The following is a 54,086-nucleotide window of genomic DNA, read 5'->3' as shown; positions in this document are numbered from 1 at the left end:
CAACATCATCATCAGAAAATAAAATTATGTTATCTATATGCTACCACTTTAGAAGGCTTTCAGTTACCTCAGCTACCTCCTCAATGGTAGGCTTGTTGAGATCATTTTCATTGTTGAGCTTCTATCGTTAGACAGTAGCTTGACTTGCTCGATCTCGAATATACTTACTGATAGACCTCGATGGATCAGTATCTCAATTTCATCTTTTAGTTATCGACACTTCTCAGTATTATGATCATGGTTTCGATGGAAACGACAGTATTTTCTCTTATCTTTTTTCACTGGTGGGGCCTTCATAGGGTTAGGTTGGTGGAGATATCAACAAATCATCGAGGTAGACTTCTAGACCTCGAATTCTTCCAAGGTCATTTAGAATTATCCTATTGATTTCTATGGTCTTCTTCTCGAGGCCATTTTTTTCATCTTTTTCTTTCTTTGCCTAATGGAGTATGCTCTTCTTCTGTTCAGCTTGAGCATACTTTCAAACCTAGATCGATGTTTGTTTAAAATTATTTGAATAGTTCTTGTTAAGAGAAAAGATCGAACGATTGCTCCTGAGTCCTTGTTTTAAAGCTACCATTACAATGGACTCGTTAAAGTTCTTCACTTCTAGTGTGGCAGTATTAAAGCATACCATATTCTTGAAGAGATTCATCTTCCTACTATTTAACAGTAAAAAGACTATTAGTATTCTTCAGATGAACTCAATTAATTACCGAAATATGTAACGAACAAGTTTGCCAACTGCTGGAAAGATGAAATAGATCCTGATTGGAGGTCGGAGAACCAGATTCATATAGATTTCTTGAGAGTGATTGGGAAGGTGATGTAGAGTAGGACATCAGACGATCTTTGTAATCTTATAATGGCTCTGAAACTTTCGAGATCATCTAGAGGATCAATGGAGCCATCAAATGATTCCACTATAGGCATCTTGAATCGAGAAAGAACCAATTCATCAAGAATTTCTTTAGAAAAGGAGGACCGTAAGTTGAAATCTCTTCCGCCCTGAGAGTGGCTTCCAATCTGTATCTCCATCAATTTTTTCTCAAGATCTTAGATTTTTTATCCAAGACCTTCTTCCATACATGGCTTCTTATGTGGAGCAGAGTCTGCTCCCTAGGATTGATCAGTATGGTCAAGAAGATGATCATCGTGAAGATCTTGAGGAATTGGTTGCTGAGTATGATATAATTGAACTTCTTGAGGGACTGCTTTTCACTGTCATTCTATCATATGCTAAAGTTGCTATGCTACAGCAGTAAGGGCTTGGACCTACTGAATTAAGAGATTAAATTATTGTGAATCAACAGAAATTGAAAGTTGGATATTTTTTTGAATATCTCTAGGAGAAGATGGAGTAGATAAAGGATGATTTGGTGCCTTCTTGTTCATCATTTACATCAAAATTTTTTGAATCCCTCCCTCTAGTGCCAATCTGTTACTGCAAGAATTTGAAAGATAGATAACGAGATCGATCTTGGACCAAACTGGACTGCTCCTTGGTCGAATTTAATGAAGTCTGCAATGAATTCTGCAAAGAAAATCCCAAAACTGATGGGGTACTCTTCGGTTTAAGATCCTTCGATAATTAAGTCAGATAGAGCCTTGAGAATAGGTTGTGGAAATGGGAGAATAGAAGAATGAGAGAGAAAATTATGAAGAAGAGAAGAGAGGACTCTTGTTCCCTTCAGTGGGAGAGCTAAAAATGATTCAGCAGAGTCTTAGCTCTATCAGTGCTGACTTATCTTATGGAGGATACCCTGCTTCTCTTTATATAGAGGGGGTGAGGAGGTCTGCTCAGGTTGTTAGGCTATTAGGAGAGTTCGTTAGGTCGTTAGTCTGTTATAACCAAATGACCAGCTATATAAACATCATGGGGCATTTGTCCATGTGGTAATTTGCTGCAGTATAACTGAAAGATAGCTGATGTTGAGCTAGATGACAGCTGCAAGATAACCATCTTTATTTTAGAAGTACATCGGCATCTTATCGATGTGAGATAGATTAGATCGGCAACTGACTAAACTAAATACCACGTATCCCTTTAGCATCTTATAATCATATCAGCCAAAGACCAATGTAATTTACCATTGATCGACAAAAGGCTAAGATGGGTATTATACTTTAAAAACATATCAGCTCTGATCGAGTTAAGTCGAGCAAACATCAAACTAAAGAAGCAGATCGATAAACAACCGATGTGACCTAAAAAGATATTTATGATTCAGATAATAATCTGTTACCACATGTCCAGATGATGAGATTGAATTATATGTACCAACAACATTAATCTCTCTATATACAATGCGAAAACCCTATAGTCCAACTCACGCACTTGACTCCATCTTTATTTATGTTTTGTTTTTTTAAAACTAAAAATGGTAGTTAAGACCATCATAGGAACATCAATCCCACTTATTTTCTTTTTGTTCCAATTTTGTGCTAGTCCATGGCACTCAATGCAAGAAGGATTAATTGGGGAACTCTTTGCCAATAGTATATATACATGGTTAGATGACGCACACTATTGTAATGCTTCTCTTTTGAATAGCACCACAAGAAATTCATATATTAATGATGGTAGAAAAGTCATCGCTAATAGTCCTATTCACCAACAGAATATTACAACCAAAAATCTTTTCGTTCACTAAAAGTCGATAAATTATTAATGATGGCTTAATTGGTTATTAGCGATGGAAAAGTCATCGCTAATAATCTATTAGCGATGGCGTTAATGATGGAGTGCATGTCATCGCTAATAACTAGTATTTTTTTTTAATTTGACTGTAATCTTAGTAGCGATAAAAAATTTTATTAGAGACAATATTTTGTTGTCGCTAATAACATTAGCAACGACTATAGCGACGGTAATTTTGCCATCGCTAATACTACCTCTATTTCACCATCCGTCTAATTTTTGACTTTTGACTTTTCCTTTTCTCCTCCTCTTTTCCCTGTCTTCGGTCTCCCTGCCGCCCCTCTCTTCACCCCATCTCCAATCCCCTTCTTTCTCTCACTATCGGATCCCACCTCTCCAAGCCCCTGACCGTCGGATCCTGCTTTTCTGAGCCTCCAACCATCGGATTCTGCTTCTTCGAACCCTCAACTGCCTCCCCGAGCCTCCAACCGTGAGCCCTCGGCCACCTCCTGCCTTCCCGAGCCTCCGATCGTGAGCCTCCAGCCTTTTTCTGCCTCTCCGAGTCCTCAACCTGCCTCCCCCCACTACCTCTGATCCTCCTCTTTCTTCTGCCGTTGGATCCAACTTTCTTGAGCCACCGACTGCCTCTCTGAGCCCAGAGCCCCCAACCCGCCTCCCCAAGCCCCAACCTGCCTCCCCTTTCTTCCCCCCACCTACCTCTTTCCTCCCTCGTTCCCCTTCTTCTTTTGCTGTGCAGCGTCGTCTCCTGTTGTGCAGCGTCGCCTTCGTGCCGTAGTGCCATCTTCTTGGCTTTGATGAGTATTAATGACAGTGGTAGTGATGGCTACATTAATATTTTTAAATTAATATTTATAAGATTTAGTTCAATTAGATTTAATATTTAAGTTAAATTAATAATATTTAATTAAATTTAGTTAAATTAGTTTTAAATTAATAATATTTAATTAATTTAAATTAATAATATTATTAATAATATTATTAATTTTAATAATAATAATATTATTATTATTAAATTAATAATATTATTAATAATATTATTAATTTTAATAATATTATTAATAATATTATTAATTTTAATAATATTATTATTAATATTATTAAAATTAATATTATTCTCGAAAGATGTGTCATCCAGCTACATAACCCAAGAGAGGGGGGTGAATTGGGTTATTAAATTTTTTTCAATATTAACTAAATATGTGCAGAATTAAATTTAAGTTGTAAGTGTAATGGATTAATAAGTAGAAAATAAATGCAATGGAAGAAGAAAATTACACACATACAAGCATAGCAAATTTATAGTGATTCAATATATCTCAAGCACCTATATCCACTCCCCAAGTGATCTCTTAAAAATTTTTACTATAATCGACTAGATTACAATGAGTTTATTTTCATCAGACTCACAAACTAATTCAATTAATTTTAACACAGATCAACTAATCAAAATCTTTACAAATCTTGTCCCAAGGCTCTCCCAAATTAATGCAAATTTGGTACAGATCAGCACTTCAAATTTTAGCCCTGACTGAAATTTTTATAGCAAATATAAAGAGAAGAAATTCAGTACAACAATAAAAATCCGGTATCAATTGATTTGTTATTGTTGAAGCTCTCTTTTGAGAATGCTTTGAATGTCAGTAATGAGTACTCTTGCTTCTCCTTGAATGCACTCAGAAAAATTAAAAGAAAATTGGTTAGAAGTAGGTGGACTCTCTTGAAAACTATTGAATGCTCTTTTTCTCATGACTAGTGCTCTTTTTTTATTTTCTTACTTTTTCTTTTATCTCTTAATCCTTTCCTCCAAGCTCTGATTGATTTGAACTCAATTCTAGCCGTTTTTGACTATTGGAGGTAGAAAATAGCTGTTAAAATTTTTTTTGGATGAAAATAGATTTTTGCAGAACTAGCTGTTACGTCTGTCAGAAAGCGTTGAGTCGGCTCGAATTGATCTCAAGTCAGCTCAAACTACAATCCTCAAAAATTAACATTCTATCCCACTAAGAGAGCCAGCTCGGGTCTTGCTTCGAGCTGGCTCGAGCTGTAGAATTCGAATTTTAACTTTCTGTCCACTGAGAGAGTCGACTCGAATTTGTCTTGAGCTAGCTCAAACAGCAGGCTTGAAAATACTTCTTTCTATCGATCTGAAAGAGCCGGTTTAGATCTTATTTGAGTTGGCTCGAACTGCAGAACTCAAAAAATCACTTCTCTATCACCTTAAGAGAGCCAACTCGGATCCATTTTGAGCCGACTTGGCTGCATGCCAAACTGAGGTAGCAGGGGCTTTCCATGCCAGAGCTGGCTCGATTCTTGAGTAGGTCGGCTCTAAATCTTTGAGAAGATTTTTTTTGCACCAATTGTCTTCAAAATCGATTTCACTTGACTCAATTAATCTTCAATGGCACTTGAAGTCTTTCAACAATATTTTTTCTCTACAAAAATATTCTTTGATATACTTGAAAAATATTAGTATCACATTATGCTCTAATATTTTATAATCATCAAAATCGTTTCTGGAGATAACAATCTTTTCTTTTTTGATGATGACAAAATATTGAGCATATAGCAGTATATATTATGTATAAAAGGAATTGCTCAATGTGAAGAGATATACAATATAAATGTAATAAAGTTTTACATTTTAATATACACTATATGTACAAATAATTTTTGATTTGATAAGCTATATGGAAGAGTTAAATTTTCATAAAATCTAGATGTATAAACTTCTCAAAAGATATTTAGCTATTAAAGTTTAAACTTTCCCTTAATAAGTGCATTTTATGAAATTTATGTAGGCAAAAAATTTTGATAATTCATAACTCTCATTAGCATCTCAATTCAATTAATATTTCAGTTAATATCTTAATCAATTATGCTTATAATATACTCAATTACTTTTTTTTCCCCTTTTTGTCAACATCAAAAGGAACAATCAAAAGTACAAACAGTATAAACATTGGAGATTAGCTGAAAAAAATATTCATTGATAGATAATGATCATTATATATTTGTATTATTTACAAAAAGTTACCAACTAAATAATATAACACTTGATTACATTGCAAAGCATAAAAGATAGACTAAAGCAGGATAAGATAAGGACTAAATCTAAGGATAACTATTCCTCATCGGATAAAAATTCTATGATGGATTCAACTGGACCAGAGGATGAGGAGGAAGGTGCTGATTTTTCGCTCCAGATTTTTGCAAAGGACCTGGAGCGAATAGGAGGAAAATCAGTGCCAGGTCTAACAGTGGCATTGAAGGGGGGTCTAACAATGGATGAGTGAGGTTGGCTAGAGAAGGATCCAGGCTGTGTAGATGGTGGGGATATTCGAGCCCAGAGCTGACCAATTTGCACCTCAACTCTTCGAACAGTAGTGATGATAATTTTCGCACTGCCGTGCTAAGAAATGACAATTTTCTCAACTCTTCTAATAATTTTGACGGCCTCCATAGTCAAACACTCAACCTTTATAGATGTCCTACTCTGTTCGTTTTTTAAATTTTCAACCTCTGAGATAAGCTATTGATCTGCTGACTGAGCATCTCAAGCTTTCCCTTAGATGATACTCTTTTCTCCTCAAGACTTTGAGAAATCTACTATCTGATGTGTGAAAACATGGCTCCAACTTTCTTAGAGATCTGTTCCACTATGTGCTCCACAATCTTGTCAGTAGATAAACTGTGAGTGATAGCAGGTGTGCGAGAAAAAACAGAGGATCTAGGGTGATGCTCTCCAGCCACTGAAGTAGGGGTCAGTGTCGGTGCCGGTGATGAAGGTGCAGCAGTAGGTGTAGGTGAAGATGGCTCATCAAAATCTGAAGGAGAGGATGAGGAAGATCTAGAAGCAGGAGCAGGAGCAAGAGCAGGTTCCCCTTCAACCTCCCTAGCTCACTCATCACCCACCTTTTGACGTAGAGTGTGAATGGTGTAGTAATTATTATGGGTGAGAGATTTGAAATCCTCACCATATAAGTCAATCGCAGCATCAACAAATATCAAGATGAAAATCATACCATAGGGCAAACAGGCTTCGGTCGCTTAGGTCTTCAATTTTCCAGCAGCACTCTTAATCTGCTCAATCATCATGAATGGCAGGTTCATTAAAGTTTCTTCAACCATATGTACCATAACAGCTAAGTCTCTCCTGAAAATTCAATCAAACTGGCCAGTCTTGGGGAAGAATATCCGATATATCATATTGTGTAGAAGCTCCAACTCAGCAAGCAGAAGATTGGCATTATGAAACTCAAAGTTCTCCACATCATTTCTACCTAGAATCTTTCCATCAAAATCATTCTCCAGCTCGTAACACAGATTCCAGAGGATGGCATTTCCAAAAGGTATCCTAGTTTTCTCTGATCTAGCACAATCTCAACCCCTTTTACCACAGACCAGATGAAGTCCGAATCTATTTTCAAATTTTTAAAAAATCCCTAACCAGATTGGGATATGTAGGTACCTCGAGAGAGCATATATTTTCCCATCCTTGTTGTCGTATCTAAGACCTAATCCAAAAATTTTTTTGATCTAAAAACTAAAAACTGACCTTTTTTCCTATGACAATTGCTCGTGAAGTGATTGAAACTCGATTCGGTGGAGAAATCAAAGCAGAAGGTGCGGGGTGGAGATCCTTGAGCTGTCACTTCCTCTTTGAGCGGGCTTCGCGCTGTTCCTTGATGCCACATTTCTTTGCGACTGCAGCATGGGTTTTGGGCACCATTGCTTGAAATCCCATGGATTAGGAGGGTAGAAGGAGGAGCGATGTGACTTTGGAGGGTTTAAGAATGGAGCCGAGAGAGGGTTGAAGTGGGGTAAGCTCGAAAGTGAGTGAGTAGAATTTTGGAAAAGTTGGGCAATTTAACTAAAAAATTGAGCCCTCGACCATCGAAATGGCCCAAAACCCTATTCAGGTTGGCTCAACAATCGAGTCAACTCGATGGCATAATCAAGCTGGCTCGAGCCATAATTTTAGAAATTCAAAAAAAATTCAAAATTAATTCCAAAATTTTTTGAAAAACTTGGATCAAGCCAACAGATACATGAGCAAAAAGATATTGAAGTTAATTTTCATTAGAAGGGATCACAAATTCCTAATTCTCCTCTAATCATATTAAATCTGTCTTCATTCAAAAAATTTGTAAAAATATCAGCTAATTGATTATCAATTGAAATAAATTCAAGTATAATGTTATAATTTGGAACATGATCTCTAATAAAGTGATGCCTAATTTCAATATATTTTGTTCTTAAGTATTGAATAAGATTTTTTGTTAAATTAATAATATTTATGTTATCATATTTTAAAAAAAAATTATTTTGATCAATACCATAATCTTTAAGTTATTGCTTAATCCAACGAAATTAAGCACAGCAACTTCTGACTGCAATGTACTCGATCTCGACTATAGATAATGCTACCAAATTTTATTTTTTGCTAAACCAAGAGATTATGTTCAACCTAAGAAATTAACATATGCCACTTCTACTTTTTCTATCAATTCTATATCTCCTATAATCAGTATCAGAATATCCAATTAAATCAATTAAGATTTGCTTAGAACATCATAATCCTAAATTTTATATTTTCATCAAATATTTTAACATTCTTTTAACAGCAAGCATATGAAATTTTTTAAGATTAGATTGAAGTCTAGCATATATGCAAATACTAAAGAGTATGTCAGGTCTACTAGCAGTTAAATATAGTAGAGAGTCAATCATACCTCTATAAAATTTTTGATCTATACTTTTACTATTTTTATCTTTATCCAATCTGCATGATGGATTTATGGGCATACCAATTTTCTTTGCATTCTCCATCTCAAACTTCTTTAGTATTTCCAGAATGTATTTGGTTTGGGATATGAAATTTTTTTTCTTTGTTTGTTTGATTTGAAGCCCAGGAAAGAATATTAGCTCCCCATCATGCTCATTTCAAATTCATCCCGCATCAATTTAGCAAATTTTTGGTAAAGATTTTTATTAGTAAAATCAAAAATAATATCATCCATATATATCTAAACAACTAGCATATCTGATTTTTTTCTTTTCAAAAATAATGTAGTATCTATACTGTCTCTAGAAAAGTCATTGTTGAGCAAACTTTTACTTAATCTTTCATACCATACTCTTGGTGCTTGCTTTAAACTATACAATACTTTGTTAAGTTTAAAAACATGATTTGAATAAGCATGATTTTCAAAATCTCACGGTTGTTCCACAAAAACTTCTTCAATAATAAAATCATTTGGAAATATACTTTTTACATCCATTTGATACAATTTGAAATCCATATAATAAGCAAAAGTAAGTAGCAATCTAATGACTTCTAGTTTTGCTACTGGTGCATATATTTCATCAAAATCTATTCTTTCTTTTTGATTATGTCCTTTGGCAACTAATCTTGCTATTTCTTACTACATTATCATTTTCATCTAATTTATTTCTGAAAACCCATTTAGTGCCAATAATTTGATGGTCAATTGGTTCTACTTACTAATGTCTAAATATTATTTCTTTTAAATTGATTTAATTTTTCTTACATAGTAATCAACCAATTAAGATGACTTTTAGCTTCTTCAATAGTTTTAGGTTCTATTTGAGAAACAAAGGCTAAATAATCATGATTTTTTCTAAAAGTAGATCTAGTTCTAATACCTTGAGAGGGATCACCAATGATAAGATTTTTAAGATAATTATGGGCATACCTCCATTCTTTGAATAGATCATGATACTTTTAGTTCATACCTTCTTCTTGGATTTCTTCATGGTCATTACTATTTGAGTCTCTCTCTTCATTAAGATCAGATTTGTCCTTTAAGTTGAACTCTTTTACTCTCTTTTCTAAGCTTCCTGCATTATCATCAAAAGCATCTTTCTTTCTCAAAGATAGGTTGTTAGTTTCATCAAAGATAACATGAATAGACTCTTCAACAACATCTTTAACAATTAAGGTGCGTTTGTTGAAGACTCTATATACTTTGCTTGATGTAGAGTATTAAAGAAAGATATTCTCATCAGATTTAGCATCAATTTTTTTAAGATTATATTTTTTATTATTTAAAATAAAATATTTATATCTAAAGATATAAAAATAATTAATATTAAATTTTTTTTTCTTTTAAAAGTTCATAAATTTTTTTTTTGAAAATTGGACGAATCAAAACATGATTTAAAATGTAGCAAGCTGTATTTATAGCTTCAGTCCAGAAATATTTTGAAAATTTTCCTTCACATCACATAATTCCAATCATTTTTTTCAAAGTTCTATTCTTTTTCTCCACAACACTATTTTGTTGGGATATTCTTGGAGTTAAAAAATTATGTTCTATACTATTTTCATTATAAAATATTTTAAAATTTTAATTTTCAAATTCTGTACTATGATCACTCCAAATTTTAACAATTGTAGTATTTTTTTATTTAAAATTTTTTTAAAATTTTTTGAAAATATAAAAAATATTTCATCTTTATGTGCTAGAAACAAAACCCAAGTAAAATGAAAAAAAATCATCTATGATCATAAGTCTATACTTCTTTCCTTCTAGGCTTGTAGTCCTAGTAGGTCCAAATAAGTCCATGTTAATCAATTCAAGTGGTCTAGTAATTGAAATTATACTTTTGGATTTAAAATTTTTTCTAATTTGTTTACCAAATTGACATGCATCACAAACATGATCATTTTCAAAATTTAATTTAAGTAAGCCTTTAACTAGATCTTTTGCAATCAATTTTGATAAAGTATGCATGCTTGCATGACCTAACCTATGATGCCATAGCCAAGTAGTTTTTTTGATCTTAGTATCTTTAGCAATAAGATATTGGTCAGTCTCCATGGCTATCTCATCAAGATTCACATAGATATTATCACGTCTATGTCCAATGAACTTGATACTATCATCAAAGAGACTAATGACTATACATAAAGATGATTCAAATATGACTTTAAAGCCTTTATCGCATAATTAACTTATACTTAATAAATTATACTTTAAACTATCAACAAGTAAAATATTCTCAATAAAAGTGAAAGGAGTGATTTTGATTTTACAATTTCAATGATATTTTCTTTACCATTGTCGTCAAAGATTACCACTCCTCTTTTCTTTCTTTTAAGGGTGATGAATTGATCTCTATCACCTGTCATATGTCTTAAATAACCGTTGTCTAGGTACCAAACTCTATTATTCTCATTGGCTGCAAGACATTCCTTATGATCTTATGCTATGAGATACAAGTTCATAATATTCTTATTTTCTTCATCAAAGCTGGATTCATCACTATCGCTCCAAGTGGCAACTATTAGTTTCTTCTTTGTCTTCTTAAAATTTTTCTTCAAGCTAAGGCAGTTGGCTTTGAAGTATTTTGATTTTCTGTACTCATAGTATAATGGCTGTTCCTTATCTTTTTCTTTATCTTTGCTTGACTCACTTTTGATTGGTGGCTTCTTCTTGAATTCTTATCTTCTTCTCCTTATGAATTTCTTAAATTTTTCTGTAATTAGGGCTATATCCTCATCCTTATCATCCTCTTCAGCAGACTCCTCTTCTTCTTCATTATAGATAGTAGATTTGAGGGTGATTATCTTTTTCTTTCGGTCTTCATCTTCATTATGCTGCTTCATTGCCAATTTATGTGTCATTAGAGACCCAATCAGCTCTTCCAATGGTAGCTTGTTTAAGTCTTTTGTCTCTTATATTGCTGTGACGTTTGCTTTCAAAGATTTTGGCAAAGATCTAAGAATTTTTCTCACCAAATCACTATTAGAGTACGCTCTACCAATACTTTTTAAATCATTAATAATATCTGTGAGGTGCATAAATATTTCAGTGATTGATTCAGTAGGTTCCATTTTGAAAAGCTCATATTAGTGCACTAGTATGTTAATTTTTGATTTTTTTACTTGATTAGTGCCTTCATAAGTAACTTCAAGTCTATCTCAAATTTTTTTTATGGAGTTGCAAGTAAAAAATCGATTAAACTCGTTAGCATCCAAGACACAATACAAAATATTCATAGCCTTGACATTTAGCTGAATTAATCTTTTATCTTCCTCACTCCAATCCTTTTTAGGTTTGGGAACGCTAATGCCATCGACTATAATGATGGATGTGTGTGGCTCATTGATTATGATGCTCCATATATCATAATCAAGAGCTTGAATGAAAATTTTCATGCGAGCTTTCTAATATATATAATTTATGCCATTGAAAAGTGGTGGTCTGTTAGTAGACTATCCTTCGACAAACGAACCTCCCAATTGTATTATCATGATCTTTATCTCTTGATTGTTAGATCAATATCTAGTTGAGAATCAAGCTCTGATACCACTAGTTGTCTAGCTAGATAATCCAAGAGGGAGAGTAAATTGGATTATTAATTTTTTTTTTAAATTTAACTAAATATGTGCAGAATGAAATTAAATTTAAGCTATAAGTACAGTGGATCAATGAGCAAAAAATAAATGCAATGGAAGAAGAAAATTGCACACACAAGCACAGCAAATTTATAGTGATTTGGTGTACTTCAAGCACCTACATCCACTCTGCAAACGATTTTTTAGGAATTTTCATTATAATCGATCGGATTATAGTGAGTTTATTTTCATGGGGCTCACAAACTAACCCAATTAATTTTAACACAAGTCAACCAATTAAAATCTTTACAAGCTTTATCCCTAAGCTCTCCAAACTAATCCAAATTTGGTACAAATCAGCCCTTCAAGTTTCAGCCCTTGCTGAAACTTTTACAGCAAATATAGAGAAAAAAAATTCAGTACAATAATAAAAATCCTATAATAGTTGATTTGTTGTAATTGAAGCTCTTTTTTGAGGATGCTTTGAATGTCAGTAATGAATGCTCTTGCTTCTCCTTGAATGCACTCAGAAAAATCAAGAGAAAATTGGTTGGAAGTAGGTGGATTCTTTTGAAAACTATTGAATGTTCTTTTTCTCATGAATAGTGCTCTTCTCTTGTTTTCTTGCATTTTCTTTTATCTCTTAATTCTTTCATCTAAGCTCTAATTGATTTGAACTCAATTCTAGCCATTTTTGACTGTTAGAGATGGAAAATAATCGTTAGAAATTTTTTTTGAATGAAAATAGGCTTCTGTAGATCTAGCCGTTACACCTATCAGAAGGCATTGAGTCGACTCAAATTGATCTTGAGTCGGCTCGAACTGCAGTCCTCAAAAATCAATATTTTGTCCCATTGAGAGAGTTAGCTCGGATCTTGCTTCAAGCTAGCTCGAGCTACAGAACTCGAATTTTAACTTTCTGTCCACTAAGAGAGCCTGCTCGAATTTATCTTGAGCTGGCTCGAACTGCATGCTTGAAAATATTTCTTTCTGTCGAATTGAGAGAGTTAATTCGGATCTTGTTTCGAGCTGGCTCGAACTGCAGAATCCAAAAAATTACTTCTCTGTCACCTTGAGAGAGCCAGCTTGGATCCATTTCGAGCCGGCTCAGTTGCGTACCAAGCCAAAGTAGCAGCGGCATTTCGTGCCAAAGCTGGCTCGATTCTTGGGTGGGTCGGCTTTAAATTTTTGAGAAAATTTTTCTTATGTCGATAGTCTTCAAAATCTATTTCACTTGACTCAATAAATCTTCAATAACACTTAAAGTCTTTCAATAGTATTTTTTCTCTATAAAAATATTCTTTGATATACTTGAAAAATATTAGTATCATATTATGTACTAATATCTTGTAATCATCAAAATCATTTCTGGAGACAACAAGATGAAATCACTCTGGAAAGCTCTCCAACTCTTGGATAAGAGAGAGAAAAAGAAAGTTACCTTCAACAACCAACAATTTGGTTGTAAGAAAGAAGGGATAAGAAGAGTAGGCGCCCTCCTTTTTCTCACATTAAACAACCCACGAGAGAACTCTTGGGTGTATATCCTTTCTCCATGCCAAACTCCATCCTTCAGGGTGTCCACACTTACATCTCATCTCCTAGGGCGTCCCATCTTAATCCTTTATTTAAATTTCAAAGGGGCTAGGGTTGTTAGGGTTTGTTGGAGATAGACTTGAAGTCTATCTCCTTGTAGCCGCCCACAACCCCTCTCCCTAGATATTCTCCATGCCACAATCCCATGCCCACTCCCTTTTTCAACATGAAGACATAGGCATGAAAGCCCTTGGGGTGTGGGGATTTAATGGGTGATGTCCTTGTTTGATTTGGTCAAGGTTAAGTCCAAATCCATATCAAGAATGGATTCCAATTTAGATTAGGTTTCATCATAAATTAAGTCCAATCCTATTAGACCAATGAAATTCAATCCAAGTCAAATTAAAATCTTATCTAATTAAATTAAATCTAATTTAATTTGATTAAGATCCAATCCAAATCAAATATTACTAAAGATTAGGTCAAACCTAATCTAGATAGGTTTGGATCTAGTATCCATTAAATCTAATCCCATTAGATTAATAAAATCGAATTTGAGTCAAACTCAAATCAAAACTAATTATATTAAATCTGATTTAATTTGATGATGATTCAATCATAATATTTAATCAAATCAAATTGTTAGATGTATGTCCTAGAAACAAGATTGGCTGACATATATACACATTCTGGATGCATAATTTTGTAATTAAATTTTAAAATAAATAAAATATGAATTATTTTTTATTCATGTTGTATTTGAATTGTGTCCATAAATCAACTGAGAAATGAACAGATGATGATATGCATTCTCAAAAATTAAAAATTTGATGCACGTATCATTAGTGGTTCATTCCTAAATACTCTCGATCGATAGATCGTCACGAGGATGGTGACTAATCTGGATGGATCGGTGTACAGATTATTTTTCTTCATGGATAGACGAGTCTCGAATCGATAGTATAGGAATACTAGAATGAGAGTGTAGGTACTTGATAGAAATCAAGGGTACTGAGCATGAGCAATACGAGAAGTCATTAAGATGGCTACCCACTCATCAGTGACTTGCCTAAAGTTATAGTGGTGTAGATAGTTCTTTGACCTATGGTGCCTCGATTGTTCACAGTGAAATTGTTATAGTTTGACTGTACTAATATTTGATTATCTAGCCATTCAGAATTTTGAAATGTATGTTGGGTACAATAGGTTTATTGTAGGAATAGGATATACATCAAAATGGGATCTGTCGATCCTAATAGATAGAGAGAGATCCTATGTAGTTTATGAGACTGAGTTCTAAAATTCATAGCCATGATAGATGAATGATGAAAAAGAGTTTCTATAAAGTTTCACATGAACTTGAGTTGATTGAATATGACATATGACGGACGAATGGATTTGACGAGTTATCCTTGATCTACATCTGTTGAGACTCACAATAAAAGAATCGAACTACATGGTAATTACACCTAGAGATTCAAATTTTGTTCTACTGGATTGTCACTACATACTGCTAGGTGTCACTGGTGGATCGTGAGACTCGTCGAGCATTATCTTGATGATCAATAATCTTTGATGGGTAGAGTTGGAATTATTTTAACCTATCGAAAGGAGTTTTTATGATATGGTGATGACGATCACAATATATCTCACTATCAAACAAAATAGAATCTATCGGATCATATACAAAAGTGATCTTTATCCGATCAGATGATGGATTAGCAATTATGAATCGCTATTAGGTCTAATCATCAATATGATTGATGATTAATCTAGTGCAAGAGTTGCAATAAATTAATTCGCTAAGTGTTAGTGAATCATAAGAGGATTAATCAACAATTAAATTGCTAATTGACTTAATTTGATTGAGCAATAAGGTTAGGATTAAGTCTAATAGAATTAGATTCAATTTGACTTGATTTAGATTTGATTAGATCAAGTCTGATTGAGTTATGAGATAACCTAATTACAAGGAAGATTAATTTCTGATTTGATCGAGATTTGGATTTAACTAATTTTTTAATTAGATTAGGATCTTATTGAGGAGATTGGGTTCCTAATTTAATTATATTTTCTCTTTTATTGGGTGCAACCAAATTTGATTTGTTTGGAATCCAATTGAAGCAATATGTGAGAGTCCCATTGCACTGGGACTCTCTCCCTTATCCGTTGTGCCCTAATATTCTTCATGCTGATTTGAGTTTTGCATGAAATCTTTCACACCCCACACCTTCATATGTGCCCCCTATCCATGCCAATCCCTTTCTCTCTTGGATAATGATAAGGTAAGTTTGAATTTGATTTGAACTTCCTTATCAAGATGAGGTTTGGCCTCATCTAACTTCTTGGATGCCAATCCATAAAAGGAATTTATTTTGTGCGATGGAAATTAGATTTCTATCAAGGATAATTCAATTTTTGTGTGTGAGAAAGGGTTTCTCATCGTGGAAAAAGAAAAAAAGGAAAGGGAGAGGGCTGGGTTCATCTAGTGCGTGAAGTCTTCCTTAGGGTTTTTCCTGAGAGGGGCATGAGGCACTTAGGGTTCTTCCTAAGAATCCTAGGCATAGGTTTTAGAGAAGAGAAAAAAGAAAAGAGAAGGGGTTTTCTAGGTTTTCATCTTCCCTTTCATCTTCCTCTTATTCTTCTTTTGAGATCTGAGAGAGTTTAAGAGATCTGAAGAAGAAATCAGCATCAACCATTAAAAGATGACTTCTGCAAGGGAGCTAGCATCCTAGTGAAGTCAGAAGCCTCTGATCGGATTGAAGACTTCGTGTAGATATTCATAGAGGTCAGACACATGTGCGGCTTTACAGAAACCTCATCGGATTACCATGATCATTAGCAGCAGAGTTCATTGACCTGCATAAAGATATGGAGATCAAATCTTTGAATTTTTGATACTTTTTAAATCTGATTTTTATTTTTAGCATCTTAATCTAGCATGTGATAGATCCAAGGATAGCATTAGATTAGATCTAATACGTGCATGATAGATTAAATTAGATTTAATCAGATCTGAAATATTTTCGTTGCTAGATTTTTTTAAAAAATTTCAGCATGCACATCTAATTAGGCGATTAGATTTTTTTAGATTTTTCTACATAAATAATATACAACAATTGTAATTTAGTTCTCCTATAACTTACTAACTCTAAGTAAGTCCTCAATATAATTTTTATATTTTAGTCCAATCATCAATCAAATTGATGATAGAGATCACTTGCGATTTACGATTTGAAATCATGATTCAATTATCCGATCAGTCAAGATCTCTTTTATGTATGATCTTATAGGTTCTATTCTATCTGATAGTAAGAAATATTTTGATCTCCATCAAAATATCATTGAAACTCCTTTTAATGGATTAAAATAATTTCAACTTATCAATCGAGAATTATTGATCATTAAAATAATTCTCGTTGGTCCGACAATCCATCAGTAACACCTAGTAACATGTAGTGATAATTTAGCAGAACAGAAAAATGAACCTCTAGGTATAGTTACTGTATGATTCAGTTCTTCTATCGTGAGTCCCGACAAGATGGAGATTATGAAAAACTCATCAAATCCCATCATTTGTCATATGTAAGATTTATCTGACTTGAGTTCATATACGAAATCTCATGGAAACTCTTTTCGATCGTTTACTTTATCCAAACCTAGATCTTTTAAACTCAGTCTTATAAACCATATTGGACTTCTTTTTTTCTACTAAGATCGATGATCCCATCTAGGTGCACACCTTATTCCTATAATAAATCTACTGCAGCTAACATACACCTCAAGTCTCCGTATGGCTAGAAGACTGAGTTATGGTATAGTCAAACTACAGCAACCTCATTATGAACAGTCGAGACATCGTATTTCAAAAAACTACTCACACTACTACAGCATCGAAAATGTCACTAACAAATGAGTAAACATTCAAGTGATTTCTCATATTGGTCATGTTTGGTACTGTTATTCTCTAACAACCACCTGCACTCTCGCTCCAGTATCCCCACACTGTAGATTCGAGACTCGTCTATCCTAAGGAAAGCGATCCGTACATCAATCTTACCAGATCATTCACCATCCCCATGATGATCTTTCGATCGAGAATAATTTGAGAATTAACCATCAATGACACATACATCAAATTCTCAACTCTTGAGAATATGTGTCATCATCTTATTAATTCTTTGAACGATTTATGAACGCATATACTACATGAATAAAATTAACTGTCCTAATTAGTTTGATCAAGTACGAAATTATGTCTTAAAAAGAATTAATGTGTTGGTTTTATTGGTTTCTAAGGTATACATCTAACACTCCCATGTACTTGGCATGAAGAAAGAAGAAGAAAAATAAATCCAGATGGGGTACATAGATTGAGAGGAAGGAACAGTGTACTTCCATTAATGACCATACCATGCACAATTAGGATGAATTTGTTTATGGACATATGTAGGATTGTTATAGAGGTGAAGTTGACAAAAGTCATAACCTATATAATAGCTTGCTACAATCCTTTTAGATTGGTTGCCTATACTTTCATATGGAGTGAAGGAGGTAGAAATCAATATCTCTAGTGTGGCTTTGTATTCCTTCCTTTTTATAGAGAATAAAGATTAGACATGATCCTATTTATTTTGAGACACCCATGGTTCCCCTAGGTCTATTTTTGTTGATTGGGATGTGTATTATTCCCAATCCTGGTTAGCACCTGCATCCCTCTTTTTCCATTGTCACTTTCGTGCGGGGGATTGTTGTCAGGAACAACAACCTTCTGCTTCCCATATTTTGCCCAAGATGACTATAGGTGGAAAAAGGCAAAATTGAAAGTGGACATAGTTGACAAGGGATGACGATGTGGTCACAAGTCTAAGAAATCCAATTCTTTTCCCTTTTTTTCTCCACTAGGTATGATTGTAGTGCTTGGGAAAAAAATAAAACATTTTTCTTGGATAACCACCAGTAATAAACCAGAGTAAAAAGTGGAAAGAAATTTAGAATCATTATCTAATATTTTGGTTCGATTTTTTTTTTTTTTTGTTGTTATTTTCGATAGATTGAAGGAGGTGCCTATGATTTGGGAAACGAAAAATGGTGAAGTAGAGAGAGATTGGATGAGCAACCTGGTGGAGGGTCTCATCGGCAGGATGAAGAGTTTTATTGTATTGACTTTGATCAGAGAGAGAAAGCAAAAAAAAAAAAAAATCAAAAGAATGAGCGGAAAAAGTTTCTGTGGTCACACCTTTAATATGAGTTTCTTTTTTTTTTTTTTGATTTTCTGTCGGTTCAAATAAAAAAAAAAAAAAGTTCGGGTTTGGGGTAACGGAGGGAAAGCAAGAAAAAATAAAAATGAGCAGAAAAGAAATCTACAGCCATGCCTTTAATTTGAGGTAAAGAAAGTTCTTTTTTTCTGTTCGTTCAAACCGAAAAAAATATGCTCACAATTTGGAACAATGGAGGAACATCAAGCGAAGCAGAGAGATGGAGCATGAGTGACCTGGTAGAGGATCATGCTAGGGGTCTCACCATACCAATTGGATTAAAAGGGAAAGCATGGAAAAAAAGATCTGACAAAGAATTGAGAGGAAAAAAATACTCTCGTCTCCTGGATCTTAGAAAAAAGTAAAGGGACGGATGAAAATTTTGCTTTTTATGGAGGATCATTGCAGATGATGAGAAGAGGAGTGAAGAGAAAATAGAGATGATGATGGTTGGTCCGCCCTGGCTTCATTATCTAGAATTGTTTGTCGATGTTTAGTTACTGTTCTGATCAGAGGATGAAGTAGAGGGACGGGACATCTCAGATTTATAAGGAAACCTTCTAGTATTATGTCTTTTTAGAGTGATGGCTTACTATTTCATTGGTGATTAGGATACATGACCGACAATGGCCGATGCCCTCTCTTGTTTTTTGAAAAAGGATTTAGGAGACATACCTGCTATGCTGTGCATAGCAAAGTTCAATTGGTGGTCAATTTATTTTCTTTTAAATAATTTTTTTAAAAAAATTATATAGCCTTTGAGTCGCCTTACTTGTATGTCTAAACATGTGTAGGTCACATGATTTAAAGATAATCCTTTTTTAAAAAAAAAAAAAATAATAACAAAATTTAAAAAAAACATCCACATTAATATTTACTTTGTTTATCCTTTTTTTTCTTACATTTGATGCAATCACTGTTTTATTTCCTAGGATAAGTAAAATCTATTTTGTTTTTCCTTTCAATGCTTATAGGACTTCTTGGTTCATTGACTCCGCGCACCATTTGTAAATAAAAAAACCCCTCACAGTGTTATTTTGCCCAAAGTTTATATTTATATAGATTATCATATGATATAATTACTTATTCTATTTAATTTCTGCTTTTTCCTTGTATATTCTTTGATTTTTGAAATTGATTTATATTCTATATATTGTTGTGTAGCTATGGTATCAAAAGTTTTAGGTAATTGTTCTCATGATTCACTATTAATATATTGCTTCTTTGGATTAGATCCTATTTTTATTTTGATTGGCATACATGAATGAATATTTAAATATTTATTTAAAAGTCAAAATTTATTGCTGATTTTTTTAAAAAGATTGTATATATATTTTATCATTTTTTACGTTCTTATATTACGTGTTTGATTTCTTGATTGACTTCGATTGTAGACATAGATTTAGTAAAACTCTCTTCAAAATTTATGTTGGAAGAGGTTGCCCCGTAGATTATCACTACTTGCACCAATTTTTGGCATCAAAGTTAGAGATGATGTTGATGTCAGTCTAGGAGAAAATGAAGAGTTGTCTGAATTTGCTAGGGTCCAGGGGTATGTAGGCATCGTCTAAGTAGGATTAGTACAAGAAGCTATGTTACTGGTTACAAAAAATTGAAGGAAAAAATTAATTTTGAAATTGAGGATTTAATTTTTTAATAAAAAATATTTTAAATATTTGTATAAAAGAGTTTATAATGCTCTCATAAATCTTGAGGTCGTGTTTTAGCAATTGTAGTCGAATAATAAAGTTTTACTCGAAAAATATAAAAAAATTGATGGTCAAATATGATGAATTATAAAAGGTCGTCGGCTATAAAAAAATATTTTTCCTTGAAGCTGAATCATCTGTAAGAGAAAATTTCTTGTAACTATATGCTAGCCACCTTTTTGGATAATGTAGCTAATCATTCTTTTAGAGTGATGATCCCAAATCACCCATAGTGTTTCTATATTTTTTATGAACAAATAGATTTTGTATATCTACAAAATGACTGTGCATGCATGCATGCATGTATATTTATGTATATATATAGGCATGTATATGTATAGAAATGGACTAGGCTTAGGTCGACTAAATTTAGAGATTTCTTATCATTCGATTTGCATGGATCTTTATGCAATAAATCAAAAGATTAATGATTATATTTTTTCATCTGATTGAATTTAAAAAAATAAAAAAATATATCATTAATGCAGATATGATGGAAGCCCACATGCAATTAACATGGATTGCATAGAAGTCCATGTGTGCTAAGAGATGGGGTTTAAGTTTATGTTTATTACGAAGCATTTCTATTTATTCTGTAAATTTTTTGACTATCTTAGAATGTTTCTGTTTATTATGGACTCATTTATGTTTATTCTAAAAATATTTATATTTATTTTAAAAAAATTATATTATCTCTATCCGAAGTTTATGTTTATCTTCTATTATTATTATTTATTGATGAAGAGACATAAAGTGATGTCTCATCCACATTAATGGCATCGAGAATATTTTAGAATATTTCATAATTCTAGAATATTCTCTCCTATATTGTCCAATATCAAAATTTTTCATATCGGTACCGATGGCTGTTTTGGTCGGTCGATGATATGGTACGATATGGTTCCATACCATATCGAATCGAGGCAAATCGATGAAGGAATTCGGAGTCGAACTAGAAGAAAAAAAAAGAGAAAGAGAGAGAGAGGGAGGAAGAAAGAGAGAGAGGGAGAGGAAGAAGCCGGTGGGGCTGCCAAAGGACGCAGTCCACGCCGTGGCACCGCAGGCGTGAAACAGGGGTGACGTCTTTATTTCATAATTTTTTTTAAAAAAAATCAGATTTTAAGTGAAGCCAGCCGATTTTAAAAAAAAAAAAAATCTGAAGTCGGTAACTAGATTGCCCACTTTATGAGTTTAAAATCAAAAAAAAAATGAAAACAGGCTGTTGCCTATTCCGAAAAAGAAGAACAGGGAGGAGCTGCGGAGGGGCTCCACCCACTCGACCGTCCTCAAGCTGTCGACGTCGGCTCACCGGCTACCAAGGACCTCACAACGAAGGCAGCGGCTCCGCTCGCTCGATCGCCTTCAGGCCATCGACATCGGCTCGTCGGCCACTGGAGATCTCGTGACGAAGGCACCGTCCATCCGATATGTGGCCTCCCTCACCGTCGATCTCTCTCTCTCTTTCTTGCTCTTTCAAATATTCTATTGGGCGATAACGGGGCTCGAAAATCCTTCGACAGCTGTAGTGAGCCACCGCCAACTCCCACCTCCCTCCCTCTCCTCCTCTCTCTCTCTTTCTCACTTTCTCTCTCTTTTCTTTCCAGTACCATCGATATACTGTTTGAACCGATCGAACCGCGTTGGTTCCCCATCGATCTGGTACAATATGATGTATATCAATCGGTTCGGTATGGTACAGAAAATTCTATCTAATATATTCTTTTTACATTTTCTATGATCTTTCTGTGTATATCTGGCTGTTTAATCTATAAATACCTCATATATTGTGTTCTTTATTTTCAAGCAATATAATAGAGGTTCTTTCTTTAGTTTAGTTTATTGCTTCATTTTGATACGATGTCAGGCCATTAATACGGATAAGATATGTCACTTTATGTCTCTATCTCAATAAATAAAAATAATGAAGGATCAACATAAAGTTTTGATGGAATAAATATTTTTTTAAAATAAATATAAATATTTTTAAAATAAATATAAAAAATTTAAAATAAAAAAAATATTTTAAAATAAAAAAAAAATTGCAAGATAAATAAAAATATTTTAGAATAAACATGAGCTACCATTCCCCTATATTAATGGCACATGGATTCCTATTCCATCAACATTAATGGTCTTTCTTTGTCTATACGGGTTGGATAGATCAGAGAGTAGGGACCTACCAAATTTAGAGCCAAATTCAATCAACTTGAGTCTAGTTATCTCTATACAGATGTCTATATATATTTTATAAAATCATAATATCTCTTTCTTTTCCCTTTCATCTTGGAGGGAAATATCTTTCTTTATATTAAATTTAACTAACAATTATTTATCAATCTTTGTAAAGATATAAATTAAATAGGGTGTTTGAGGATGATATTAGTACTATAATATTTATAGTATTCAATAAATTAGTTCAATAATTAATTAATATTTCAGTAATAAATCTTGTAATAAATATAAGAACCCATAGGTTCACTGTTCCTTTTATTATTGAAAATATTTGCAATGTCATTTATGCCAATCAAATCATATTCGGACAACAAAAGTTTAGTCTAAGTGCTCTTAGCTTCAAGATGATAAAAAATGTCCATAAAAGTAAATCATCGATGGTCGATTTCTCTTAAAGTTTAGACATTGGACCTTCTTTGCTGCAAGCTGTTGAAGAAATTAGGGTCTCAACTCTTGAAAAGTACGACTGAACTGATTTTTTTTTGAGAAGACACTCCTATATAATGTCCAGAGTAATATATATGAACTATTAGTCCTATATTTCAGCAACCTTTTTGCCATACTTATTTTGGAAAAAATATAAGAGTAAAGAATCTTATAATTGATTTAATTATAGCTCTCATAATCTTTTCAAACATTAGTTTATTCATTTATGTACCCTTGGTGAAAAAAATAAGAATAAGAAAAACAAATTTTATGTAACACTATATGATCAAACTTTTTTTTTTAACATTTCTTATCTAAATATTATATTTTTTTAGGTAAATTACGTTCATGATCTCTAAACTAAATCAGATTTTTTTAAATAGTTCATAAACTATAAAAAGCTAAAGTTTAGTTCTCCAACTATCTGAATCGACTTAATATTGTCCTTAGATGCGATTTCGATGGTTTTTTTTATTGATAGTCCGATATGGTAACTAATGGTGCTTATGTTATGTTTGTGTGGTATTAAAATTTAAAAAAAAATATTGACGTGACAAAACAATGATTCTTTTTTCTTCTCCAACTGTATTTTCCTTCTTCTTCTTTGATTATTTCTAGTCTCTTTTCTTTAAAGAGGATGGGGCTATAGAGAAAAGGGGGTTTAGAATAGAAGGAGAAGATGACGAAACCGATGCCGGCTCGATAGGAGGTATTGGGAGATAAGTATAGGAGAAAAATTAAGCAAAGAAAGAGGATGGGACCATGAAGGGAAGGGGGTTTTCTTTTTTTCTTTTCTTTTCTATTGAGATTTTGGGGATGAAAAAAAGAGAGATGAGAGATCTACGGAGAAGACAGGTAGAAAGAGTTCTATAAGATGGAGTAATGAGAAACAAAAAAAAAAGTTGGAAGGGAGGAAAAGGATGAGGCTATAGAGGAAAGGGGGCCATGAAGGGATGCGGTGATGGGGAAGAGGAGGTAACGACCATAGAGAAGAGGGCTTGCCCTCTTTTTTCTCATTAGATTTTGAGACGAGAAGAAGATGGATGGGGAAGAAGATGAAATTAGGGATTTAGCCATGTCATCAGTATTTTTCAAAATTTTTTAAGCCACATCAACTCTGATTTGAATCATGCAAGTAAAACTTACTCAATGTAAGCATCGGAGTTTGTCATATTTGACTTTCAGTGAGAAAAAATCATTAGAATCATATTTATAGGCAACTTTTCTTAAAGCGGTTTATGTAGTTCGAAGATTAAACTTTAGTTTTTTGTAGTTCAGGGATATTTTAAAAAAATTCGACTTAATTTAAGGATCAAGAACATCATTTATCCTTTTTTTAATCATTTTATCAAAAGAAGTTACAGTATCTGACAAATAATGCATTTGGCGTTACTTAAGTAATTACAATCATAACATATACTATTTTTATTTGATAAATTTTATTATTTTTTGGCTAAATTAATTTGAAACCATGGTTGCACCATCCTTGTCGGTCTTTCTTAAAACCTCACCATTTAATGTTTTGATTGGAGTCTCTAGAAAAAAAAAAGACTGCACTTGGATCGAGTAAATTCAAATTTAAATTTGAACATGAGTTGGCTTTACATTAGAGATGAAAGTGAATCAGATAATATCAATTCAGATCTATTTTATATCTAAATATATCCAGATATGGATAAAAATTTGAGCATCTGATTATATCGATATCTCTATCCATATCCGTTAAAAAAAATGGATATGGATATGAGTAAACAACGATCCGATTCATATCTAAATATCCAATTCGTTTTATAATTCTATTCAATTTTATCTAGTACTTATAAATTTTTTTAAAAAATAAATGATCATATTAATATGCTATCAACTAGATGTATCATCTACTTAATAATATCTTTTATTTTATGATCATAAAATTTAATCATCCGACTTATATCAATATTTATATCCAATCTATATTTGATTTATATCCATATCTATGTAAAATAAATATGAATATAAATTTTTACATTAGATTAATATTTATATCTATATTTATATTTATTAAATAAAATAAATATGGATATAGATATATTAGTATTCCATATATTTTCAGTCCTACCTCATATAGAAAGTTTGGGACCATGGGCCGGTAACGAGGCTTGGACCAGGACTTAATATCCAATTTATCTGGGAACGGATCATGTGACATTCTAAAACGCTATCAAACATGAACGTATCCGATTTGACTTGCAGAGACCAAGACCCGAACCATCGCGAAGGAAACGTGCACCGAGCCACCCATCCAGTGGTTAGGCGGATCTGGGGCTGGATCTTCGACTTGGAGCCAGGGTCCGGTTCAAGCCAGACACTTGGGCCCGTAGCCCTACTAAGATTTGCCACGATCGTCCTCGGGACCCCTAAGACCAAGACCGTAAGTATATTAGAACAAGAAATACGTAGAAAGATACGCCAATCCGTATCCATACGGCCTCGCGGCGTCGTAGGCGGTTCCAAACCCTCGGCCCCCCTTCGCCCCCCTTTCCCCCCCTCGCTTCTCTCTCGTTCCATCCAGCGTATCATATGTAATAACAGAAGCCCAATCTCGGATTTTTATTCTCCTCCTCCTCGCGTACCATCTCGCCTCCGTCTCCGCTCCTCTTCAGCTCCCACCTTTCTCTTCTATCTCTCCCTTTTCTTTCTCTTTTCCGCCTTCGATTCCTCCCATGGCGGCGGCGGCGTACGAGGGTGGCGCCGGGGGAAAGTTCCCGAAACGCCCCTCCCGCCGGCCCCCCGCGACGCCCTACGACCGCCCCCCGGCCGCGGCACGTGGGATACGCCACCCTCCTGTGGCCGAGCCCGGCGGGAGCCGCTGGCTGTCCAAGCTTGTCGATCCCGCCTCCCGGATCATCACCCGCAGCGCCTCCCGCCTCTTCTCCTCCGTCTTCCGCAAACGCCTCGCCGCTCCCCCGGCAGCCCCAGGTTGCATTCCTTATCCCTTTCTTGACTGTTGTGTATTGCTTGCTCGGTTTCCCGGTCTTTCTTCGTTAGGGTTTTTGATTTCTAGGGTTCTCGTCTAATCTCTTGCTTGTGTGGTGGTTATATGCATTGGACTCGATACGAAAGAGACCGCCTTTTGTCACTAGGATGAGTGGTTCATGTTGTTTTTTTTTTTTTTTTTTTTTTTCAAACTGTCTTTTGAAGAGGAATCCAATCCCTTGAATTATTCTTAAGTCATCTTGGAACCTTAAGATTATGTATTAGGATAGAAAAAGAGGAATTTTTAGGAGAAAAGATGCTGTCCAAGTCCTCATAAAGGCTTCCAAGGGTTTTTCAAGCGTAGTATCATTTTTAGAGTTTATTCTATTTATGTGATTTCAAAGTTTATATTTTTAAAGCGAAGTGCATGTCTGCAGCTTGTTGGAAGCTGCGAGCAGGCTGGATTTGCTTACTTGCAGCTGAACAGGTTGCTGTTATATGATTCCATTGCTGATTTAAGTTGTATTAGTCACGTGTTTTGTTATTTTGTATGATTATTTCTCCTCTGTTGCGGATTCTGGAAGTAATTTAATTTCAATTAGAGTTGATGCTACCTCTGGCTGTAGAGCTGGCTGTTGTGCAATTCAATTACACGGATGCTTTTGCATATGTTTCTGTGTTTTCATGTATATATATGCTGTGGAGCATGATACAGAGCCAAACTAGTTTGTATCTTTCCTTGAGTTCATTCAGACAAATAATATGACTTGTCTTCAAGGATTCTTTACTATGCTTTTAGAACAGACCTAGTTTCTTCTGTTACTTAGTGAAGTACATTACAGTCAAGTCAGTTGCTAATTATGCCATCAATAGTAACCATATGCATAAACAGATACATGCTATTCAATGCTCATGGTCAATAGTTGTTATATGGTCAGTTTGAACTTAATAATCTGTTAAAGATATATCACCAACTAAAGCCTGCTGTCTTGACTGTTAAGAAGGGAGTGGTAGAGGCAATAGTATTTTTTGACTGAATAGGATATGATTAAAGTCAGAGGATCTACACATAGGTAAAATTATTCATCATTGTTTGGTAGTTGTTTTACTACATACCAGGCTGCTTGGGCACTCCATTAGGGTTAACACCTTCTGACACTAAAATATAAGAACATGCAATTGGATGGAGTTTCTTAGTTTTGTTAGCAAAAGGTGCCAACACTTGGCAACTTTATGAGAGTGTAATGCTGGAAACTCTTAGTTTCAAGTGTTGGGCATTTCAAGAGAAGTGCGGTTATGACCCCCCTCAACCGCCCCCCGGCCCGATAAAGCTTTCATAGCTATTCATCAACTTAAGTATCTTAATAACATATTAAGGAACCTTAGAGTACCCTGTCAAAAAAACTTTTTAAGCATCAAGCCAACTAAAATATATGTAAGGGATGCACTATCCTTAAATATATTCTATGTATTTGATGGTTTGTTCCCACCTTATGGTAATTAAAAGGAATGGCTATTGGTCTTGAGAAAAGCCTTCAGCCCCCTCCCTGTCCTACTGGCCCCTATCATCCCCATCTTTCACATAGTTACTTGAGCTACACTTTGGAAAACAATGGTCCGCTCTCATTTAAGGCTGAGGCCTTTTGAACTTTAGGGTTTTTAAGTTTGTTGGGGGGGCTTCTGGAACAGGCTTCTAGGTTTCTTTTTTTTGTTCACAAGTGCACCAAGATTTGATTTTGTCATACAACAACATGTGATTTCTCAAAACCTATTTTTCTATGTTTAGTGTTGATGTCTTTATGAGTTTGGAGTTCCTATAAGGACAATTTTAGGTTATTTTCTCCTAAAATGTAAAGCATTCAAAAAAGCTGTTTTCCTCTAAAATGGGGGAAAAAAAATCTAATATCGACTAATTCATAGTTGATCTACTATTCTATTTGCCAGACAACAGATATCCTTGCTTCTGCTTCTCATTTTCTCTTTTATATAAGCATCAATATAATTTCTTATATATATTCATGTATGTTTATTTGCCATGTTTTTTGTGCCTAAACTTTTGGAAGGTGCCATGTCAGACAATTGGAGACTTTGGCACTTGGCCCCATTGCCAAGTGCATGAGCATCCCATTGATCAGTCTGCTTACATTTGTGGATGAGCCATGTGCAGGCAAACTTGTGTATATAGCTTTCATCAGATTCCCTTTAATTTTTTTTTTTTTTAAATATAGCACGTATCTCTAAGAAGAAAAGAAGAGGGTGAGGAAAGAAGAGATAATAATGGAGGAAGGTTAAAGGAAAATAGGAGTGAAGGGGAAGTCAGAAGGAAAACAGAAAAGGGAGAAGGGAAAACCTACGAGGAGTGAGAGAGATTGGGGGAGGAGAGAGGTTGGAACAAACACAAAGTAGCAAGTATATAGATGTATGATGACATTATGTTTTGGTTTTAATTGCTTTCTTAAATTTATTGGCATGTTAATTTAAACCCCGTTTAGGGAGCAAAGGATGGCTTAGTTTCTAATGTAGTTTTGCGTAACATGTCTTTGTTGAGAATGTTCATGCAAGCCTACAGGGGTCAAATTATTTCAGTTTGGAACATAATAACTTCCATACTGCCTTCAGGGGAAATGTTTATTGAACAAATGGATGTGTGCAAGGGAATCTTTCAATAATGAGCAAAAATGACATGAAAAAACTATCTTGATACATTTACCACCTAGTACAGCAATTTAGGAAGTAGAAAAAGTAAGATGTTATCCTATGCATCAAGTAACATGAAGGAGTGAAAAATTGGAGGTATAATTCCGAGTTTAGGGGATTCTAGTGATAGATAATGATGTTAAAAAGGTGATTTATATTATTCGATGCTACTATAAAAGGAAATAATATGGTAACATTTTTTTTTTCTAAGGAGAGAGACAGAGGTCTTTCAAAAGGATGAATGATATAAATTGGTGAGACAAATTAGGTTCTAAGGGATGTGGGGATAATTAGGTGAGATATTGGATTTCTTTTCCTATAAATGCAAACATGAACAAAACATATTAGAAAATTCATGAAAATACAATTATTTTAATGTATTCAGTTAAGCAACCTTATTTCAAATTCATTCAGCAAAATTGTTCTCATTATCGTGGGTAATAACCCCATCAATATTGAGCCACTCCTCTCTTTTCTTGTGCAAGGATTCAGATACTGCAGGATGAGGCTGTCCTGATTATTCTCATGGAATGGAATGTCCTGCATCTCAACACATAGGATAGTGGATGTCCTGTCTGTCCCGGCCCTCATCTTTTAATGGTCCCATCTTGACACTTGATATGGCGGGATGCCTCATCACCGCACCAAGGCTTAAACTCTTATTCTTGTCTGCTTAGTGGACTTGGAATTGAGTGTTGACATCGTTGTTTGCTTAACAAGAGCTGTGGCCTTTAACCCACTTGGCAAGTTGAAGTATTGCTATGTAGATTTCCATTGCATCCAACCCAAATGCCATATCTATATTGTTTTCAAGAAGAGCACTAGCTTAGCAAGAAAATATGTAATCAAGGGTGCCTTAGGCATTCATGTTGGAGGTCATCTAGCTTAGAAGGAACTCAGTGCAAAATTTACATCACTAGTTTCATGAAGTGCCTATTGCATGAATCATGTCATTGGCATAGACTTGAGCTTGGTGCCTATGTTTTGCATCAATCTTTCTCAAGGTTATAGAAATTGAATTGCATAGTCCATATGTGGTATATAAGTGTATACTGGGTGTCTGTTTGGTTGGTACTTTTGAAAAGTTTAGAAATATATTTATGATTTATGAAAATAGATAAATTTAAGTTAAATATCAAAAACAAGTAAAAGATAAGAAAAAAAATAAGAATCCGCGGTTATTTTGAGAGCCTAATTTAGTAAGTGTATAACATTAACCTAAAACATTAGCAATATTTTTTATGAACTATGCTAAAAAATTTAGATAATGTAATGCAACAAACAAATTTATGAATTATCAAATAATGAACAACAAATAAAAACAACAATGATGCTTAGCTTATGGTTAGGTTCAAGATACCTAGCTAAGACGTCAAACATGTTGTATTTAAGCTACCAATTTTTAAAAAGACACTCAAAAGTCATTCTTACTTCGGATATGACTTATCATCTATGATCAATATGCATCAATAAACATATGAGCCCCAGAGCCCTATGTAGGTGCTTGATGGCTTGCCATGTGGCCTAGGTCCTATGCGGTGGTCGCTAGGCGGCATTTGCATATTTGGGCACACATGTGGTTGCATGAATTGCATTCTATTTTTTTAAAATATTTGCCCTTATGCTATTAGGAAATTGAGGAAGGCTGGCAAAGTTGAGTAGCATTACTTGGAGACAGAATTTAGCTCTTTTGACATGTTGAATACCTGGACACTTAGGATACTTCATGACACTCTTCGTACCACTAGATCACTTTGTCATCATTCGTACAAGTCTATTTTTGTCAATCTACATGAAACTTATTGAGTCTAACATATAAATTAGCAGACCGTTCATCAATTTTGTGAACAAAAGAGCCATAGGCTTCAACTTGTTAGCTCATGTAGACATAAAACAATGCATATATACATGAACATATATAAGATATAGATATCTCCCTGTATATTATTTTTAAAAGGTTCCCATGTTGGATACTTCTGGACACTTGGACACCCGACACCTGTATCGTGTGTCTAGGTAACATTAAAGTTAGGTAAAGCCACAAAGGCATCGTAGTTGTATGACGTGTCCATCTCCAAGGTGGTCAAGGGAATGAAGAAGGCTATAAAAGACCATAACAAGGTCATCCGTGGTCATGTGTTACTTGCTTAAAGGGAGCTGATCATGGGGATGTGGTTCTTGAGCGAGGATGAAGGTGGCTTAGGACCTAGATCATTAGCATCCAACTACCAATGACTCAACCAATTCAACCAGTTGGCACTCCCTTAGGGTGATTCCTTTGAAGTCACCATGTTTTTCTAAAAAATAAGAAATGTTATATTTGTAATTTATTACATTCATAGCCGTTGTAAGGACATGCAAATGTGGATTGTGGCATGGTTATTGTGATGAGAGGCCGATAACAACAGAAAGAGTTACAGGAGTGGGAATCAAAAATATTTTTTTCCCTGATATACATGACCTTTTCTTATGTTTTAAGCACCTATTTAACCCTTTGAAACTTCTAGAATTACTCCAAATGTAGTTTCAAAAAATATAACCCAGTGTAGGAAATTCACAATTGATCTCTCGTTTAAGACTTTGGATCATATTGGACAGATTTTACTCGAAGCAGAAAAATCCAGGTCCAAACTTGACCAACAACTTAGTGAACCATAATTTGATGATTGATGCAACTTGATAAAATAGTTGAATCAGACCTGGAACCAACTAAGCCCTGCTAATTTTAACGAAAGAGTAGTTTGGGTTGGGTTAAGCTAGGTTTAGTGGAATCATTCTGCTTTGAGTTGTATCCTGTAGGATTTCAATTATTAATAGTTAAATTTTGGTCGTGTTTAGGTTGGGTTGGTTGCTTTTCTAATATTGTAGTTCTGGTCCAGTTGGAAGCTCCAGTCAATATATTATGGTTCTTGAGTGAGGATGAAGGTGGCTTAGGACCTAGATCATTAGCATCCAACTTCCAATGACTCAACCAATTCAACCAGTTGGCACTCCCTTAGGTGATTCCTTTGAAGTCACCATGTTTTTCTACAAAATAAGAAATGTTATATTTGTAATTTATTACATTCATAGCCGTTGTAAGGACATACAAATGTGGATTGTGGCGTAGTTATTGTGATAAGAGGCTGATAACAACAGAAAGAGTTACAGGAATGGGAATCAAAAATATTTTTTTCCCTGATATACATGACCTTTTCTTATATTTTAAGCACCTATTTCACCCTTTAAAACTTCTAGAATTACGCCAAATGTAGTTTCAAAAAATATAACCCAGTGTAGGAAATTCACTATTGATCCCTCATTTAAGACTTTGGATCATATTGGACAGACTTTGCTCGAAGCAGAAAAATCTAGGTCCAAACTTGACCAACAACATAGTGAACCATAATTTGATGATTGATGCAACTTGATAAAATACTTGAATCAGACCTGGAACCAACTAAGCCCTGCTAATTTTAACCAAAGAGTAGTTTGGGTTGGGTTATGCTGTGTTTAGTGGAATCATTCTGCTTTGAGTTCTATCCTGTAGGATTTCAATTATTAATAGTTAAATTTTGGTCATGTTTAGGTTGGGTTGGTTGCTTTACTAATACTGTAGTTCGGGTCCAGTTGGAAGCTCCAGTCAATATATTATCTTCATGATGAGTCATGTTATTGTAGACTACCTTGATATCAGTTTGATGCAGTGTTGAAGGGACATAGATACGAGAATTGGATTCAGAAGTGCATCCAAGTATCTGACTCGCCGAAAGGGAAAAAAGGATATACAAGGATACATAGGATAATTATAATCTTAACTAAATTATATAATTATACATTTGGACCTTGTTTGTATAAACATTAAAGTGAAAATTTTAAAAAGATATTCTGTTAAGATCCTTCACCATACATGTTTCTCATTCATGTAAGAAAATAATATTTTGCAAACTTGTTTTAATACCTACATCCTTGACCAATATCTAAAAAGGAAAAAAAATACTCACTCCTAACATCAGAATAAGGGATCAACTTATTGTTGGAAGAGTGCTGAATTCTCCCCCCAATCTTTAGAAGTTGCTATAAAAGAACATCATAAGTATCCAAGTGTTTGATATGTACGAACTTGGTTTGTATTTGACATGGATTTTTTGGAGCTTGATGCATGTCTCCAAGTAACATAGGTTTGACATTATCTAACATTGGTCCAACTCAAATTATGCACACATCCTCAAATTAATCTAACCTACATTTGGATTGATTTGGGTTTGGACTACTCCAACTCAAGTTGCATCATGTTTTATGTTTGAATTTTCTAAGGCTCAGTGCTGCCAAAACCAATTGCAAGGAAACAACTCTTCAGAATGTTTTTGTGAAAGATCTGGTCTGGTGCATCTAACAACTCAAAGCTGGAAAGGCTTACTGCATTGAATAGCTTCTACAACTTGCTGTCAACTTGATATCAACCTCTTAGAAATTCTTGCCAAAGTCCTAGCCAAGGCAAATCTAGGCAAGAAGGGGCTTGCTAGGGAGGTCTACCTTAGGCTTACACAACTGAGGAGCAACCTCGAAAATTCCCCTAGACTTTGAAATAGTCTAGATGAAGGAGAAGAACATATCTTTTGCTGAAGGAAGCTGTGTTCATCTGGAAGGCAAAAAACAGCCTTAAGTTTCATAAAATGAGTATAAAAGAATATACTATTTAAAATTGTAATAGCGGAGGTAACTTGATTACAGTACATGTTCCTATGCTAGGAAAAGTATAAAGGTGTGCGCTTGGAAAAGGGTGGGGTTGGATTAAAATGATTATGTAATGAGTCTATGGTTGACTTTGTAAGGTATGCAAATTAAGCACAAGTGCAAGTTAGTTATTTTCTTGGCTGTAATTGCTCATTAGAAACTTGATGCAATCATCTTTTTGTGGAGGTTGCAGGAAACCTACCTAAGACTTGATTTTGCTACTAGGCATTGAGTTGCAGTGGACTTGTGTTGTGATGATTTGCTTACTCTATGATAACATAACATACTACAAAACAAGACTTATCCAACTCTTTCCCTCCTCCCTTCCCTTGCCTTTATTTCCTATCTCATCGCTAAACCATCCATTCTGGTCAAATAAGTAACAGACGGTTCACGTGTTAGAACTAGCAAGAGATTTCACCTGCGAATCTTCCAGGGGTATCACATGCTCTTAGTATTAGTTTCAATTACTCCTCTAAACAAATTCTATATATTCAGCGGATTGTAATCTTATATTTTTCATAATGCTAGGTATTCTTCAACTATTGTTATTATTATTAATTTCTAACATCATCATTTTTTCAATACATATTGTTTATGTCATTTGCGTGGAGCTCAATTCCTGTGATAACTAATTGAAGCATCAAAGTGTAGTACTTGGAAAATGCTAAAATGCAACTGAATGCATTGACTGCTTCAAAGATGGTAGGTTCCTTCTTCTTTTTTCTGATGCGATGCTCGTCATTGTCAGAAGTTGCGGGAACAAGTAACCTATGAACATCAAGACTTCAGCATTAATGATTGTTGTTGTGATTAATTTTGTTTATAACTCTTAAATTCTGATGACCCATAGAGGTATTTGCAGTCAAGAATATTGAAAACATTTAGAATGTGTTGCTTCATATTAGCATTTTTTGGATGGTGCAACCATTTACCTAAGGCTAGTCATTTGTTTCATGAATAATCTTGATCATTGGTTAGCTTTTAGCATTGATTTAAAAAGCGGTAGTGTGGTCACATTTGTGGATGCGGTCTTCTGACCCGATCACATTATCTATATATGGTTACAAAGTTTTTTTTGTATTGACTTGTACTGGCTGGTATTGCGAGTACCATGCTGACCATATCATGCATTAGTACGATACAGAGGCTCTGTATGAAACCATATGCATGTATTTATAATTGCTGTCTCACCTCCAATAGCATACTATCTGTTAGTACAGGGGTCCAACAGTGTAATATCTGTTAGTATGGGGGTGTACTGCACTGACCTGACTGGATTACTGAGCTACCAGTATGAGAACTGATACTGAGAGTGAAAACCATAGTGCTCCCTGTATGCAACTGGGCCGCTGCATGTGGGCCCAAAGGTGGTCCACCTGGCACATTGCAGCTACATATGCAGCCTGCATAGCATTATGACAGACCAGCTCAGCATTGGGGGGCCCACCTGTGTGACCCGTATGAGTGGCATGGATGTGATTGATAGCTGACTATGTGTGGGTTATGGTTGGGCCAGATGTAAGTGTTGTTAATAATATTAATTTGTTACAAATGTCTTAAATATTGCTACTAGCTACTAAATGCTAAATAGCCAGTGATGTTTGTTATTTGCCATTGGTATTAATGTTGCTATTATTGGTATTCTGGTTATTGTATTTTTATGTACATTATTTTACCACCTCTGTGTTGCATATTCATCTGCATATTGCATATGCACTATGTGGTCCCTTGACTGCCCACATAGCACAACTGCCTTCTGAAAATGTGCTTGTAGTTAGTTACTGCATGTATTTGTGCAAAATCACTTGGGATTGCCTTATGTTGCCTTTTTTCAACTGTGATTTCATTGACATATCACCCTTCTAAATAGCAATCTGTTTTCTTCATGTTTGTGATTATGACCTTTTCTAAGTTATCCATCCTATTTTTCTTGTTTTCTCACATTGATGTTATCTCTATTCAGCTATCTATTGTTTCATTAATGAAACATCTAAATTTTCTTTCTGAGCTGCAATATATTTACGACTTTGTTATAATGTGCAGAGGAAAACCATCTATCCAGACAAGAAGATCCTGAACTGCCTTCTACTGTAAGCAGTGTTAAATGGCTTAATTTGTATATACACATTATATCTACATTTTTTTAAAAAAAATTTCTCATTTAATATGGAAATCTCTCTTAAACTAATGAAGTGTTCTTCTTCTTTATGGTAATGGATTAAATTGTAGGCTTTGATTATAGGTTGCTTTTATAGCTGTTTGCTTCCTTGAGTTATAACAGAGAATTCTATCTTTTTCTTTGTATGTTAATGTTGCCAAAATTATTGTACTAGAGACCTCTTTTCAGAAAATGGATTCTATGCTTAGACCTTAACGATATAATAATTGTTGATTTATTGATTGCAATGAAAATATTTAATTGATGTTTGTATCCATGGTTTTTTGATCTTTTCTCGGTGTTTACTAGCAAGTATGCATGACAATTCCTGAAACTTCGTTTGTGTGTCATGTTGATGTTCTCAAGTTTCGAAAACTCAGCACCTGGAATTTCAGCAATCCTTTCCTGTGGGTGGTATGCCTACAGCATGAGCTATGAAGCTATCTGTTTGATAATAACATTTTTTTTTTGCTGGAAAAAATAAATTTTTTCTTTTTTTACCTAAATAAATTTCAAATTTCTATCTTTTTGACCCTGTAATTACAACCCTACAGAATTGTTTAATCCTTGCCTTAAGGGATTAGGGTGCTCATGCCCTAGCAAATTGGCTAAGCTGTCAGGGACATTATCCAAGTATTGTGATTTAAAAAAAATCTTTTGGTTGTGTATATTTCATGAAGGAACTGACCTGGAACGTTTTCAGCTGTTTGCTTTTCGTGTCTTTATAAGAAATAATTATTAATCAGATCAATTTTTGCTTGAAACTTCCTAGAAGTTAACTCAGGATGTACTTCATATTAGTCATATTTTCTTGCGTTATTATTTGCAAAGTTTGCATTAAATATTTTTTGTGATTTTTTTCTTATGTCAAGTATGGGTTATTCTAGTGAGGTACACCTGTGACTTAAAGTTATTATAGGATAAACCACCTCTGCTTTTCAGCCAAATCATTTTCTCCTGTTCAACATAATATGCTTTTCTTTTTTATGGCATAAAATCTCTTTGGAGTTTTCAGAGGAATCTGTTTTAATGTTGAAAACAGAGAAGATATTTGGTTAGTGTACTGCAAACAAGTACTCAGATAACAAATACATTGGGGAAAAAATAATGTCTGGTATGGTGCTCAACATGTAACTTGATTTTCTGATAGAGTAAATAAACTAAGGATCCATTTATTGTTTGAAAATCTAAAATATGGTTATATAGTAAAATCTAACTGAAAGTAAATAACATGGCAAGTTAGGGAACTTAAATTCTCTAACCAAGAGATACTCATTCATGAGAACATAATGGAACTAAGGATTGAAATGCTATGTACTATATTTTGTCTACCACATGGGTAGGTCACCATAATGGTTCACGGCTGCATTGTTCTAATGTATATCACCGTGTGCAGGTACATATCACTTTGATATGCATCAATACATGCTATCAACCTATGCCCCAATCATCTTGAACAACCGTTATTTCTACTCTAGGTGCCTAGACTCTTCTTTTGCAAACCTAAACCCTGATCATCTTGCTTTGGTACCAAGGTTTGAAGTTTCAACCAAAATTGATCCATATCAGGTGCAAGGATTTATTTTGGTTAGAAGTGAGCTGAAACTGACCTTGACACTCCGTTTCAGCAGTTTTGGTTGGCTTTATTTGAAATTGACCAGTTTTGATTTAGTTATGCTCAAAATTGACCAGTTTTTGTGTCCTATGATATGTTGATCCTTTCTTCATTTCTTGATATATAAATGTAGTATCAATTTTCTTTCTTTTTGGAAGTTAAAAGAGGTAATATTTAACTCATGGATGACAATTATAACCCTTGAAAGGCCATGGCCTTAGGCAAGGGCCCTATTGTAGTACTTAACAAATACTAATATCAATAACCAAATACGAATTACTATTTTGCACAATAATAACTTTTTATATAGAATAATATAATATTTTTATAACTACTTTCATTTATAAAAATGGACACTTAACCTCCAAACATATGAGAGAAATTCCAAATTCAATATGTTTTTTTGATTATACTAAAAAATAATGAAGAAAAAGACATCACCAGGCACTGATAAGCTTCACAATTGCTATATAAGTCGATTTTTCAAATAATTGAAATTCAAAGTACTCTATAAATGTAATTTATGAATTTTACTCATATATGATATTATATTCATCCTAAAACCATTGAAACTGCATGAATAAAGAACCTATGTAATTTATAATGTTTATTTTTTTTAACCTTTTCTATATTTTCTTTTTTTTTTTAAAAAATTCTTTTTTGACTAAAACACCGAAAGCTGGAGCAACACTATCCAAGAACACTACCATGGCTTATTGCATCATGTTTCCTTCACATTTACTAGCCTCCATTTGTTATTGATCTTCCTTGATTACCACTTTCTGCCTTCTCATCCATGTACATTCCTCTCTATCCACCATGATCTCAACTCTCTAGACTAACAACACTGATGGAGCAAGGAGTTTGGTTAAGGGGCTGCAGGGTGAGTAGATTGCAATGTAATGGATTTGGAGGGGTGTATGTGGAGGGTCAAAGTACTAGGAGCAAGGTTTGCCATATTGTACTCAGGGATTCAGGTCCCAGTGGGATGTCCCGGGACATCCTGTGGGATACCGGGATGGGGTACCGTCCTATGTGTTGGGACAGACTGTCCCGCTAGCATCCCAATATCCTGATTGGGATGGGACATCCTGCGGGACATCGGAATGGGGTACCGTCTCATATGTTGGGACAGACCATCCCACCAGCATCCCAGCGTCTCGATCGGGACGCTTTGGGACATCCTCTGTCCTAAGTGTCGGGATGGGGCAGAACGGCGATGCGTCCCGTTCCATGAAAATCAGGACAGCTCCGTCCCACGGGGTTTAAAACTTTGATTGTACCAAACGGATGGTACAGGGCGTACTATATTGGTTCTATGAGGGGCATATCGATACTTGGTATGCCAAATTGACCTTGCACTGACACATTATAAGGTGGCATTGGTATGGGATCTGATGCCAAGATGGTGAACCTTGACTTGGTGGGAGCGTAAATGTTGGACGATGGGCTGATTCGGGGCTAAAGAAAAGAAGGGTCAGGATATGTGCCATGTTGGTAGGGGTGAACAAGAAGTTAGTCTTGGGTGAGGAAGAAAGAAAACGAAGCTTGATAATATGGCTTAGGCATTTGGTGTTGCTTGAAGAAAGCACTTCTTTAACTTTTGAAGCAAAAAGGTGATTCTGAGAAAGATAAGTGTTGGTAACAATACAGGAGAAGTGCTTCTAAAAGAAGAAAAGAAAGTGCTTTTAGGAGAACTTTTAAAAGTAGAAGCAACACCAAAGACACTTGTAGAGCATGGAGGGAAGGGGTGGGGATGACGTAGGGTTCAAAGTCTGAGGGGGAAGGGCTGATCTAGTATGTTACAATTAGAAACAAAAGGCCAGATGATATCTAGGTTAGTAGGATCAGATTCAAATTAGAAAGAGTGAGAGAGCTGGGAGCACACATTAACATTTAATATGAGTGACATTTGATTGTGCATATGTGCAGTCCATTTGTGGATTGCAAACGTAGATATATGATTACAAGCATCATGTAGATGACTTGTAATTTGATGATCATATTCATTAGTTTTTTAGTTATATGATGTTTTTGTCAATCATGTCTAGCCATCAAAGAAAATACCCTCTATCCTCTTCTCTAGCTATTTTGTTGGTTCTTGCAGTTGAAACCTATCTGCTTCTCCTCAACTTTGCCCATCCCACTAAAGGTATGATGACGAGGGATTAAAGTCTAATATAATACATAGTATAATATATTACTATATTACTATAATATATTGTAATATAATATATTACAATATTATACCACATTATGTTCTTCAATTTCTATTATTCTTGTAGCGGCAGTGTATTGAAATTCAAGTAGAATATAATAGTTAGAAAACAAAAATTTTAACTTCTCAAGTACATTCTTTTTGATGTTTTAAAACTCATCATTTAGAAAAAAGTTACATTTTCTTCTTCTTCTATCTCTTACTTTTGCTAAACTATCTGAATCTGCGACCAGACATGCTTATGATCCAGTTTGCTAAGAGGTACGTATCCATTAAAGACTGTTGACCTTCAGTTATAACCTTGTAAAGTATTAATGAGATGTGGACTATATTCTGTGTTCATTTGTGTAAAGGTTACTAATAGTTCTTACTGTAAAGTTTTTCCTATGCGTGGTGGCTCGGTACTGGTATAGAGGCATAATGTTGCCATTTTTTCTTCATCTGCCCATTCATAGTGTTTAGTTTTGCTCTTGGCCAACCTTGGAAGTATTTTCACTTATTTTTTTTTCACTAAAACCTTAGTATGGTTCTTTATTGCCTATGTTTAACTTATATATTTTTCTGTATATGCTGTTTGGAATATTGAAATACAGAATTCATCATCTGAAGTAGGAGAACAATGTGGTTGTGGTGGAGAGAAGGCAAAAGATAATTGTGATGCTCCTGGGGCTTGGGAAGAAATGAATCTGGACATTGGTGGAATTTCTGAACTCGAACATCTACTGAAGCAGAAAACCTTCACAAGGAAAGCATTTTCTATGTGATACCTGCACTTATGAGATCATTTGTAGGCATTCATTTTGGCAAATTCTATTTTGCATAAGATGCTGCATGCAAGTGTGTGCAATGCTCCATCCAGGACCTCTAAACTCATTTTGACCATCTGTATATGGTGGCTGCAATGACTTCCAGAAATTGCTGGTGGTGCATCATGCGCTCTTGCATGTGACAGCATCCACGAAATTGCACCATCCTTCAGTTTAATTATCTATTTTTTTGAGAAGAAGTTTAATTATCGATTTGTAAAATCTAATTGCTGCTGAATGCTGTATGAATTGTACGTTATCTCTTGCATTTCTTGTCCAAACTAATCCAAGATGTTTTGCCTGTAGAAGCTTTCTTTTCTGTAATATGATAAAGTTTATAATTTAGAGTAGTTAAAGTATTAATATGGCAAAGTTGATGTGATTATTTCAATAAAATTTTGGAAACTATTTTACCTGTTGCTTCCTTTATCTGCCTAATTTATGATCATGTAGTTCTGACATGATAGAGCATTGCTTTTCAAGGGATTAATTTACCATCTCCTCTTTTTTAAGTTTGTTTTACTTGTCATAGTTTGTCTTTTTTTTACATTTTATGTGAATTATTCTCTATCTCTGTTGTATTGTCTTCCTAATAAAGATTTAATTTGTACAGGGTCGAGTTTGACCGCCTCACTGAATTATTGCGTTCGAGAACTGTTGAACCAAGTACATCACAACCAGCAGTCAATTATGTGAATGAAGAAAAAACAAATATTTCAGAACAAGTAAATCAAAACAAGGAGTCTACTGCTGAACCAAGTACATCAAAACCAGCACACAGTCATGACAAAAAGGAAAAGCCAAATATTCCAGAACAGGAAGTGATTGCATCCTTCAGATTACGTGGGAGTGTCACAACTCCAGTCAATTTGGCTGTAAGAGTTCAGTTCACTGCTGCTCCTGAGCCTATTTTACAGTTAATATAAATGATTCTTTTGCAATGTTAAAGTTAGCATTTTGTTTAATATTGTTGTTGTTCTCACAACCATCTTGCATTACTTTCTCAATCCATACTATTCTAGCATCATCTTTGTGATCTAATGGGTAATTCTAAAGTGAATTGGCAATATAATGGACCAAGATTTAAGGTATTGCATGCTGCCCTCCCACTGTAACAGCACATACCATCCAACAAAGGCTGCCATACCACCCCGTATTGACTGTACCATATTGCATCGGTAAGGTACTGAGGTTCGGTTTAGTGTATGAGCCAGATAGTTCTGTACTTGTCCAAACTGAGTGGAACAGCTCCACACTGCCTGGTACCAAACCATAGTATGCAGTTTCAGGAAGTGCCATGGGTAGGAATGAGAACAAGTGTTGGAAGCCTGTCTCCGTATGGTATGCTTACCGTATCATACCAAACTAGTAATGTATTGATATGGTTCTTAGTATCTGTTTTGCGAACCTTGCTATGCAGTGCGGTGCTGTGTTGTGTTGTGCCCGTGCTTGACATGCTTGGCATGGAACATGTCAAGTATTGTCTTATAGCTGGTACTGTGCCAGTATCACATGCTAGTAATGCACTGAAGCCATACATGTGGTGCTGTTCTTTGTTGTGCTGACCAACTCTTAGAATGAGGCAATGGATTGATTTACATCAACAAACTAGGTGGTGGATTGTGGTCAAGGAACAAGGAGTTGTTTATCATTTCTAAAGCTCAGATCTTATTTTTCTAGCATCTATGATTGGTTATGTCCTTTGTTGTATGTAAACATGGGATTTGTGCCTGAGAGATGAAAGCAATGCCCTTGCCTCCTGTCTATTCTAGACTCTTTCCAGGAATGGGGAGTTTTGGTATGTTCTTTGCTGGTTTCTGGAGATTTTTATTTTTATTTTTATTTTTTTTGACCTTTTAACAGCTTAGATCTGATAAATGCTGTTGTGCTTTTCCATCTATGCTTTGTTGCTCACTTTGCATGTTGTTCATGGGATCTGTGCCTGAGATTAATGTGATGCCCTTTGTGAGGTATGCCTTCTTTCTGTTGTTTAGACCCAATGAAAGCATGGAGAGGTTTGGCGTGTTGCTTTCTGGTTGCTGGAACTTTAAACAAGCAACAAATTAGCAGGTCCCATACCTCCCAGCTGGCCTTGTAGATTTCATGTCAGTTCTCTTGCTGAGAATTACCTTCACTGGGATTTCAAAAGAAAGTTTTAGGCAGGTGACATCAGGGTGAGAGGTGATTCTTTTAACATATCATTTTCTGTATGGACATACCTTGATCTATTAAACCGACACCACATTAATGAGGTAATTCTTGTTCATTATTATTAATGCTAATGCCTTGGTAGTTGATGGAAATTAACTAACCTCTGGATTCCTTTCCTTTAGCATGATGTTAAATTGCAAGGAGTCATTGTCGTGATAGTAATCACTGATGTTAGTTGTTATGCTCCATTATTGAATATTAGTTTTTTTTTTCTGTCAGATTCCGGAGGAGGAAGCTGCTTCACCAGCAGAGATTGCCAAAGCTTATATGGGTTCCAGGTCTTCAAAGGTGTCTCCTTCCACTTTAAGTCGGCAAAGCCAAATATTTCAGGAGGATGCAGCTCCACAATCGAAAAAATCATTGGATATGGCAATTGCTCCAAGATCTGCTGTCCGCTTTTCTGGAATTCCTGAACATACGGAGAATGGCTATATGACTGCAAGACCTCATGGCAGATCCGCAATATACAGAATGTCTCGTTCTCCATATTTTAAGGCTCATCAAGTGACCACTGTTAGGGTATATGCTAGTGTGATTGAAGTCAAATGGCTGTCTCTTTCTTATTAACTTATATAAAGGAAAAAATAATTTCTTTGCTGCATTTATTCTCCCTATTTAGAAACCTTGTTCTCTTTTCAGGGTGGTAGATCTTTGGATGGCTACTCTGGTCTCTCAACATCATCTCAATGGACATCAACAAATGTCCTGCAGTCTGGCAGCAAATCGGTATGCCTTTCTTGCTATTACTGGGATACCTTCCATGTAATTGGCAGGCTAACCATGGATAGTGATACTGATCAATTAGCTATTCTAATAAATTGGGGATTGAAGCATGCAAGAGGGATGGTTACCTTGAATTTGACCAGACCTAGCCTCTAGAAATCACAGAGTTGTTTGCCTTTTGGTCCAAGGATTTAAGTAACAAAATGTACTGGTCTGTAGCCTAGTAGTTTGGTAGGGAAGCAATATTTTGTATGCCTCCTGTATTGAGTGTTAGTGACAAGGGATGTACCATATTGACACTTAGTACTGTGCACCAGTTGATGTGATGGGTATCAAAATCAGTACTTTGAACCTTGATTCGGTCAAAAAAAATTGGACCAAACCCATAGAGTTCTGACATGCCTTGAGAGCTTAACTGGCTTGATACTTATGTTCCTGATTATATTGAATATTTTTAAAAATCCTAATGTTATGTTTATGTGTCAAAGCTTCGGACTTGTGAATAGTAGTTGATTTAGGACCATACTTGATAACTTGACCTGAAATTCGGAAAATAATTGTGTTTGACTTATTGGGTCATGTTTGGGTATGGCTAGATCTGAATGAACTATTAAATAATGTGCATAAGTATGCTCATATGCATCATGTATCAACTTTTGTAATGCCAATGCATTATGTAAAAACTTTTGTAATGCCAACATATGCACTTCATATTGATGAACTTAAGGGCCCAGATCATGCAGCACATTTTTTTGTGATGATGTTTCAAGGCCTCATCCAACTACTTGGATCATCAATAGAGCATATTGGAATATCAAAACTATCCAATTACTGAAATCTGTTCTTGCATTTTGTAATTGTTTAATCTCTAGCCAGTCTTGGTTATTGGGTTACTTACCCTCAAGTTATTTAGACTCTAAGTTACTTGGATGCTATGTTAGTTTATAAGTTATTTGGCCATCAAGTTACATGGTCCACAAATCACTTGGTCCATAAGTCTTTTTTTTTTCTTTTCCCAAAAATTAATCTAGTCACGTGGTCTCTAAGTTAGGTCATGCGTCTATATACAACTTACATGCTTGCTTCTTTTGGCTGTACAAAAATTGCTTCTCTATCTTTTCTAATTATGTTCATATCATCTGTCATGGTGGATTCTATAACCATCTTCTATGCTTCCACCATGTTTTCCTTGGTCTGCTTTTGCTCAATTTTCTTTTCCCTCTATTGGTGCTTCTTGTTAACATTATCTAATATGAATTTTGAATTTCAACCATTGCGATTTTTTGCTGCACTTTTTCTTGTTTTCCATTAAAATTAGCAATCAGATATTGTTCTATTTGTTGTCCTTTGTTGGTAACAGAAGCAAATTACTGCAGCTGGAGTCTGGACGTAGCAAGTCAAAGTGTTATCTGGGACTAAGTCATACAAGATTTGGTTTATTGCTAATTTTGGTTATAGCTTCCTTAGTATCATTCAACTTTCGACCAGAATTTAACTATCATAAACCATAACCGTATAACTGCACTAGCTTATTAAGTCTATTCCCATGTACTTGGATGAGGGTCCTGTTTCTAAATGCTGAAGGGTATGACCACGAGGTAGTACTCAGGTCATCTAAATGTTCTGTTTTCACCTTTTGTTCAAAAATGTTTTCCTTTCTACTAGCACTGGATTTTGCAGTTGCTACCTTCCTCTGACTATTGGACATTGTTTTGATACCATTGAGCAGGCACTGAAACGGGGAAGTTCAGTTTTAGATAGTGATGTGGGATCTTTAGGTCCTATACGCAGGATTCGTCAGAAGTCTAATGTAATGTCTCCATCAAGAAACATACACTTACAGTCATCACTTTCTAGAAATCTTCTTCCAGCTCCCTTTGTTCCTCGCTTTAGAGATGCCAATCAGGGATCTGCATCTTCAATTCAGAAACCCCTCCATTTGGATGGTGCAACAGACTTACAGGATGCAGAAAATGGGCATGATAGAACGCCTTCAGCAGGTGTTGTTCCCATTCCTCCCCAGTCTAGTGAAATGGCCAGGAAAATACTGCAAGAACTTGATAAATTAGTGCCATCACCAAATGAGAAGTCATCTGAACTGAAAATTATCGATAGGAATGAATCACCATCCAAGTTAACACATAGCATGTTACGTGGACGGGCTCTCAAGAGCATGGAGGATATAGATTCATCTAAGTTTCTGAAAGTACAAGCCTATGATAATTTGGACATTCCTAGCAGTTCCCATCTGAAAAGCATCAGAAATTCCACTTTCCAAAAACAAGAGAGAGCTGGAGAGAATGGCCCATCAAAGCCCGATGTCACAGGACTTCAAGCGAAACCTGAAGCCCTTGCCAGGAACAAATCCGTTATGTCTGCCACAGAAGCCAAACCTGGTATGAAGTCTGCAGATTTTGCAATTTCAGTTGCTGCTGCTGTCCCTTCACAGAATAAACCATCATTCCAGATGAGTGCACCTGAGGTATCTAGCTGTACACTTAGTCTTCTATGTAATGGTTCGTGCAATTATTTTTTCGTTAATGTGATACAATTATCATGGAGAATGATGTAGTTGATTCTATACTTATCACTTTTCTTGTAAGGATTCTTTGGATTTGGATGATGATAATTATAATATCAAAGATTCCTCTGGTCTGGCCTCTGCCGGCAATGATAAACTTGAGTTGATATCAGAGAGCAAGACAGACCGTCCTGAAATAACAAAATTGGAGAGGTCTTTGGGATCTTCCTCCAAAAGCATGCTTAATTCTACCTTGACATTGGACAAGAGATCTGAGGTCAAAGCTTCTGACAAGCCTGTAAGTGAAAAAAATGTTGCCTTCCTTTTTCCTACTGCTTCTCCTTCCAGCATTTCTTCCCAGACGCCTTCACCACCTATGCCAACCCCATTGCTCGAGAGATCAGCTCAACGAAAGGAAGAAATTGCTGGTCGTACATTTAAATTTGGTTCCAAAGATGCACAATCTTCTCCATTATCTTCAACTATGACTGCTGTTAGTAATCCTGTAAGCCCGACATTTGGTGCAAGGTCAGATTCTAATTAGAGTTCAGTTACCTTCTGTTTGAATATGGAGAATTTGAATATTGAGAATCTGCATTAGTTCAACATATTCTTCATTTTATCTTTAAGTAGAAAAGCTTCTTCAAATAATTATGTGCAAGGAATCTCATTAAGAAAGTATTCTTAATGATATTCTGAGAAATCGAAGTCTGAAGCAAATGCCAGTGAAGATTCAAATTTGAGTGATCCTTTATCAGTCATCATTTGTACGAATATTACATTGGTTTGGTAGGGGATAGTTCTTTCCTTTCTTTCTCTTGCAATGAAAATAGTGTCTTTAAAAATACATGCAACAAATATTTATGACATGTCTTGGTGATGTTCTGATTCTGAGTATGTTCATTGAAGTGCGGATGCAAGTGTAGGTAAAGATGTGGATATCAGATATCATCTGTTTTGAGGATTTTCATCTACTGGTAAAATGCGATAGGATTGTAAAATAAATTTAATTGTTTATATTGTATTTCAGAAAACATAGATTTCTAATGATATACTTTAGGAATTTTCTTCAATAATATCCAGTTATGTGGACGTCTCTAGTTTTGGGAGGATATTGTACATTGGTATGCAAGGTTCCTGTGTCCTTCCTGCCTCAGTTTTCTCAGACTATGATGGGCTGGTGTTTGTTAATCTCTGGGAGGCATCATGCGTTCACCAATTACGTTGGTGTTCTGCTATATTTCTAGGAACAGAAGCTCAATGCTCTCAATATTACCATCACCAATTGCTTTGATGTTCTGCTATATTTCTAGGAACAGAAGCTCAACGTTCTCAATATTGCCATTTTATATGCAGTTATGATATTAGTCTGTCAAAGTTCTAGGAACTAGACATTGTTGTTCTAGAAAGGAAAAAAACATTATTATCAGAATCACCTTTTTTTCAATTTCAACCCTCCAGTTGCTATATATTTTGTCAGAAACGAAACAACAAAAATCTGAAAGCTTGTGTTGTAATGGCATTTAACGTGAGGTTCTAAATCTGTTTGCAACTTAATTTCTTTGATGTACTATTCAACTTCATAAACTTCTGACTTATAGTTCTTGATGTGTTTTGTAGCAATGATGCTCCTGAAACTCTTCTGGATGGTTCAAAATCAGATAGAGGAGGTGATCTGAAGGCTGGAGATGTGTTCAAATCATGTGGAAATGCTGCTTCGTCGGTGTTGTCTAGTTCAAGTAGCCCGGTACTATTTGCTTTCGGAGCTTCCACGACACCAACCCAAAGCAATGGCTCACTGACTACAGCCTCCTCTATGCCCGTGATTTCTGCTGCCCCAGCCATGAAATTTTCTGATAATTCAGTGACCTCAGTTTTCTCCACCAGCATAGTCACTAGCACCAGTTCTGGTAGTCCTACCATCTCATCTGCAACCCCTGTATCTTCTACGGTGCCTTCATTCCAGTTTGGCTCTGGTGCCTCTTCAGGTGCTTCCACCATGGTTACACCATCTCTGGACAAACCTGATTCCAACGGTTTGGAAGAAAAGTCTGTAAAGGCATCACCTTTTGGCATAAGCAGCTTCGTTGCTTCTGGTTCAACAGTTGCACACTCGAGCACAGGAAACAACAGTTGTGTCTCAGCAACATCATCTGTTTTTACCAGCATGGGACCTAGCAGTCGTTCCTCCGTTGTCCAAGCATCACAACTATTTTCAAGCACAACCAGCAGTTCCTTGGATTTATCGACGCCTTCAGTCTTTTCGGGCAATGGTGTTTTTGGGTCCGGTGCTTCAGCACACTCTAGCAGTGAGAACTTGTCGGTTGCTGGTAGCAGTTCTCAGAGCTTGCCTTCTGCTTTCGGTGCCACAGGTGGATCCATTTTTGAGACCCAGGCAACCGAGCCTGGACCTGGGGTTTCAAATATTTCCCAAAACTCCCCAAGTCAGTTTGGTTCCTTTAACCCCCAGCCGGTATTTGGGCTCCCTGTCTCTTCCTCTTCAGGTTCGGCTAGCTCACTGTTTGGCTCTGCTGCTCCCACCACCAAGCCTTTCGGTGCAAGTTCCATCTTTCCTTTTTCCACCAGTGTCGGTTCTTCTTCCAGTTCTGCAAGCAGCGTGTCCTTTGCACCGACAGCACCTTTTGGTGCAAGTTCTGGCTTTTCTTTTTCCTCTGGTGCCGTTTCTTCTTCATTTGCTCCAACTCCACATTTTGGTTCGAGTTCTGGTTTTTCCGCCGGTGCCGGTATGTCTTCCAGTCCTGTCAGCAGCTCTTCGTTTGCACCAACAGCTGCTAATATGTTTAATTCCAGTTCTCAGCTGCCCACCTCATCCATTTTTGGTTCCACTTTTGGGTCGACCACACTCACACCATCCACGGGATTTTCGTTTGGATTGTCTGCTCCCTCTTCAGGCAGTTCTCCTTTTACATTTGGCATATCATCGGGGCCAGCATTCTCATTCACCGCAGCTGGAGCCACTATATCTTCCACCTCTTCCTCACCTTTTGGGGTGCAGAATCCCGCAGCTAGTGTTGGTTCGGTATCTCCTGGAAATGATCAGATGAATGTTGAGGATAGCATGGCTGATGACACCACCCAGGCTTCTGCTCCTGTTGTTCCAACATTTGGTCAACAGACAAATTTAACTGCAACACCGAGCTTTATGTTCGGTTCTCCAGCTGCTCCGTCTGGTGGGCCGTCGATCTTTCAATTTGGTAGCCAGCAGAATACTAATAATCCGCAGAACCCCTCTCCATTTCAAGCAGCTGGAAGTCTAGAGTTTGCTGCTGGTGGAAGCTTTTCTTTGGGAAGTGGTGGCGGTGACAAGTCTGGCCGGAAAATTGTGAGGGTTAGACGAGATAAACTTCGGAAGAAGTAGGACGGGTGATCTTCGGTGATGACTTTTTGATGTTATGGGCGATATAAAGCACCGAAAAGGGAACTTATTTTTATTTGCCACTACATGGCCGAATATTTTTAAGGGAAGAGGTAAGGATGTCTTATGTTTCCATTGGTAGTGCTCGATTTTCTGGTACGGAGGCAAACTGGCCTTTCCTGCCCTCCCACCCCCCAGAAGCCAGTTAGCACTTTGATCTTATATTTTATTTCTTGTTATGCCCTGTTCTTTCTGGTGGCCCTTGGGTTATATTGTTGCAATTTTGGTTCAACTGTAGAGAGTATCCGGGAATATTTGCATTTTGGTTTGGTATCAAGAACTGGCACTCAATGCTGCTGGCATTGTGTACTTTGTACTTGTAACGTTACATCCCCTCTTTATCCTACTGTTTGAATGTAAGCTGGGTCATATCATTGCTTTTCTATGACATGTGAAATGTGGCTGGAAAGCTCATTTTGCAATTGCTTTTACTTGATTTTTTTTACACAATGCAGATTGCATTGTTGCTTGCACATTATTTTTCGGTCTATAAACCCTTTGACCAACACATCAACACTACTGACATCTCCTACTTAATATGCACAAATTTTGATCATTTAGGACTTCTGTCCAACGTTCTTCTTTTCTGACTAAATTTCCTGTTTTATTTTTCACTTGTTTCGACATTGCTCTAACTGAAGATGCACAACTTCGAGAGCTTGTCGAGTACTTGTAGGTCTGAACCATCTGATTTGGAGTTGATTGATTTAAGTATGTTAATTCTAGTTGAGTAAATTGTGTCACTTCAAAACCATTAAGCTATAAAATCCGGGACCAGACGGTTGGGTCGGAAGAGCAAGTCTTAATCAAATTACGTGGATGTAAATGCTTTTGTTATGGACCTCTTTCCCCTCAAAAAAAAAATAAAAAAAGGGAAAAAAAAAAGTTGCTTGGGTGCGCAATCAAGAACTTCATGTGTAATTATCTCTTTTGTTTTTCGGAAAATGTGATGGATTATAATTTATTAGTAATCCATGCTTTTGTGATGTTCTAGTAATCAACTTCATGGCAGTTTGATAGAATTGAGTGATGTCTTTTGACACATAATGAGCTTAAGGATCAACAGAGCCAGTGTATTGATTATCTCTTCAACATCCTGTTAGTAACTTTATGATGGTTGACATTTTTAGTTAACATGTTTGATGATGACTGGTTGGTATGTTTGAGCAGCTTCTATGCTTTTTGGGGTTATGATGTCTAAATGCTGATTTTGACTAGAATTTTGGTGGTGGTTTATATTTCACTGCTAAATGTGAGGGGATTGAAGATCACGATGTAGAGGGTCATTCCTGGTTCTGGTTTGGATCGTCAGGTTGCAGTGATTCTTGGGCGAGCAGTTGTTTCAGGATTCAATATTTCTTAGAGCTTGGTGTTTTGCCTTGCATCTTCAAGGGAGTTGAATTTTGGAATAGAAATGGGAGTGAGCTATTTCTATTCCAGCTATTTTAAATATTTCTATTTCAAAATATTTTTAATTTTTTAAAATTTAATTTTTATTTTTTTTAATATTTAAAATTTATTTCGATCATAAACTAAATATGTTGAGAGATCCAATTCTCCATTCTAATTCATTCCAATTTTATCTGTGAATCAAGTGTATTTTTAAATCTGTCTAGATTGATTTTGATGAAAAGCGCTCTTGTTGCATCCGGACGTGTATCATTGGAGATCTTCAATTTACTCTAATATTTTTAAAAGACAATCACTCGCACACTCTGGAGATCCACAACTTGCTCGAACATCCGGAGAAATGATGTGTGCAGAAATTTGGTTTGGGGGGTACGTTTGGTCCACAATCTTCCTCACATTTCATTTCTGAGAGTGCAGGTCGGGTGAGAAGTAGATGCCACGCAAGTAGGAGAGAGAAGCAGCCAAAACTATAGCTGAGAGTGAGAGGGCCGGCCCACCCATGCGTTTGCACCCGGTCAATTAATGTCTTCTTCAAAGCCCGTGCAGGGAGGGAACTAACGGCTGCCACATCGCTGTTACTCCATAAAAGTCCACATCGCTGTTACTCCATGGAAGTTCATACTCCATAAAAGTCCACATCGCTGTTACTCCATGGAAGTTCATACTCGGTGAACAGTGATCCAAGCGAAAAATTCGGCGTGCCCACTATTTTTCGTCACGAAATAAATAAATAAAAATGAGAAATGTAAAAAATAAATAAATTAATGACAATGAGGCGTGAACAATAACTGTTACTTTCGTGGCAACAGTAAAATAATTGTTTCAGTGCGTTTGTCAAAGACCGAGCGGTCTTCAAGACTGTCTGGATACAGAAAGCTGATAACAAACAATAAGAGTTCAGAATGAGGACGCATGAAGGGACGTTTCAGATCCCGCGGACAGAGACCATCGCTAAAAAGAAGAGAGCCAAACCTTGTCCGTCTGCATTCTTTCTCTCTCTCTCTCTCTGTCTCTCTCTGTGGATGATAAACTAAAGTTTTTGATGATCTGAAAGCTAGATACCTATAAAAAAAAAAAAATAAACATGAGATGATGTTTCGGATTTCATCAGACAGATCCACTCAATGACATGACACAACCGCGCACCTTTCGCCGTGGCACCTGGGCCGCAGTGATTCGTACTTCATAATTAATTCGAGGGTTCCACCAAAATAAAATTTCTACCAAAAAAAAAAAAAAAACGAGCGTTTTGTACGCGGAATAGCCATTATACCAGTAGGCCCGGTTAGGTGTGATATGAAGTCAGTCACTGATGTGACCACTGTGGCACATGCATGCATAGAGCACGTGGCACCTGCAGTGGGGGTATAGGTGGTGGGCCAAGGCTGTCCGGTCTTGGCAACCCATCGAGGGAGGGAGCTAGTTAATATACATACATACATGCGCGCATCTATATATATATATATATATATATATATATATATTAATATATATATTAGAGAGAGAGAGAGGGCGGGGGGGGGGGGGGGAGTGGGGATAGACTAAGTTTGTATTGGCCGAATCCGAATCTAAATCCAATCATATTTTCTTCTATTTGATTGATACAATTCTTAATGCGGTCATTTTTGCCTGATGGAGAGAACCCAATGGCTGTTTGGCTTACGTGGCATTTGAAAGAAAAAGAGGGCACTAATGAGGACGGGATTGTATTTCTTTTTGTTTGAATGATTTAGTGTTTTCTCTCCCTCTATTTCTTGTTCACAGAAATTATCTAAATTCTCCACTCCCCTCTCTTTCGCCAGAACCAGTCTGTCCTCTCATTTTCTCTCTCCCTCTCTCCTTGTATCTCTCTCTCATTGAAACTATCCACCCAAGCTCTCTCTCTGCACCGCATTATCGAATACCTCTTTCCTCTATTTGTTAGGATTTGATATCTCAAGATTCAATCTACATTGAGCCTACAATGAAATTTGCGACAAAAAATGGAGTCCAACGAAATCAATAACATCCCAAACGGAGCTCGGACGGAGAAGATACATGCTTTTGAAGTTGGAACGCAACCTAAGGCGATGGAGGACCGCCGGCGGCCACGCACGGTGGGGCGCCACCCAGCGCGCAAGGCACGACCCAGGCGCGGGCGGGCGGCCCGGCCCAGGCCCAAACACCGCTGGGGCCCGGGTCTAGGCCCAAGCACCGCTCGGGCGGTCCACGATCGGGTCTGTGGACCGCGTGGGTATTTCTCATACATTTTGTGCGGTCCATGGCATTGTTCCATGGACCGATGCGTGATCGGAGGGCGTTGGTAGCCTGCGGTCTTGATCTAACGGTTGGAAAGGTTATTTGGCTTTATTTAGGTTCCTCTCTAATTGATGTTTAAGCCCTTTAAAAGGGCCTGTGTACACAAGAACAGAAGGCAAGATGGTTCGACTGTTCCTGTGGACGCACGGAAGGTTCCGTACGTGAATCGAGAAGCCCAAACCCTATGAGAAGAAAGAGAGGGAGTACATGCCGTACATTGGGAGAGAAGGAGCAGGGTTCCTGGATAGCAAACAACGGTCATTTCAGGGGTTCAGAGGGGTCTTCCAAGAGAGAAAGAGAGCTTTTGTGAGGAGAACTTTCTATGAAAGAAAAATTGGGTATACGAGGGTTGAGGGTGAGATCTCCTCTTGTAAATTTTTTTTTCATAGTGAAGTTTGCATGCCCCATGGAAGTGAGCCCTTTTGTGGCTGATCCACGTATTTTAATTATTTTTGTTTTGTTTCTTCTTTCTTTCTGCTACATCACGCAGTACCGAAAAGATCTTGAGATGTGGTATCCTAGCCAGACATCCATCCAATAAGTGGTATCAGAGCGAGGCGGTACAAGGACACAAATTATAGCGGTGGTGAGCAAGACTGAAAATGGAGAAGATAGGAACAATCAAGATGGAGATCAATAGTTTGATAGAAAGAGCAATTCCTCATTGTGGCAAGCAATGGTGAAGGATGTACTCATCTAACAGGGATTGATCGATGCTCTCTTGTGTGAGGAGAAGCCAACCACCATGGAGGTGTGGGATTAGAAACGATTACAGATGCAAGCGGTGAGTACCATCCGAATGTACCTGACGGATGAAGGGTATCCATGTGCGGAGCGAGACTTCTCCGACGGTGCTGTGGTCGAAGCTCGAGGAGATGTACATGGTGAAGTCTCTCACCAATACTCTTTTCTTCTCGAGGTAGTTCTACCAACTGCAGATGGCTGAGGGACAGAGAGTGCAGGAGCATCTCAGCCACTTTCAGAAGATCCTTACCAACCTCCTTAGCGTTGGTGAGAATGTTGAGGAGAAGACCAGGATGTTGATTTTGTTAGCGTCACTTTTCCCTTCGTATGAGTCCTTAGTGACTGCTCTTCTAGTGGGAAAGAGCACCATCAAGATGGACAGGTCACC

The 54,086-nt window shown here is 36.0% G+C and overlaps 1 protein-coding gene across 1 annotated transcript; it reads left to right on the top strand.

Moving 5' to 3' along the window:
- The first annotated feature begins 25,718 nt into the window (after positions 1 to 25,718).
- LOC105042431 (nuclear pore complex protein NUP1) lies at positions 25,719 to 49,629 on the top strand. Its single transcript, XM_073253489.1, has 9 exons — positions 25,719 to 26,145; positions 35,602 to 35,648; positions 40,143 to 40,295; positions 40,970 to 41,230; positions 42,786 to 43,085; positions 43,206 to 43,292; positions 45,019 to 45,771; positions 45,893 to 46,338; positions 47,431 to 49,629. The coding sequence occupies exons 1-9, from the start codon at positions 25,890 to 25,892 to the stop codon at positions 49,187 to 49,189; spliced, it is 4,062 nt and encodes a 1,353-aa protein (XP_073109590.1). The 5' UTR covers positions 25,719 to 25,889; the 3' UTR covers positions 49,190 to 49,629.
- The last annotated feature ends 4,457 nt before the right edge of the window (positions 49,630 to 54,086 follow it).

This window comes from Elaeis guineensis, chromosome 3 (assembly GCF_000442705.2).
Source record: "Elaeis guineensis isolate ETL-2024a chromosome 3, EG11, whole genome shotgun sequence".
NCBI classification, from domain to species: Eukaryota; Viridiplantae; Streptophyta; class Magnoliopsida; order Arecales; family Arecaceae; genus Elaeis; species Elaeis guineensis.
The sequence above is the reverse complement of the archived record's forward strand: the minus strand, read 5'-3'. Positions and strand labels throughout refer to the sequence as shown.

Coding starts and splice junctions, on each gene's coding strand:
- LOC105042431 (XM_073253489.1), top strand. CDS start 25,890: ATGGCGGCGGCGGCGTACGAGGGTGGCGCCGGGGGAAAGTTCCCGAAA. Junction 35,649..40,142: donor ATCCTGAACTGCCTTCTACT/GTAAGCAGTGTT, acceptor ATTGAAATACAG/AATTCATCATCTGAAGTAGG. Junction 45,772..45,892: donor TCCAGATGAGTGCACCTGAG/GTATCTAGCTGT, acceptor TTTTCTTGTAAG/GATTCTTTGGATTTGGATGA.